At 43.0% G+C, this 72,089-nt stretch overlaps 1 protein-coding gene across 1 annotated transcript; it reads right to left on the reverse strand.

The window, feature by feature from the left end:
• Positions 1-1,824: 1,824 nt before the first annotated feature.
• On the reverse strand, positions 1,825-37,939 carry LOC147435652 (trigger factor type chaperone family protein). Its single transcript, XM_086488648.1, has 14 exons — positions 37,626-37,939; positions 30,313-30,396; positions 30,046-30,174; positions 29,211-29,299; positions 9,595-9,778; positions 9,398-9,488; positions 8,087-8,241; positions 4,436-4,528; positions 4,157-4,249; positions 3,990-4,070; positions 3,761-3,910; positions 2,839-2,934; positions 2,643-2,740; positions 1,825-2,545 (listed from the first exon to the last, which is right to left on the reverse strand). The coding sequence occupies exons 1-13, from the start codon at positions 37,893-37,895 to the stop codon at positions 2,657-2,659; spliced, it is 1,599 nt and encodes a 532-aa protein (XP_086344774.1). The 5' UTR covers positions 37,896-37,939; the 3' UTR covers positions 1,825-2,545; positions 2,643-2,656.
• Positions 37,940-72,089: the final 34,150 nt, after the last annotated feature.

Genomic DNA, 72,089 nt, shown 5'->3' on the forward strand with positions numbered 1-72,089 from the left:
TTGCATAGCTGGAAATGAGACGTGCCTGCATGACTTGGACCATTGCAAGCTAAAACCATACAAAAGTCTTTGTAAATGAAGCTAGAGTAGCTACTTTGGAGGTGTTGGAAAAAAAAAGCAACTGATGTAGAGAAGTCGATTTTAAGAGAAGATTTCCGATTCTTTTTGCTCACTACCAACCGTGCAGGAAATATTCACCTCACACGGCTGATCTTTTCCCTCATTAACAACCGAGCAAGAAATTATCACCTCACACTGCTCCTAGCTCGGAGAGGAGACATACTTCCTCATTCATGTCTCAATTTTTTCCTCAAAAAATCAACAGTCTTTTGACTGTTCCAGCAGTAATGAGATATGATAAGAGCTTAAACATAGGAACACACACTGCCCTTAACCCTATAAAGTAAAGCAACTTACACATTTGCTCTTGTTTTCAACTAAATTTACAGCCACAGCAAAACTCTGAAACAAAACTGAGATATATCTATGCAAGCAATTGTCTCACATTTTCATGCAGCATCTAGCATCTGTTCGGCCATTTCCATAATCAAAGCTGTCACTGGAAGAAGCCAATCTCCAATGAAAGCTTTTCCATTGGGTTATAGATGACGAATGAAATGATATATGAGCGTCGTCAAAAAGCCAAAATGGCCTATGAGACCAAACCGATACAAACTGGTGAATCTGATACCATGTCTGAGTACTAAAAAGAGATGCTAAAAAGGAGTGCTACTAGCTGGTACTGTGTGGGATAAGTGATCCATAGAATGGGTGCCTAGTATAAGAGGGTGGTATAATGGGTCATGAGTCTATCCTCATCTGTACTCTGCATGTCGAGATAGTATGGCTCGAATCCTTTGCTACGGTCTCCGTTGATGCTGTGAAGCTCATCTCCTTAGTTGCGGGCATCTCGATCTCCCTAGCTCCAATGCTCGGTCAATGAGAGTACCACGGGTGTGAGTATGAGCTGAGCTTTGCACCGGTGGCTGCTCCTCTGTAAGTCCAGTGTCTGGTGTGAAGAATCGGTAATCTGTCTCCAGGTTCTCTCTCTTCAAATCTCCCCAATAAGCTGTCTCTGTGTTTGTGTAACTAAGTAGATACAGTCCAAGGCATCTCTGGTCCTGATAGCTCATGACCCCGTATCTCCTAATACACTGTGCACTGACAATTATAATGCATCTCCGTCTTTAGCTCTGTATGGCATAGGTGGCATATCCTGCTGGCTGCTGATATCCCCCTGAATGTACCAGTCTCAATCCAAGCTGGTGGGAAGATATCTGTATCTGACCAATGGCACACCGTAACCCATGAGATAGATGTGTATCCATATAGCTAGGTCAAATCACAAACCACACTCCCTAAACTCCTTAACCTAAACATGATCAAGAGGTTTCTGTGCGCAAAGTCACAAATTCTGACCAGACCGGTGTTTTCTTCACAGTAGTAGCCAGAGCTTGGCAAACAAACGCTAAACCCTAAGCATGGTCAAGTCACAAACACACACACCGCAAAAAAAAAACCCGAGTCTTTAATTCTGCCCAGATTGAAGTTTCTTCACAGGAGTAGCCAGAGCTCGGCAGAAGACCCTAAAACTCTGAACATGATCAAGAGGTTTCTGCACGCAAAGTCATGAATTCTGCCCAAATTGGTGTTTCCTACAACAGGACTAGCCAGAGCTTGGCAAACAAACCCTAAACCCTAAACATGATCAAGAGGTTTCCAATGACGTGTAATCCAAATTTGAATATCTAAAAGCCAATTGTAAATAAACACTGTAGTCAAAGCCCACAAAGCACGAAGCACAGAGCTCCCAAAACAGAACTGTAAGAATAATCATCCAAAGTCCTCTTCATAAATAGAAGCCCAAACATACAAGAATTATAAGCATTCACAAGACTGGACATCCCAAATTCAGGATCAGATTACATCTAAAATTTTAAACTCATAGGCAAGGGCAGACAAAATAGGAAGCCCTTGGTCTCCATTCTGGCCCTGGTAATGACCAAAGAAGACAAAATCAAAATTCAATACATCTTATCAATAAGCCAACATTCTACAAGCTCATTCCAGCAGCTGTCTTGCCAATGCAAATCTTGCTTTGAGGTTACACATGGTTTCGATACAAAAGTTGTGGCAAAAATGAATTGCACCAGGGCAAAACTCTGTGGCCAGTGAGTACTTGACAGCTCAGTAGCTACCTTTCTTGCATCACTCGACAGCTTAGTAGCTACCTTTCTTGCACCACTTGACAGCTCAGTAGCTATCTTGTAAACTGGAATAATCTGAGGGTAAGTCTGAATCCCTCGTCTGGATGAATTTTGCAGGCTGGAATAATCCAGGAGAGGATAGCTTGTATTGGCTTGGGAATGCATAGTGAGCTCCATCATGAATATGATAGGGAACGCCTCATGACTTGACTTCCATCCTTCTATACTTCCTGTGTATTTCTCCAGTCATCTTGCGTGTCGAATAGGGAGAACTGCAATAATCTCCAGAAAACTGCTCTACAAGTGATTAGCCTTTTAACCTCCACTGGTTGACAGAACTGCCAATAGCAATGTTCACAAACCAGATCAAGATCCCAATTAATCCTATGCAAAGCTTTCAATTCCACATTTATAAACCAAAAGACACAGACTGACCATTCAAGCTTTCTCTACAACTTGTTTACTGCATAAGAGATGTCTGCATTCGCCATAAGCCAGTCAAGCACCTTGGCTCCCTCTAGAAGCTCCTTGGCCTGCTAAATAGAGCTTAGTAATGGAATAGCGCGGGGGAGGGGAGGGGGGGGGTGGAACAAAAAAAAGGGAAGCGAAAGTTCATATAGGGTTTGCTTACTTGTTCCACAATACGCTCCTTGTCATAGTCTTGATTGAACTTCTTGAAATCAGCTTCCGCAGTTTCAACTTCCTTTTTCAGATCTGCTTCAGTATACTACAAGATAAAGTGCGCACTGTTTAGTCTCTCCAAAGAGAACCCACAATGAACTTACGTATTTCAAAGCTGGGAGCTTTTAAGCGCAGCAATATACTTCGCAACAAAGCAGACTTTGGCTCTTACAACACTCTGGCTTTCTACCGACTTGTCAGTTCATCTATCAAAATGCAATACCACTATATTGAAATCCACCACCACCATGTGGAAACAAGATCCACAGGGAATGCCATGCTATATGTTCCATTCTCTTGGACCTGTCAAATCATCCTAACATAAACCGTCCTCTCAAACTGGCAATTCATCGAGTGAAAATGTTAAACATAAACCATGGCCATTCGCACATCCACTACAATGTCATTCATTCAGCATGTTGAAAGAAAAAATTAGGAACCCACAAAAATGCCTGCACAGCCAACATGCCCAAGCACAGGGTCCAAATATAAAAGAAAAAATCAAAGATGATGGTCTAGCATGTAGCTTCCCGTATTGACAATCAGAACACAACAGACGATATTCTCTTCAAAAGAGAAATACATGAATATTGACATCCCTCATCACTCACCTGCCTGTACGTCGTGCTGGTGAGGATTATGCCATACACTACAACATGACACAACTTTCTGCCCCATCTTAAAGGATGTGGACTAAGATCAAATGACAAAGCAAGCACAACAACTGTAAGGCCAGAAGTCAAGATGAGGCAAGTATGAAAGCTAATTCACAAAGATCACCATACTGCATGTTGCAATTCAGACGACTCTCTCTTCATGAGTCAAGTAAGTTTGCCTCTACCAGAGCAAAATAAAAAGGTTTACGGAAATACCCTCAAGTTTTCAAGCTTGAAAATTTCTGCAACTGCTAGAACTTGCTTCACTGCATCTATGATCGTCTGCTTTTGTGAGATCAGATAATTATTGACCATCTCCTGGCTTGAAAGGCCCGCTAACTGATCAGTATTCAGGTTCATTCTAGCCTGTTGAAAAGGTTTGAACAAATCTGATGTCTTAAGCTATATTAACTTGAACATCTTCCAAAATAGGTTTCCCAAATACCTGTAGCTCAAGAAGCTTCCCGGCAAACATGTTCCTTCCCTGCTCTTCAATCAATGAATTTGGGACATCTACTTGAGTGACCTGCAAAAAAGGACAGGCTGATGCTAGTACGACAAGCCAAACATTGGAAGTGAAAGCCAGCAAGGAGCTGTAGAACTGTAAGTCACCTTCGCTAGCTCATTCATAAGCATATTTTGAGTGGTCCTCAGCTTCTGAAGCTCATACTGCTCCTGGTGCTTCTTCAAATAAGCCTCCCTAACCTGTCAGCACAGCCTCCATACATACAAGAAACAATGTCATGAAACTACAGAACTAATTAAAAAAGGACACTTCTTCTATGAGAACAATTTAACATGCCATCTTGTAGAACAAAGCACACAACATAAAGTTTAGTAGACCTTATCTAGTTCTAACGAAATAATTGACTGCCATAAGCTTTAAGTCACCTGATCCAGAGTCTCACAGTTTTCAAGAAACTTCCCAGCCAGAGAATCATCCAGAGTAGGAAAAACCCTATAAAAATGCTCCTTCACATGAACCTGCACAAATCAAAAGATATATGAGACTAATAGGACATTCACTCCCAGCACTAAGTTTCTTGAATAATCAGACATCTGCATTGCCTGTGAAATTGGCAGCAGAAGATGCATTGGGGTGGTACAAAAAAGGGCACAGGTGTCAGATCTCCTTTCTCAAATAATGAACAGCAAGGCTACGAGTACCCATTAAGATATGTAAAGCAACAAAAACTGCTTTCAAACACATCACACTACATACATTATAGCACATTTACCCCATACATCGTAAGGCATTGGAAGTGATAGCAACTTTCATTTCACAAAATGTGCGCCCACAGCACGACACCGTACATGGTGATACGCCAGCATTATGGGTCTCTCTCCTCTCTTGTACTATTGCATCAATCCTCCCGCATCAGCTCTCTTCTGGCGCAGTGGAGCTACGCCACGTCACCGAGTTGTTGCAGGTTTCTTGCTTAATACGAAGGCACTAGATGTGATTTATGAAAAGAAAGAATGTAAGGCATGCTTTTCTTCAAAGATTGCGATGGTGCACTACAAAATGCAAAGCCTGTAGCTATGATAGATGACGCGTGGCTTAATTTAAACAAGAAGACTATTACAGATGTAAAGATGGTTGTTTTGAATGAAATTTTGGTGCCACCTTAAAGGTCTTGACATTGCCTATATTGTGTGGGAAAAGCTCAAGGCCACTTATGAAAACAGGACGCCGATAAACCAGGTGCACTTGATGCGTAAATTGATGCGCATGCAATTAAATACTACAAAATTTGCAATTGAGCACATCAGTGCCACAAGTATCCTTTCTGAGCTATAAGTTTCCCCCTTTTTGATGATAAGTTAAAGGCCATTTTCTTGCTTATGACCTTGCTTGATTCTTGGGAGGTCATGATGGTCTCATTGTCTAATAACCCAAACCTCACTTTTGATAGAGTAAGGGATTCTATCCTCAATGAGGAAATTAGACGAAAGGCACCTCGGCTCACATGGTTAGAGGCAGGACAAATGATAGCAAAGCTAATGCTCGTAAAAGGAATAGGAGCAAGAGCAAAGGAAACCAATCCAATGTCACTTGTTACCAATGTGGTTGGAAAGGCCATAAGAAGCCAGATTGCAGGTACTTTAATAAAGAGCAAGAGAGGAAAAAGAATGCCGGGGACAAGAAGAAAGAGGATGACAAGGCAAGAACAAGGAGAAGGTCAATGTAACCTCCAATGTGGTAATTGAGGAACTGTCTGATATAGATGATATTTTGTGTGCCACTGTCTCCTTTGGATGCCTAGGTTTATCATGCACAAGACGAGATCACCAAGGGTGATGTCATTTACACTTACTGTCTATAAGTGATAGCTTGCCCCAGTCCAGGATAGTGGACTCAGGTGCCTCATTTCATGTGACTCCATCTCAAGAGTGTTTTGCCACTTTTGATGCAAGCAGTTATGGCAAAGTTTATCTTGGAAATAATCATACTCGCACGATTGATGGAATAGGCACTCTTCATTTGGCCCTTGATGATGGGCAAGAACTTGTTTTGCACGATGTCAAATATGTTCTTGGCATCAAGTCTGCTCTTTGTTGGACACCTTGATATACATGGTTATAACACCATTATTAGTGGTGGTACTTGGAAGCTCACAATAGCTGCAATGCAAATTGTTAAAGGGCACAAAGAAGGGGACACTTTATTCCTTGCATAGCAAAGTCTTGCCAAGCAAGTTTGTTGCTATAGCAGAGATTGGGTCTCACTTACGGCTTTGGCACAAAAGATAAGGCCATATGAGCCAATAAGGACTTGATGTTTTTTTCTCTTTACATAGAGTTGACACTAAAGGCTTAAAGCTTGACTTTTGTCATGAATGCCGATATGGAAAACAAGTGAGAAATTCTTATTACTCACGTGTCTCTCACAAATCTCGTCGTCTTGATCTGGTACATTCTGATGTGTGTATATGACGTGTGTAGCATGCGTGTCAAGAGTATGGGCGGTGCTGCATATTTTCTTTCTTTTGTTGATGATTTCTCTAGAAAAATATGGGTTTATTAGCTCGAGAATAAAAGTGACACGTTTGCTCCTTTGAAGATTTTCTATGCATTTGTGACTACCCAAATAGATAGGAAGCTGAAATACTTGCGTACAGACAATGGGGGTGAGTTCACATCTGCTGATTTTGGTAAGTTTTGCCAAGAAATGGTATCAAGAGGGAGCTAACAGCCGCTTATAGTCCTTCGTCTAATGGTGTGGCTGAGAGATATAACAGAACGTTGTGTGAGACGGTCTCATGCATGTTGTCCACCGCTAATCTCCCTCAAGGATTTTGGAGAGAGGCGCTTAAAACTTCAGTTCATATTTGCAATCGTTTACCCCACACTATGTTGAAAGTTGGCATCCCTGAAGAGGTTTGGTCTGGCAAGCCCGCTTGATATAACCACTTGCGCATTTTCGGTTGTGAGGCATTTGTGCATGTAAGGCCTTAGTTGAGAAGCAAGCTTGATGCTGAGTCCATGAAAGCAATCTTCATGAGACATGGAGATGAAGGAGAAATGGGCTATAGAGTCTGGCTACCTCAACTTAAAAGGGTTATACGCAACCGAGATGTTGTATTTAATGAGGCAAAGCTGCTTAAAAACAATGTTGCCTCTGAATATAGCCAAAAAGGCTTATAGAATCTCATGATATTCAGCGTACCCTCCAAGGTTAAGAGGTCATGATACAAGAAGCCTCCTGTGCTCAAAACACATATGAGCAACTGCTTTGAAGTTTAAACACACACTACTTCGCAAGGCAAAGCAAGCTTGATCTTTCACTCAAAGCAAGAAAGAAAAAAAATCAGTGCGCTCTTCCGAATTGGAGCAAGAATAAAAATAAGATCTAAATGCCAAATCAACTTGAGCTTGCTTAAAACAGCCATTGATTCTACCAAGACGTTCAAGCTTTATGTGCACATTGATATGAGATTTTAATGTCAGCTAGTTTTACAAGCAAAGAGACTTAGCTCTACCTTTTAACAATTGGTTCTCAAGTTGTCTGTGTTCTCACAAGGTTTCCATTTAAATGCCATGAACTATTTTATGTCATTATTTGAGCTTACTGTCAATGATACTCAGAAACCAGCAGAGCACTACTTGGAAATTGAAATCGGGTGTAGAATTTTTTGACTCACTACCTTAGCTACTCTTCCAAACAAAGCAGTACAGCGGAAACAAAATCGAAGGACAGGCACCTGTGTAACAGTCTTTGAATTATACTATAAATCGAGATCCCAATTTAAAGTCAAAAAACTTACCAGGCAATTTGAAAGACCTTAAAAAAACCAAAATATTATCACAAACCAAGGTGCAAAGTTGGCACTCCTACCACAATCCAAAAACCATGAGATTAAGGTCTCACTCCAAAGTCAAAAACCTTACAAGGCAATTTAAAAGACCTTAAGGAATCCCAAAATCCCAAAAAAAATCTCCTAAGCAAAGATCTTACAAGGCAATTTAAAAGACCTCGAGGAATCCAAATTCCTAAGAAAAGCTGCAAAGAGCTTGGCAATAACAAAACAGCTAACTAACCTCAAAACGGCCTGTTGCACCCCGGGTTGCCTCAACTTGCCACGTATCAGGGAACACTAATTCAAAAACACGAATTTCGCCTCTTTTCATACCATAAATTGCATCAACAAATCCTGGCAAGTAGCTCAATCCATCTTCTGTATCCAGCTGGAAACCTGGGGCACCAAAAATCCATCCTTTGGTCAAATACACGTTTGAGGGTATTCATTCATCACAATATGATATACTACACTCCACACATCATGCTGACGGAAGAAAACTTGTAAGAGTTCAGACCCCTTTGCCCATTGAAGCACAAGGAAATTCTTGTATGATGGTTTACGTGCATGAAAAGCATGACAAAATGTTTGAATGTCCATGCATGTACAACCACATATGCATATCCTTTACACACCCACACATACAAAAATATAAAAAATTTCACGTTGGAAATATAACATTACCTTACTTTACGCATGCATGGCCCAAGGACTGTGCAGTGGATGCAAGCAGTTAACATCAAGGAATATAGTCTACGGGATCATTCATTGGAAGACCAGCTAGCGGTACAAATTCTCGGTTACAAGCTCCCAAAAAAACATAACCAATCTCATTTTGCATGGCTGAGTAGTCCTTGTTGCGCACACCTTTTTGGTGTCGTTTTGCACGCCTTTCACGTGCGCATCTACTGTTGTCTCAGATGCACTGATTTTAGGCTATTTTTAACAAAGTGATCACATTTCCATAAAGCCACCTCCAAACTCTAGGCCCATAAATGTGATTCAGATCGTGATTGCAGGTGAGAGTGCAAGTGCAGCTATGACCTACTGCATGCAAGCTAAGAAGTGCTTGGGGGTGGTCTCGTGGTTGTTCCCTATTGTTGTCTTATCCATTATATCAATACAGCAAAGATCCTTCTTCTTCAATCTATTCTCTGTTCTCCTTGAGTATTTAGAGTGAAAATTATAATTTCGCGTCAGTTTGATTTTTCTAATGTTGAATAAATTATTATATGAGAAAAGTCACAAGGAGGATTGCATGAGAGCAAGTTAAGCAATGAGAACATCTAACGGCAAATATGGATCAATTTCAGTAACGAGATCTTTTGAATAGCTTTCATTTAATAACCCCTTCAGAACTGTGACTACAAATATTGATTGAAACCTCTAGTTTTATACGGTGTACGCTGCTCTTTCCAAGTGATGAAAGAAACAAGCTTAAGCAAATCGAAAAGTAATACCTGCAATTAACTTTTAAACAAGAGAGAACCACGGTCTTACTTCGATTATAACAATAAGAAGTACATGGGCTTGTGTTTGTAGAAGACCATACCTTTTTGTTCAGCTGAAATAATCCTGTCTCCCACAGTACCATCCTCATTCACACGATTGCAAGCTACATCCAGTATCACAACATCTCCAGCCTGTGACACCATATTGAAAACCAAGAAACCCTCTTTTAATCTGGAGAGGTGAAACTATATTTTTCAGATACACAAACCAGCAAAAAACAAAACTCTTCCCTCCCACCTCAATACATCTGTCTTGTACAACATGGAGTGAGCCCAGATCCTTGTAGCCAGACCTAAACTCTGCTTCAGCTGCTTTTTGATACACTGACTCATCATCTATTTCCACAATGACCTTCAATCTCTTATATGCACCAGGTGTGGTCCACTTCACTTCTGGTACAATATCTACCACGACATCATAGCTGCATGGCAGACAAATTAAGAGTGTCTAAAATGTCTCTCAACATTTCTCTTGATAGGAGTCACAAGCAACAGCCAGAAGCAACTGTCATTGAAGATAAAAGCCATTTGTAACAATCAACCAGTGGCTATAATGTAAGCAAGATATTTGAAAGCACTGCTGTAGTCTTGCAGATCTCATCGTAGGGAAAAAAATGACTGATCCAGAACAAAGCATAAAGAATAACTTGAATTGGATTTTAGTAAGTAGCGCTACCAAGATAACAAAGTATCCTCAAAGCTGCCTGCTACACGCGAGCCCCAAGGAAGACTATACAACTTGCAAACAAGGTCCACTCTACAATAGCTAAATGCTCATAAATAGTCAAAAATTACAATGGATGATGTCTACAGGTCAAAACTTGCATGGCTGTTATTTTTTTCTTCACAGAGGAAAGAAGTCCTTCATCAGGCACATAAGCAATACAGTTGCACAAACCTGATATCCAGATGCTAACTTTAATGTACTGTTTCCTGTTCATTTAAGAATTGCACTATATTGAAGCTGTTGAGCTCAAATTAGGACACATTAATGCCTGCCGCCTGAAATATGGTCCTCATTGTCCATATTCGTGATGAGAGAGCTGGCTACTTGTTAAGAGAACCCAAGAGCTGACCATGCATATTGGTGACAAGGAGTTTCCCCTTTTTTTTTGTCAGCACTACTTTGGTGTGAGTGCAAAGTGTCACAAGAGGCTTCGATACATGTGCATCAATGTGTTCCAATTGTGTGTCTCTATGTGCACGTGTGACAATTGCACATATTTGCAAAACCATTGCGAGTGAGATGCTATATGCTCATATGGCAAGCCTCTTTCACACATATACAGCTTGCCAAGCATATGCAAGTGTCACCTATGGTTTCCGTGTGTGTGTGTGTGTGTGTGTGTGTGTGTGTGTGTGTTATTTTAAAGATAATACTTAAACACAAAAGAACACTTTGTTCAAAAACAGTTGGCTTCAGACATAAGTAAGGTAGTTTGAACAAAAACTTTTGTGCCTTCAAATTATCTTTATAAAATACGGTTAGAATGAGGCATCATTCCAATTATCAAGAAAAAAACCAAAATATGCCGTCATCTTCAAGGTTGGACAGGAGCAAACTTAATCCTCTTTAAGCAAAGATATAATTCGCACTTGCACCCATATAAACAAGACAACAGATTCATCAATGTTGGATACGTTTTACAAGTTTCAAAGAACCTATCAGCTGTGATCCATGTCGTACTTAAAAATTATCAACTTAGCTACCATCCTAAATCAATGAAAAGCTTTTTGAAGTAAAAAAAGTTTTTCTTCATTTATACCAGTTAGTTTCTTATCAAAACTGTTTTTTTTCGTTCTTGTAGAGTGTCTTTTTTAAGTTTCAATGTTTTAAGTGTATGTTTTTTAGAAAAATTTATTATTGTGTGTTTGTTTTAAAGAGCAAAATTCAAGTTTCTCAAACCAAGGTGTTATTTGTTACCTAACTAAGCCATTATTACTAATCAGAGTTGTACTTTCTGAGTCAAAAGAGGACTTAGCACCTAAACTCGCTCTTAAAGTACTATCCATGTAATAGTCAATGGATTCATCTAAACTTTTAAGCATCCTAGACCCCAGATTTTTTCATCCATCCAAGAGTAGCTAAACTTCACTTCTAGAAAAAAATTCCAAAATCAGAATTTACAAATGCTACTTCCTTCGAGGGTTTGATTTAGTATCCCTACCTCAAGTGTCATATGCATTCAGTATTGAATCAATAGGCAGTCAAAGAAGACTCACCTCAAGCTAGGCAATCCCAGCAAAGAAAACATTTAGCAATTTTTCAAAGTGCAAGCCTTAGGAAATATCAAAATATCATCCAAGAGAGTGAGGTCCTAGTGAATGAGTCCAGTAATCTCCACCCATGTAAGAGACAATGATGGTGCATCAAGGGAAACTGGAAGAGGTGAGTTGTCCATGTTGAAGCCATGTATCTGGAACCATGATGACATCTGTGCATACCAGCATGATGTGTCCCCATGTAAAGCTAACTATTTGGAGGACTCGAGAGCCAATCTGGCATATTTGTCTCAAAAAGTATCTGTAACAGAGACTTGACACTCCAAGTCGAGAATCTACCGCGACACCACAAATAATCACTTCAAAACAGTTCACACTTCACAATTGATTCGACACTGGCCCGGCGGAGTTCCGTGCCTAGAGATATTGGCCCCAAAGACTGGCGCCCCTTTCGGTATTTCCTTTTGTATTAACCTATGTTCAAAGTACAAGAGAGTAGGCAAGCGCTCACTCTCAGACTCTACGTCCAAATGCTCTAAGAAGTGGGAAGCCTGCCCACTTATTTAAAGGTTACAAGAGATGCCAAAAGCAGAGCCCCAAAAGATGCCCAAAAACTGTCCCAAAAATAGGCTTACAAAAATAAAGCAACTTTCAAAAGCTTCTAAAAAGCCTTAGCGTAAAAAAACTCCCACCCAGCGTTTGCATAGAAAAAAAACTACCGTACTGTTGCTTTTCTTGCATCGCATTTTACGAAGGTGTCCGCCACGTCATTGCTGCGCGTCAGCCAGCCAGGGCAGAAGTGTGTGTGTGTGCAGGGCAGTAGTAGCATCCACGTCACCCAGATTGTGACAGTATCCCATAAGTTGTGCATAAAGGAAACTGATCAGTAAGCGCCTCTATCTCCATGGATGATTTGGTGGGGTGGGGGGGGTGGCTTTCACCAGGAGGTGTATTTTTCCTGTTGCCTTCCGTAAATAAGTACTAGATATTTTTATTTATTTTTATTTTTACTTGTTTTCCTCGGAACCCTTGAAAAGGTGCAAGTGGACATTGCATGGCCAGGGTGAAACGGCTGCGGCCGAATAGGTTTCTCACAGCGGGAGTCTGGGTCGGTCAGGTCTGGGACTGGTCGGGCCAGTTAGCACTGAATTCTGACGAGTATGGAAGCCTATGTGCACCAAATGAAATCTGGGCCACTCGGAAAGTCACTTATAAGTTATAACTTTATAAGTCAATGGGAACTAGAGAATTAACTCAAAAAAGGGGCAAACTGGACACATGGCGGCTCCAGGCAGTTTTGCCACTTCCAACATGAAGAGGGGGCGCCCAATTTGAGAGAGGAGGCTGATTTTGATCATAAGTGAGCTACAGTGTGTGTGAGTAGTGGGTGCAGGTCTGCAGCTTTAATGGAAAGCTTGCCTTCTCCTCTGTCTCATGTAGCGCGATGATTTGCTCTCGTGCATCTCTCTCCCCCCTTTGGCACATATGGTAATGCCCCACTAGTTGGGCTACTCAATTGAACATGTACAGTTCTGAGGGTTTATGCACGTTTGCCAAGGCAAGAGCCTTCTGAACGAGAACTGGATTAGCTAATTGCTAATCCCCCACAGGTACGCACAATTCCATCGCAAAAGATTGCGAGTTTGGAGAGTTTTCTCGCGTGAAAACTCGTCCGGTTCACAGGGGAACTGTCCCATTGCGTGCGGGAGCCCTTGGGACACGCGTAGGCGTGTTCGCTCCGCTAAAAACAATCCGAAACAGCGAATTACAGCCTGCTGTGTTTTTCTGCAGGTTTAGGGTTTCGCACCTAAACTGCAAGGGAACACCACGTGAGAGCCTTGGGATGCGTGTACAAGCTTTTGGGCACCCGGCAGTGAAAAACAGGGAATTACAGCCCACTGAATTTCTGTGACAGCTCACCAGAAAGCTTCCAGATAGCGAGGTAATCCGTCCTAGACAGGTGCTTTTGACCTACAGGGGTTATGCTGCCAAAATCAGGTCGAAAACCTGCGTTTTCAGCCCTCGCCAGGTTTGGACAGCTTTGTGAAAGCTTGTGCGAAGTGGTCGGATCGTCTACCTTAATTTGAATAAAGAAATACCGAAAGGGGCGCCAGTCTTTGGGGCCTACAGGGTGTCGGTCTCGTGTGCACAGTGACATTTTAGTCGCTGGACGCAACTGTGTTCTCTTCCCTTCTCAGTGCTCTGTGTAAAGTTAACAGGTAATTGAAATAGTACCGCCCTCTACGTTGTATAGGCCGGTTATATGGTTCCATCGACAGGATAGTCACTTTTTCTTCAAAAAGTGCAGTGTGGATTGTTGTGGGTGAAAGCAACACAGAGCTTGTCATTATGGCAGAGAAGAGAGACCAAGTACCTGAAGAGGGATCTTCCTCACATGGCACGGAGAAAGTTCCTTCAACTCTTCAAGAAGAGGACAGGTTGTTTAGAACTCAATTGCGTTGCTGCATGGACATGTTTCAACAATTGGCTAACAACCCAAGGATGCAAGAGTTCTTACAGGCTCCGACACAGGGTTTTCAGCCTCCTACATAGGGCACGACTGAGCCGTTGCAGGAAAAGGAGATTTCCAATGCGCAGAGCACTCATGATGCTCGAGGGAAAGCCCATGTGGTTGAGCAACTAGCGGTGTCCAATGATCCAAAGCAGCTTGCTTTAGCTGGACAGGAACCGTTTGTGAATGGTCAAGGGAGTAATGAACACGCTATGCGTCAGACCCTTCCATTACCTAATACTTATCCTGGTTATTTTGGAAGCGGTTCAGTGTTTCGAGCTATGGCTGGACCTTCCACAGGTTATATGCCAGGGAATGTGTTCGGGACAATGCAAACAAGCATGGGTAACCCTATGTACGCGAACATGGGTGTCCAACCAGGTTTCCAGGGTGCCTACGGCCAGTTTCGAGTGCCTGGAACACAATTTGGTATGACTGGTTTTTCACAGCCATACGTACAAAATGCAGATATGACAGGTAAAACAGTTGATGCGAGTGCTGGAATGAACAATCATGGAGCACCACTGTTACAGGCACCTGTTTATGATAATGTGGCTCCTTTGAGTCAGCTGAAGGATTACAAGGAAGGTGGGCACGGAGTGAAGTTTGAAACTTTCAGAGGAACTGAGGATCAATTGAAGGCTTTGACCTTCATACAGCAGTTCGATGCAGCTTATGCTGGAGGAAACTACACGGAATCTTCAAAGATACGCAAGGCTGCCACTTTCTTGAAAGGGAATGCGCTTCAATGGTGGACCGCATTGTTGAACCAGGGTCAAGCCCCAACAACGTGGGTCCAATTCAAACAGCTTTTTGCGCCTGCATGGTTGACAAACACTTTTGAAGTGGATGTGATGACAGAATGGCACGAGTTGAATGCTAAACAGTGTGCGAACTTGGAAGAGTACAATAAACAGTTTTGGGCTGCACTGTTGCCAGTCACCTCTTACAGGTTTGTGCCATTGTCAGAACAGATTGAGAAGTACTGTTGCGGATTGCCCAAGAAAATCAGGGACTACTGCACGAAGACTACTGTCATAAATATGTTTCAGTTGATAGAGAATGCAAGAGTGGCTAGCAATCTGTCTAAGGGAGATTCCGATGGATTTAATAGCCACAAGAAAGGGTCCCAAGGCAAACAGTTTTCAGCCAAGGGCAATGTTGCAGCAAAGCCTTCTGAGCCTCCCACAAAGAAGCCCTCCACTGAAGAAGGTGATACGTCCAAGAAGCAGTCTAAGTCTTCTTCGGGACGAGGACAAGGACAAAAGAGGCATTTTTCTGGCAAAACTTTTGAAGAACGGAAAGCTCTTAGGGAGGCCAAGAAATGCTACATTTGTGAACAAGAAGGACATTTTGCGAATGAATGCCCACAGAAGAAGTCACAGGACAAGGATGACAAGTCAGACCATAAAGGGAAGAAGCCAAAGCCAAGTGCAGAACTTGTTCCAGATTTGGTTGGAGACCAGCCAAACACAGATGCCACGGAGCTGTGCAGAGCTTGGGGCAAAGTTAGAGACAAGACAGTGCTGGTTTTCTTTGATCTAGGAGCCCGTGCAAATTTCATATCACCAGAATTGGCATCAAAGTTGGGCATTCGTGCAGAGGAGATGGGTATGACAGGGGAAGCAGGTTTGGCATGCCCAGGTCATTCAGAGCCCGTTACTCCCATTTTGGGGAAGCTTCGTCTGCACATTCAGAGCTATGTGGATGCGGAAGAATTTCATATTATGCCACTTGAGGGCTGTGATGTGTTCCTGGGTATCCCATGGTGTTACAGGTTACATGCTATGGTGGATACTTACAACAAAAAGATTACCCTTGTACATAGAGGAAAGACTCATGTCCTTGATGTAAAGCTTAAAGGCGAGTCTGTTCCATTTGTTTCTGCTTCTGCTATTTCATCTGTAATAAAGAATCATCTTTCTGCGTACTTGATCTTTGCAAAAGAAGTACCTCAAGTTGCATCTAATTTGTCTACCTTAGATAAAGACAGGTCAACTTTTTTTGAGTGGTTTCAGTGATTGTTTTTCGGACTCTTTGCCAGAGGAGTTACCTCGTGAGAGACCTGAGGATCATACTATAGATCTTGTGCCAGGTTCTAGTCCACCGAATAGACCACCATACAGGGTTAGTGCAGCCCAGCAGAAAGAGATTATGAGTCAGGTCAACGAGCTATTAGAGAAGGGGCTGATTCAGCCCAGTTCATCCCCTTTTTGTTCGACTGTACTCTTAGTGCAGAAGAAGGATGGTTCCTGGCGCATGTGCATTGACTATCGCGCCTTGAATAAGAATACCATCAAGAATAGGTTCCCCATACCGAGGATAGATGACATTCTTGATCGGCTTGAGGGAGCGTCATTGTTTACAAGAATAGACCTAAAGAGTGGGTACCATCAGATACGCATTAGGCCAAAAGATGTTCATAAGACTGCGTTCAGGACAACATTTGGTCTCTATGAGTTTCTTGTCATGCCATTTGGTCTCACAAATGCTCCTACCACGTTTAATAGAATGATGGACGGAATTTTTAGACCACATGGAAACTTCGTGGGTACCTTCTTTGATGATATGATTGTCTATTCGAAGTCTGAAGAGGAGCATAGGGATCACTTGAGTACAGTTTTCAATGAGTTACGTAAGAACAGACTACTCATTAATGCGAAGAAGAGTGAATTCTTTTTGCAAGAAATTCACTTCCTTGGGCACATTGTTTCGAAGGATGGGGTACGCATGGATCCCGCTAAAGTGGAAGCAATTAGATCATGGCCAGACTTAAAGTCCGTACATGACATCCGAAGCTTTCTAGGCTTATGTTCCTACTACAAGAGGTTCATCCGAAATTTTGCTGAGATTGCTTCTCCACTCCATGCACTACAAGGAAAAGGAGTTACTTTCAAGTGGACAGCCAAGGAAATTTTAGCGTTCAAACACTTGAAAGAGAAGCTGACTTCAGATCCGGTAATCATCTTGCCAGATCTTTCGAAACCTTTTGTGGTTCAGTGTGATGCGTGTGGGCATAGTCTTGGAGCAGTTCTAATGCAGAATGGCCGAGTAGTCGCATATGAGAGCAGAATTCTTTTGAAGACTGAAAGGAACTTGCAAGTCTATGAGAAAGAATTGCTGGCAGTAATTCATGCTCTCACTAGTTGGAAACACTATCTGCTAGGGGCTGATTTTGTTGTCCAAACGGATCATCAAACCTTGCGATATTTTCTCACACAGACGAAGTTGTCTGAGAAGCACATGCGATGGGCAAACATCTTGTCAATGTTCCATTTTCAGATTGTGCATGTGCAAGGGAAAAAGAACGTGGTGGCTGATGCGTTGTCACGAAAGCCCCAAATTTCAGCAGTGTCAATTCCGTACCATTGTGAACTAGACGAAATGAATACACAATATGCTGAAGATTCAGATTTTGCAAGGATCTATGACCAGCTTGTTGATGGGCAACATCATGAGCACTATATGCTTAAGAATGACTTTCTCATGATGCATGGAAAGTTATGCGTTACTAAACAGTTGCGGCCAAAGATTTTGATGGAAAGTCATTCTCCACCTTATGCTGGGCATCGTGGAATTGATGCGACAGTGAAAGGGGTTGAGGCATAATTCTATTGGCCAGCTTTGCGTCAAGATGTTGACACATTTGTAAGATCATGCTTGGTATGCCAAAAAGTCAAATTTGACAGACAAAAGCAACCGGGATTGTTGCAGCAATTGCCGATCCCAGATAGGCCATGGGAAAGCATAGCAATGGACTTTATCTTTGATCTTCCAAGGATGCTTCAGTAAGCAGGCCCATTTTATTCATGTGAGGAAGAAGATAAAGCCAGAACACATGGTCAAGATATTTATGAGCAATATCTTTAAATATCACGGGATGCCTCAGTCAATTGTCAGTGACAGGGATCCACGTATGACGAGTCTTTTCTGGAAGGCATTGTTTGAGAACATGGGCACTACGCTAAAGTTCTCTTCTTCGTTTCATCCGCAAACTGATGGACAGTCAGAAGAGGCCAATTCTACTGTTCTGGACCTGCTCAAATGTTATGTGTCAGAGCACAAGGCACCTTGGGAACACCATCTTCCATTGGTTGAATATGCTTACAATAACACTGTGCATACGTCAACAGGTAAGGCACCATTTGAGATAGTGGAAGGAGGGAAGTAAGTCCCGCCCATTTTGCAGACTAAGGACAAGATTTTTGAGGCAGACAAGTATGTGCAAGATATGGATGAAACATACAGGAAGATAAAAATTGCTCTTGAGAAGACTCAAGCTAAGCAAAAGAAAGCTGCTGATCGTCACCGTCATGAACTTGTATTTTCACTTGGTGATTGGGTGCTTTTGCGCTTTGACAAGGCCAGGTTCACGAAAAGGAAAGGCAAGGAACGCTTGTTTCCTAAGCTCAGTATGCGATATTATGGTCCTTTTCAGATTTCAGAAAAGATCAGCGATGTAGCTTACAGATTAAAGCTACCAGAAGGCTGGAAAATACATAATGCTTTTCATGTCAGCCTTCTAAGACCCCCTTTGTTGGTGATGTGCCAGAGAATATGCTTGATGAGGAACAACCCGAAGTGGAAGAATTGGATGAAATCCTTGTTCCTGAACAAATATTGGCACATAAAGAAAGGAAGGTTAGAGGAAAGGTTGCAAGACTCTATTTGGTGAAGTTCAAGAACTATCCATCGTTGGATGCCAAATGGATGGAAGAGTCTGAATTGGTTGATTCACCTCAGCTATTGCAATTGTATCTTGAAGCCTTTCAGATGAAACCCACAGTGACTTGATGTAGCCTTTTCTGGAGCAAGGCAAGAGCATGGTTCATGATGCTCAAGAGAGTAGTTAAGCAATTGTATCTACTCTTTCCATACAGAATTTAGCTAGAGAAGTTTGTGCTTGAGAGTACACAAGACTTCTATGCTTGATATATGTGTCGTAGCCAGGTTGGTGGGATTGTTTAATCGTCCAACGCTACATTTCCGGAAGCATGTATATCTTGGATTCCCATCATAGAATATATGTGATATCAAGAGATACTGCATGTATTATTGGCATGCAAGCGGGTCGCTTGAAGTATTTCAAGGGTGGGGTGTGTCACCAGAAGGTGTATTTTTGATGTTGCCTTCCGTAAATAAGTACTAGATATTTTTATTTATTTTTATTTTTACTTGTTTTCCCCGGAACCCTTGAAAAGGTGCAAGTGGACATTGCATGGCCAGTGTGAAACGGCTGCGGCCGAATAGGTTTCTCACAGCGGGAGTCTGGGTCGGTCAGTCTGGGGCTGGTCGAGCCAGTTAGCACTGAATTCTAACGAGTATGGAAGCCTGTGTGCGCCAAATGAAATCTGGGCCACTCGGAAAGTCACTTATAAGTTATAACTTTATAAGTCAGTGGGAACTAGAGAATTAACTCAAAAAAGGGGCAAACTGGACACATGGCGGCTCCAGGCAGTTTTGCCACTTCCAACATGAAGAGGGGGCGCCCAATTTGAGAGAGGAGGCTGATTTTGATCATAAGTGAGCTACAGTGTGTGTGTGTGAGTAGTGGGTGCAGGTCTACAGCTTTAATGGAAAGCTTGCCTTCTCCTCTGTCTCATGTAGCGCGACGATGACTTGCTCTCGTGCATCTCTCTCTCCCCTTTGGCACATATGGTAATGCCCCACTAGTTGGGCTACTCAGTTGAACATGTACAGTTCTGAGGGTTTATGCGCGTTTGCCAAGGCAAGAGCCTTCTGAACGAGAACTGGATTAGCTAATTGCTAATCCCCCACAGGTACGCACAATTCCATCGCAAAAGATTGCGAGTTTGGAGAGTTTTCTCGCGTGAAAACTCGTCCGATTCACACGGGAACTGTCCCATTGCGTGCGGGAGCCCTTGGGACACGCGTAGGCGTGTTTGCTCCGCTAAAAACGATCCGAAACAGCGAATTACAGCCTGCTGTGTTTTTCTGCAGGTTTAGGGTTTCGCACCTAAACTGCAAGGGAACACCACGTGAGAGCCTTGGGATGCGTGTACAAGCTTTTGGGCACCCGGCAGTGAAAAACAGGGAATTACAGCCCACTGAATTTCTGTGACAGCTCACCAGAAAGCTTCCAGATAGCGAGGGAATCCGTCCTAGACAGGTGCTTTTGACCTACAGGGGTTATGCTACCAAAATCAGGTCGAAAACCTGCGTTTTCAGCCCTCGCCAGGTTTGGACAGCTTTGTGAAAGCTTGTGCGAAGTGGTCGGATCGTCTACCTTAATTTGAATAAAGAAATACCGAAAGGGGCGCCAGTCTTTGGGGCCTACAGGGTGTCGGTCTCGTGTGCACAGTGACATTTTAGTCGCTGGACGCAACTGTGTTCTCTTCCCTTCTCAGTGCTCTGTGTAAAGTTAACAGGTAATTGAAATAGTACCGCCCTCTACGTTGTATAGGCCGGTTATAGTGGCTGGCTGCTAACTCCGCTCTAATGATCTCATGTGGCATGGGGGCCTTGGCTCTAATCAACCAAGAGATCAAGGAGGAGATACCACTGTAACAGATTTGGACACTCCAAGTTGAGAATCTACCGCGACACCACAGATAATCACTTTAAAACAATTCACAATTCACAATTGATTCGACACTTTTCCGGCGGAGTTCCGTGCCTAAAGATATTGGCCCCAAAGAATAGCGCCCCTTTCTATATTTCTTTTTGTATTAAGTTGTGTTCGAAGTACAAGAGAGTAGGTAGGCGCTCACTCTCAGACTCTGTGTCCAGATGCTCTGAGAAGTGGGAAGCCTGCCCACTTATTTAAAGGTTACAAGGGATGCCAAAAGCAGAGCCCCAAAAGCTGCCCATAAAAAACTGCCCTAAAAATACGCTTACAAAAATAAAGCAACTTTCAAAAGCTTCTAAAAAGCCTTAGCGTAAAAAAACTCCCAGCCAGCGTTTGCGTAGAAAAGAAAATTGCCGTACTGTTGCTTTTTCGTACGCTGCCTGCCAGCTTTTCTTGCGCCGCATTTTATGGAGGTGTCCGCCACGTCACTATTGCGCGTCAGCCAGCCAGGCAGAAGTGTGTGTGCAAGGCAGAAGTAGCATCCACGTCACCTAGATTGTGACATATCCCCCTCTTGAAAGCATTGTAATCGCCCTCGATTACGCCTGCAAAACAGACAGAAGCCATAAACTGCCTTAGCAGACACTGACTATTAGTACCGACACACTAGGAACACACATCTAGCACATATACCAATTGACAGTCACATCACATGACATCGCAGGACATCACTAGACATCACATGACAAATCACATTCAACATTCATTCGGATCTCAAACCATGATTTATCGGCAATGCAATTAGCAATCGCATCTAGATCCACTCAAGACCTCATTGATGCCCGATTGACTAACCCATATTGCAAACCATGTCTATCGAGATCATTCAGGCCAAAATGTTGCAGTCATTTCGTCTATCAGTTCCTGCACTTAAACAAGTCAAGAACAAATCAGTTTCATATCTTGCGGAATTCCATTTCATAAAGTCATACAGCAGAATATTGTCAACTCTCAGTATCCCTGAAGCTCAAAGAGACATCAGTGACTCTAGTATTCAAAAAATCGAGGCATCTATTGACAAAGGAGCGGAGTAACTCCCCTCTAGTGCAATCTACTGCACCAGATCTCCGGCCAAGCTGAATTAGGGGTTCCATTTGGAATAGACTATGCTAAACCAAAAGCTTCAAGATAAAGGTTCACAATCTGAGGAGTATCTGCTAGGTCCTCATCCTCCATCTACTTTGCATCCAATGCAGGATAGTTCTTGAATTTAACCAAGAATCGCCTTCTCACTTTACCCTTATTCTTTCTGTCCTTATGTGCCAAAATCTGTTCAGGAACAAGAATCTCCTCGTTTTCTTCCACTTCGGGTTGCTCATTAGGCTCCCCATCTTCAGGCACATCACCTTTAAAAGGTTTCAAGAGACTCACCTGAAATGCATTGTGAATCCTCCAAGTGTCAAGCAATTTCTGTCGGAAGGAGACACCATTGATCTTTTCGGAGATCTGTAAAGGTCCGTAGTATCTCATACTAAGCTTTGGAAAAAGCCTTTCCTTTCCCTTCTTCTTTCTTAGGCGTGCCTTCTCAAAACGTAAGTTCAATTTCAAATCGCGAGGATGGCGATCCGCTGCCTTTTTCTGTCTTTCCTGAGATTTCTGCAAAGCCTCGCGGACCTTGGCAAAAGCCGTGTCTAAGTCGCGCGTGTACTCATCAGCTTCAAAAATCTTATCTTTTGTGCTTAGGAAGGGTGGAACCTTCGGAGCACCTTCAATAATCTCAAATGGCGCCTTCCTCGTCGAAGAGTGTATCGTGTTATTGTAGGCAATTCCACCAAAGGTAGATACTTTTCCCATTGAGTCTTCTGATTCCGAGATGTAAGATTTCAATAAATCTAAAACCACTAAATTGGTAGATAATGCCGCCACTGAGTAAGAGCATGGATAACCACCAAAAGCTCTTTCTCATAAATCTGTGTTGTCAATTCCAGCCTTGAGAACAATCGACTCTCGTAAGCAATGACATGGCCTTCTTGCATTACAACCGCACACAAACTACGACCACAAGCATCACAATATACTTCAAATGACTTCTGCAAGTCCAGCAAAGTCAAAACTGGTCCTGTAGTCAATTTCTCTTTCAATATCTGAAAGGCAGTCACCTCTGTGGGTCCCCACGAGAAGGGACTCCTTTCTGTGTCAAGATATACAGGGGAAGCAACCTTTGCAAACTTTCTAATGAACCACCTGCAGTACGAACACAATACCAAGAAGCTTCTAACTTCATGGACATTCTTCAAATCGGGCCAATCACGGATAGTCCCTATCTTGGCCGGATCCATCTACACTCCTGCTGCTTACACAATGTGTCCCAAAAAGTGTATCTCTGGTAGGAAAAATTCACTTTTCTTCGCATTAATCACTAACTTGTGATCTGGTAATGCCTGAAAGACTTGAAGCAGATGGTCTCTATGTTCTATCAATCCTTGGAGAAAACAATGATGTCGTCATAGAAAGTGCCAACAAATAGTCTATACTCTCGAAAAATCCTGTCCATCATCCGGTTAAATGTTGCAAGAGCATTGGTTAGGCCAAAAGGCATCGCCAACAACTCAAATAACCCAAAAGTCGTCCGAAAATCTTTCTTGTAGACATCTCCTAGCGCGATTCGAATTTGATGATATCCACTTTTCAAGTCGATCCTGCTAAAGCACGATGATCCCTGAAGTCGGTCAAGTATATCATCGATTCTAGAAATCGGAAATCTGTTCTTGATGGTGATTTTGTTGAGAGCTCTATAATCGATGCACATTCTCCAAGATCCGTCTTTCTTCAAAACTAGCAACATTGGAGAGCAGTACGGTGAAGTACAAGGCTGGACAAGACCCTTTTCCAAGAGGTCTTTCACTTGGTTCATAATCTCTTCGTTCTGGGCTCAGCTCACACAGTAAGGTGGCCGGTTCAATAGTGTGCTTCCAGGTATCAGATCAATGGTATGATCTTCAGAATGAGCGGGTGGTAACTCGCCTGGCAAGCCCTTTGAGAAGCAATCGGCATGAGTGTGAAGAAAATCTTGGCGTTCTTTATCAAGTTCAGACATATTTGCCCTATCCTCATCACTCAACTCTTTCAAAAAGATAGAGTAAACAAACAAACTGGATTTCATTCATTTAGAAATGGCCGAAGCCGATACAATAGGGACAGACTCGCCCTTAAGTTTCACATCGAGTACAATGGTTCTGCCTTTCTCTATGGTCAAAGTCGCTTTCCACGCCCAATAGTCGACCACGGCGTTGTTCTTGTGGTACCAGGGAAGTCCCAAGAGAACATCACGACCTTCCAAAGGCATTATGTAAAAGTCCTCATGCCCCAAATACCCCTGACAATGCAACCGAAGTTTGCCAATGACAGGTGTAATGGCTACGTCCCTGCCGGGTGCCACTAGAACTGCCTCTACAAGTGGTCCCATCCGATCGGGAGTGATCTCGAGCCGCGCCGCCAATTCCGGTGAAATGAAGATGGCCTTGGTTCCTCCATCAAAGAAGATCAGGTCTTCTTGGTCTTTCACTTTGCCCCAAGCTCGGCAAAGTTCTGTACTCTCATCCATCGTGCTCGGATCAATACCCACACAATCTGAAACCAGTCCTATTTTCATCTTGCCTTTTCTTCCACGATCCTCAGCTGCTCTCGAACTTTCAGGCCTTTCGTCGTCCTTGTCATTCTGTTCTTTCTGTGGCTTTTTAGGGCACTTTGCGGAGATATGCCGAGTTTTTCCGCATCCAAAGCACTTCCCCTCCTTGATGTAGCGAGCCCTCTCTTGAGGAGTGAGTTTGGGTCGTGCATCCTTCTCTTTCTTTTCTTTGCTCTTCGGCTCTTTGCGTCATGATCTCATCTGTGGGGTAGGTCAAACTACATAAGTGGATGGCAAAACCCCGTTTCGCATGACTCATCAACTCCTGAATGGAAGCTAATTTTTGTTCTAAGCAGTGATCTCGGATCTTTGTAGGAAGACCCAAGGTAAACCGCTCAATCTCTTCCTTCAACGAGATCTTCTTAAATGAAGAGGCGGGTAGAAAAGAGCTCCAGAATCTCTCGCAATAAGCGTCCACTGTATCTTTCTTGGTCATCCGAAGATGGTTCCAAGCAGTTCGTATGTCGCATTCATACTCTCGAGTCAGCCATAAAGAAATAAAAAGCCTTTTGAATTTCAGCCATTTAATTGGCGCTGTCTTGTTTAATAGAAGCGTGGACCACCAAGTTCGAGCATTCCCCTTAAAGTAAGAGGCAGCCCTCCAAATCTTACAGTGCTCTGAGTAACGCCCTCCAGAGAAGACTATGTCAAACTACTGTATAAAAGACAAAGCCTTCGAAGCATCTCTATAACCAAAAAACGTGTCAAATTTAATTGACAGTCCACCTTCCTTAAACTCTCGGACTTTCTTGCTTTTATCTTCCAGAAAGTCGTATTGGTTGGCTTTATAAAAATTCTTCTTCTTTGCGTAAAAGCTGTTGTCATCAAAGTCCGAACTATCTGAAGACGAGTCCTCTGTAGAACTGTCAACCACGGGGCGAGATTTAGGCTTCTTTGCCTTTTTCTTACCCTTTCCGAAGCTTTGCTTTTTGCTTCGCTTTTTGCCTTCATGTCTTCTTCGCTCAAGTCACAAGGGCTAGAAGAACTGTCAGAAGAAGAAGAGGAGAAGAACTGGGTAATCCTTCAAATCGAACACGCTTCTTCTGCTTTCTTGCCGATTCAAATGTAGACAGACGACCCAAAAAACCCAGGAAGTCAACGCATTTCTTCTGCTTTTTGTCGTGCTTTTTAGCTTTGATCTGCGCGTCAAAAAGCTGAGCAATTCGTACATCAACCGCCTCTTCTAATTCTTGCTCTGTGTACATCCTGGGAGTAGGAGGTTTCTTGAGAGCCGATTTGAGGGGTGGCTCTATGGTTTGCTGCCAGTGTGAGTGCACCTCATCGAAAGAGGTCTCGCTCATATATTTTGCAAATTTTGGGTCCTTCGCAAAATTAAGCATCGTCTTTGTTGCATCACCGATCAATCGTCGACGCTCCATCTCTTCGAGCTCCGCCTGAGTAGTCCAAGGCGGGCCGTACTCCTCGCGTGAATCTTCGTTGTGATCTCTTCCCGCATATCCGGATGCAGAGGAAGTCGACTGATCTTTGCCTGAAGCCATAAGTGCCGCGTAAAAAGGATCAGATTTCCCGTAGGAGAGAAATTGGCCGTACTCTGATACCACTGTAACAGACTTGGACACTCCAAGTCGCGAGAATCTACCGCGACACCACAGATAATCACTTTAAAACAGTTCACAGTTCACAATTGATTCGACACTTGCCCGGCGAAGTTCCGTGCCTAGAGATATTGGCTCCAAAAACTGGCGCCCCTTTCAGTATTTCTTTTTGTATTAACCTGTGTTCAAAGTACAAGAGAGTAGGCAGGCGCTCACTCTCAGACTCTGTGTCCAGATGCTTTGAGAAGTGAGAAGCCCGCCCACTTATTCAAAGGTTACAAGGGATGCCAAAAGCAAAGCCCCAAAAGCTGCCCATAAAAAACTGCCCCAAAAAAAGGCTTACAAAAATAAAGCAACTTTCAAAAGCTTCTAAAAAGCCTTAGCGTAAAAAAACTCCCAGCCAACGTTTGTGTAGAAAAAAACTGCCGTACTGTTGCTTTTTCGTATGCTGCCTGCCAGCTTTTCTTGCACCACATTTTACGGAGGTGTCTGCCACGTCACTGCTGCGCGTCAGCCAGCCAGGGCAGAAGTATGTGTGTGTGTGTGTGTGTGTGCGCGCAGGGTAGCTAGCAGTAGCATCCACATCAACCAGATTGTGACAGTATCCCATTAGTTGTGCATAAAGGAAACTGATCAGTAAGCGCCTCTATCTCCATGGATGATTTGGGGGGGGTGGGGGGGGGGGGGGGGGGGGGGGGGGGGGGTGGTTGGCTGGCTGGCTGGCTGCTAACTCCGCTCTAACGATCTCATGTGGCACGGGGACCTTGGCTCTAATCAGCCAAGAGATCGTACATACCAAGGGCCTCTCCATAGCTCTCCATCCATCCTTACCCACAGAGGGTCCCCAAACCTGAACCCCATAGAGCATAGTTGAAGCTACCAAGGTATCAAAGAGCCAAAGCTTTGTTCGGGGTTCTTGGAACTGATCCTGCGAACACATCCTCTCCAATCCTCCCAAGGCCCAGTCAGTCTTGTCTATGCTGCTCTCTTCAATGAAAACCTTGGCCATTGAAGACCACCCTAAGATAAGTGTACATTGTATGCATCTGTGTACTCCACAGTCTCCTGACCATAAGTGAATGTGGGTGTTAATCTCTTGATCCACTACGGTGTGGTGTTAAACACCATAACCTTGGTTTTACCAAGGTTTCCAGACAATCCACTCTCCTCTGCAAAGCTATGTAATGCATCCAAACGTCGTTGCATACCCTGCAGTGAGTCAAAAATCAACACAATATCATTATCATATAACAACAATGGAATCCATGGCCCTACCAGCTGGCACCTCTGTCACCCTCTCTATCAATGTAATCAGAAACCTCATCTATATACATGCCAAATAGAGTGGGGGACAATCGACAACCTTGTCTCACTCCAATAGTGGAGTGCACTGAATCAAATATCCCCTTTAGAGTGCGTACATATCCCACCATTGATCTATATAGAGCCATGATCCCCCAAATCAACCTCATTGGGCACTCCCATCTCCTGTAGTCTGCGCATCAATCTGGCTCTAGGCACAATGTCAAAGGCTTTGCGGAAATCCACAAAGCGGTAATAAATCCGTCTCCCATGTGCCCTACCCTCCTCAATGATGGTTCTCAGTGTAGGAATATGGCCAAGAGAGGAGAAGCCTCTCCTGAAACCACCATGTCTTGCTGCCTGTACGCCCTCACTCTTTGCGCATCTGTTGGACTGCTGCTCAAGGATAGATGCAAACAATTGTGCCGATGTGTGTCCAATCATAATAGTACGGTAGTTTCCACGCTCCGTAGGATCACAATGCACATGCCTTGAAGATAGGCACAATGGTAGACAGTCTCCAAGCCTCAAGTTGACCCTCACACATGGCATGATTGAACGGAACTGCAAGAACCTCTGTCGGTATATCTCTAGCATGTATAAAGTGTTCTGCTACTAGACCATCATGATCATATGCCCTCCTGGTTCTCATCTTGTCAAAAGCCTTGTTTATGTACTCGTAGATGGGCATGGCTCAAGAGGATCTGGAAAGGGGGGTCTGTCCAAGGACAGTAGATAAGGATGTTGCATACTAACCCCACACATCAGGAGAAGTAATCACTAGGAGAGGGGAGTGCTCATGAAAGAGACGCTATGCCTCTCCTAAGTCTCTACTCAAGCACAATTGGTATAAGCCTTGCTCCATCTGAGCTAGGAATGCTCACTTCTTCCGTCGCACAAGGCGTCAGAAGGCTATCCGAGATTGTCTGTGAATGATGACCCCTAGGAGAAGATCCCTCTAAAGTTGTGCTCTCGTCTCTCTACACTCCTCATCATACCAATTGTTCTAAGACATGCTCCCAAGATGATGTCTCTGATCAGGCTGAGTGTGTGGGTATGTCTCTGCTGCTACATCATGCAATGTCTCGGTCAATAACGTGGTGATCTCCTCCACTGAGAGTCCTGGCCTAGCTATTGTACATAGACGACCATAGATCTCCGTGCCCTTTCCTTTGAGGTTTCCCCATTGCTTCCACTTTTCTTATTGCCCAATCTCCAACCCCTCATATGCGTCAACTCATTAACCCCCATCATAGTCATGAGTTCTTTTACCTCTTCATCAACATTATCTTAGTCTTTGCGGCCACAAATCCTCACGTGTAAGGCACGCACACGCCTCCTTCCTCCTCTTCTAGTGTCAAGTTAATGATGGTGGGTGTGGGTGTGGGGGTTGTTTCCTTGCCTTTTCCTTTCTTGGCGATCTCGCTCCATTTCTCGGCCTCGTGCCTCTCTGCTGGGTCTTTGTAATAACATCCACCCACGAAGTCGTCATTTCTATGTGCTGCTCCTCCCCTTCTTTGATGGCCTGCACTTGTTCTTTAATCGAAGAGAGAACGTCCTTCACAGGATGGCTTCATTTCCTTCACATGAGTTAAGTATTGGGGGGGCTTGCAGCCCATTGCTTTACGACAATTTGAACGTTAAATGATCCCTGCATCTTTACATTGTAGCATCTCTCAAACAGACACTGCATTTTGGCTTCCACATTGCTAAGATATCTCTATCAACATTAGAGCTTTAATTGTTTAAGTTGCATTTCAGACGTATTACGCCGGGGAGGGGGGGGGGGGGGGGGGGGGGGGACAACAAATGTGGGAGGCCACTAGAACTTAGAAACATCAATATTTACGGTCATGCCACCCCCAAGATTCTAGCATATGCCCAGCCTGATTGATAAAGATGTTGGTGGGAATGATGATTTGAGATCATCAAGCTGCTGACAATGGGGAAGGGCAAGCAACATGAATGGCCATTACAACTTAGAAGCAGCAATACTGACGGTCACGACATCCTTAATGAAGATTTAAACAAATGTCCAGCCTACCTTAACAGAGATGTCGGTGAGAATGATGATTTGAGATCATCGAGACTGGTGACAATATGCTCGGAATCTTTTAGAGCTCTTCCAGCAACCTGTATGATTTGCGCTGATTAGTTTAACAGCGTTCAGTGTAACAGCATGAACGCTGTTACTAAACCTCATAGAAAATGAGAGCTTTGTGAAAAAAAAAAAAAATGTACTAAAATTTATTGAGAATGTGAAATTCTAGTGTAGTTCATTTCTTGCGATGCTTAATCCTGACTTCGTGCGCAGCAGAAACTATATCCATTTGTAAAGAGCAAGATAGAAGGATAACTTTACACAAAACTTCAAAAGGTCCTTTGATGCAGGATATTGTGACATCGAAAGAAAAAGGTCCTTTGATTCAATAACCAGCCAAGATATGATGCAAAGTAGCTTCATTAGACCAAATTTCCGAACTTGACCCCTACATTGTGGGACTCAAAATTTGCGCCCAGGATATTGTGAAATCAAGCAAAAAAGGGGCATAGATTGCACGCGTAATATCCTGCACACCTCATACGGCCAAGGGTAATGCATGACTAATAAAGAGATGCAGTGACAATGAGGTCAATAAGACTTTTCATCGCAAAATACTCTGAACAAAAGCATCACATAACCATGAAGAAAAGTAGCCAGTCACTACTGAAACAAAGAACATTCTCGGATGTCATGCGTTCAGTTAAAGTTCTTGCTTTGAATTTGACGTCTTAAAGATAATTGCAAAACCTTGACTCATGCGTGGAGGTCTATGGAATTTATATACCAAACAATGTAGACAGCATGCACTTAAGCTTGGCCAGCATGGTCTACTCACTGAGGACAATGCTTGTGGCAGTGTATTTCTCAATACTGCTTCAATGGCTGCAGTCTTAACCCTATCCTTACCAACAAAGTTCACAAGGATGGGCTCTGGTACAGCTTTCCCTACTTGAAAACCCGGAATCTGCACCATTGCCAGCAAACAAATCCAGATAAATGTAAAGCTTGTGGACAGTTGAAAGTAAAAAGGAAATGTTGTAAACACATGGGAATTTCAGAAGAAGCTTTCAAAGCTAAACAATTTTGATCAAAAAACACAAACCTTTGTCCTTTTACTAAGTTCCTTCAGAACCAACTCGTAGCTTTCTTTGCAAATTTTGGGGGCTACCTTGACACTCAACTTGACCTGGCCATAAGAAAGAAAACAATGAGTCCAAAGCATCATTGAAAGAACAATTGAGGGTACACCCCACAAGGCTCAAAGCCTCTGAGAATGAAAATTTACAAGTGATCAAACATTCAAGACACAACCAAAACCGCCCCGTAGACTCGCTAAAGGGCAGTAGACTTTAGCTTTCACTGTTTACCTTTACTTGAACTTTATTGCACAAAGCAACTTCACGAATCAACCTGCAACTGGAATTCAGCACTTCACGACTTGGTAGCTAGAGAGCTCCCAAGTAGACAACGACACCCAATGAGCCCCAAAGACTGGCGTCCCTTTCGGTATTTCTTTATTCTTATTGCAAATAAACGATCTGTACACTTTCATCTAACTCTCACCAAGCTGTCCATGGCTGTAATTACAGGATTTTGTCCCAATTTCAGCAACATAACGACGCGAACAGTGAACACCCTTGTAGATCAAAAGTACACGTCTAAGACACTTTCCCTCGCATTCTGGAAGCTTTCCGGTGAGCTGCGGGTCAATTTCAGCATGCCGTAATTCCCTGTTTTGTCACTGTTAGGTGCCAAAAGCCCTGTTTAAGCATCCCAAGGCTTTCCTGAGGCTCCCCTAGTGATTTCTTGCAGTTTAGGTGCGAACCCTAAACTTGCAGAAAAACACAGCAGGCTGTAATTTTTTGTTTTGGATCGTTTTGAGCAGAGTGAACACGTCTACGTGTGTCTCAGGTGCTCCCGCACGCAATGGGACAGTTCCCCTTTGAATTGGACGAGTTTCACACAAGAAAAGTCTCCGTTTTTCCAATCCTTCGAGATGGAACCGTGCGTACCAGTGGGGGATTAGCAATTAGCTAATCCGGTTCCTATATAGAAGGCTCTTGCCTTGGCAAACGCACATAAAACACCCAGAACTATACATGGTCTTCTGAGAAGCCCAACTAGTGGGGCATTACCATATGTGCAAAGGGAAGAGAGAGATGCACGAGAGTAAATCTTCGCGCTACATGAGACAAGGGAGAAGGCAAGCTTTCCATTGAAGTTGCGATCACCTGCACCCACTACTCACACGCACAATGTAGTTCACAATGAAGTCAAAAATCAACCTCCTCTCCAAAATTGGGCGCACTACTTGAATGAGACTTATTGAGTATGCGTATTGGCCTGCAGGTTGCTCTCCTATTGCCATCTGTCCAACTTCCCCTTTTTGGTTTCATTTCCTAGTACCTACCCATGGCAACATAACCTTCACTGCTGCGGGTGAAACTCTTGGCCGTCGACGGTTTCTCACTGGCCATACAATGCCCGACTGATTGTGACTTCAAAAATGAGGGTCCCAAATATCAAATAAAAATCAAGAGAAAGAAACCAACAACTAAAGTTAGTGGTTGTCACAGCCTCGTGACACAACCCCCTCTTCAAATTGCAAACGTCCTCGATTCAATGCCTAGTATACATGACAGATTTAGTGTGATTAGCACCCTTTTATCGTCACATATATCCGCAAGAAAGGTCATGAAACATAGATACAAATGACTTAATGAAACCTCATACTTTTGTCATTTCTATCTACGATAGAAGTGAGCACTATACCTTTAACACTTGTTGAGCAATGTACACTGCTATTGCATTGAATCTGTATGTACATATGATGTGCTAGCTCCATCATCACCCCTCTTTTGAACACGTTGAGTTGGGGCATACGTAGGTTGTAACCCAAAGGCCCCAAGGTAAAGCTGCAATACATTTAGTGATTTCAAAAGTTCATTCTCTTCCATCCACTTTGCATTCATAGGTGGATAGTTCTTGAACTTCACCAAATAACGTCGTGCACCTTTTCCCTTAACTTTTCTTTCCTTATTTGCCAAAATCTGCTCAGGTACCAAGATCTCATCAAGTTCCTCAAATTCTGGCTGATCTTCATCTGGCATATCTTCTAGCACATCACCCACAAAGGGTCTTAGAAGACTCACATGAAACGCATTGTGAAGCTTCCAAGTGTCAGTTAATTTCAACCTATAAACAACATCGTTGATCTTATCAAGTACTTGAAAAGGCCCATAGTAACGCATGCTGAGCTTAGGAAACAACCTTTCCCTTGCCCTTCATCTTCTTTAATATGACCTTTTCAAACCGCAAAAGAACCCAATCACCAAGTGAAAACAAAAGTTCACATCGGTGCGATCAACAACCCTTTTCTGCTTTGCCTATCTTCTCCAAGGCAAGTTTGATTTTCTTATACATTTCATCCATGTTCTCTATATATCGATCAGCTTCAAAAGTCTTGTCCTTTGTGTACAAAATGGGAGAAACCTTTTTACCACCCTCAACAATTTCAAAAGGTACCTTGCCTGTTGACGAGTGCACCGTTTTGTTGTATGCATACTCAAGCATGGGTAAATATTGTTCCCACTTGCCCTTGTTATCCGACACATAGCATTTCAACAGATCTAAGACAGTAGAATTAGCCTCTTCTAATTGTCCATCAGTTTGTGGATGAAATGAAACTTGAGCGTAGTGCCCATGTTTTCAAACAAGCCTCTCCAAAACACGCTCATCATACGAGATTTACGATCACTGACAATAGACTATGGCATACCATGGTACTTAAACGCATTTTACATAAACAATCGTGCCATCTAATCAGATTTTATCTTCTTCCTGACAGGAATAAAATGGGCATGCTTGCTGAACCTGCAAATAATGGTCCATATACCATCATTCCCTGTCGGTGTTCTTGCAAGATCAAAGATAAAATCCATAGCAATAATGGTCTATATTGTCAAAGTCGACGATGCGGAAGCGTAGAGACCAAGGAGAGTGAGCACGAGAGAGAGAGAGAGAGAGAGAGAGAGAGAGAGAGAGTCTCCTGAAGCAATCAACCTTGGCAATGAATAACTGAATGTGTATACAATGAAGGCAAGGGGTTGCTTATGTAGCAACCTCAATAAATTGCCCTACCCAAGACTTTGACAAATAAGTAAAATAAATACCTAAAAGCCAAACTAAATAATGGGATCACATTCGGCAGTTCACTTGAGATGCCAAAACTCTAACACCCTCTTTGCAGCTCATAAAGGACATCAATAGTGAGACCAAGTCGATGTAGAAGCTACCATGGACACCCTAGAAGTGGCCACCAACTGGATACACCTCGGTGTTGCTCTCCTCAACCTTGTACCTGAAAGTAATGCCATCTTGAGCATCCGTTGCCTTTGTAGAAACTTTGAACTGTAGACCACACTACGTCCAATAATCCCCATTCGTGAACTATGAACACATCACGTCCAAAATATAAAACTCCAAAATAATGAATTGTTGGAACCATCCTATCCATAATCTAACCAACAACAGTGTCTGATTGATTCCATGCCAGATGCATGTGCATTGAACTCCGACCTACGGGTCCAAACACCAATAACTTGAACTCCAACACAAGGGTCCAAATTAATTATAGGGAGCATTCATTGCCCCTCTGCCACTCACAAGCCTCTCTGTGGCTGAAGCTAGTGGTGACACCTTTCATTTGACTAGAAATCTGACGTCGAGGCCACTGTGGCCGCCGCCACCGCGTGTGCCATGCCAATCTCCTCTGTCAAATCTTTATTTCTGACCAGCTTGCCTTTATCCTTGTCTATCTATGAGTTCCATCTTTTACCTTTGGTTTCAAACTCCCAAGCCAAACAAAGCGTCGAGTCACATTCATAACAATTGTGGTCGTACCTCGTGGGTACCGAGGCAGCTAACTGAGTACTGTCATCCTTGTCCAACTTGCCTTTGCTGTTGTCCTCGTCCATTTGCTTTTGACTTCACAATCTCAAGCCAAACAATTTGCCAATTTCCTTGAGAAATGTGTCAGTGCATTGGCCGCTAACTGGATGGTTGACGATCTGCTCTCCATAGCCATTTGTTGGTTTTGGTCGATGTCGTTGCCGGCGCTCGAGCAAGGGGGGGCCAAGTTAAAGTTGCAAAATTGGGTACTCTGGTACCTTCTCGCACTCCAAAGTGGCCGCATGAACCAAGCCTCAGAAATCTCCAAACCGCTCCACAAGGCTTTGCTCCCAAGGTGCTCCAATACTCCCTCATTCAAGCCGCGTAACCTCTCCCTCTCTTCACCTTAAGAGCTGTCCTCCACTACTCAGCCCTTAGTGTTTCAAAACGCTGGGCTTAATGCAAGAGGTGCACGCGAACCAAAGGGGGAAGGAGCACCATTGACTATCAAGGGGCCTGCCCGAATGGGCGTCTCAAAATGCAGAAGGACAGAGCGGTGGGACAGCGCTAGAGGGAGCGTTTCAAAACGCTCGTTGGCGAGAAGGGGGAACAAACGCTGCGAGCAACATTTTGAAAATGCTAGCGGCAGGAGGATGGGTTGGCGCCGTCGCCGAGGGAGAGCACCTCCTCCTTGCGGCATTTTAAAATGCTCACAAGAACCACGACTCTCTTGGCCGCCGGTCGGGAAATGTTTGGGAGGGAATCCAATGACGGCAAGCAAAACCCTGCATTTTGAGATGCCGATTGGGGTGGATTTCAACGACATTGTAGTGCTGCGTTTTAGAACGCTGCTGCAGAGTGTGAGGTGCAGAGATGCCGACGACAGTGGGTCTTTTCCTATCTTCACGGCAACCGTTCCTCCACCAAGGGTTTCAAGCATAGAGCTTCACCAAGAGCTCTGATACCATGCCAAAGTCAATGATGTGGAGGCGTGGAGACCAAGAGGGGGGGGGGGGGGAGAGAGAGAGAGAGAGAGAGAGAGTCTCCTAGACTAACCAACCTTGGCAATGAATAATTGAATGTGTATACAGTGGAGGCAAGGGGTTGCTTATATAGCAACCTCAGTAAATTGCCCTACCCAAGACTTTGACAAATAATTAAAATAAATACCTAAAAGCCAAACTAAATAATGGAATCACATTGGGCAGTTCACTTGAGATGCCAAAACTCTAACGCATATACCATCATTCCCTATTGGTGTTCTTACAAAAACAAAGATAAAATCCGTAGCAATACTTTCATATGGCTTATCTGGAATAGACAATGGCTTTTTGAAGTCACAAATGGCCGGACATTGTATGGCTTGTGTGAAACGGCCGACAAGTTTCACTTGCAGGAGTGAAGGGTAGGTCGCCACAAGATGGTCGGGCAAGTTGGCATTGAAATCGGAGCAATAAAAGTATGTCTAGGCTCAGTTCAAAGTTGTTTAGGCCCCTCGCGACACTTATAATTGGTGGGTACTAGGAAATTAACTCAAAAGAGGCATAAGGGACACATGGCGACTCCAAGTGAAATTGCCAGACTCGCACCCAATTTGAGAGTGGAGACTGATTTTTGTTCATAAGTGACTATATTCTGTGTGTGAGTAGTGGGTGCAGGTGATCATAGCTTTAATGCTTCCCCATGTGAATTATCTCTTAGTAGAGCTCTTGCATCTTGTCGATATGTTCCCTCATGGATGTTTGCTTGGCATCAAGGGTCCTCGATTGCATCCAACGACCTACTTCATCGGAGACTCTCAATCATATAGGGAAGCAATGTAATGTGCAGCGTAAGTGATTGATGGTGAATGCTGAGGATGAGTGCTTAGTGTGTACGTAAGGTTCCTTTTAGTGTATGAAAGGGTTCCTTTTACTTCATGTGAGAGATATGCAATAGACTAGAAATTTTGCCAGCATAACGGCACAAAACCCCCTTAGGTCAACAGTTTACATCAAGGACACTTTCCCTTGCAATTTGAAAGCTTTCCAGTGAGTTGCAGGTCAATTTAAGCGTGTTGTAATTCTCTGTTTTGTCACTGTTGGGTGCCCAAAACCTTGTACACGCATCCCAAGGTTGTCTCAAGGTTCCCTTGGTGATCTCTTGCAGTTTAGGTGCAAAATCCTAAACCTGCAGAAAAACAAAGTAGGCTGTAATTTTCTGTTTTAGTTCGTTTTGAGTGGAGCGAACACGTCTACGTGTGTCTACGTCCCCTTTGAGTCGGACGAGTTTTCACGCGAGAAAACTCTTTGTTTTTGCAATCCTTCGCGATGGACTTCTGCGTACATGTGGGGGATTAGCAATTAGCTAATCCGGTACGTGTTCAGAAGGCACTTGCCTTGGCAAACACACATAAAACCCCTAGAACTGTACACGGTCATCTGAGAAGCCCAACTAGTGGGGCATTACCATATGTGCAAAGAGAAGAGGGAGATGTGTAAGCAAATCGTCACGCTTCATGAGATAAGGGAGAAGGCAAGCTTTCTTTGGAGGGCATGGTCATTCATCCCTGTATACCAATTTCTATAACCAGTGGATGGTGTGAATGCGATTACTTTAATCCTTCATGAGTTATGACCTTTCCTAAATTCCTACATGTCTGTGTTGTGACACATTTTTTGTAGCTTCCCTTGGAAGCTTGAGCTCTCATATCTCCATTATTCTCTTTTAGTAATAAGCACTTTTTAACTCTCTTTTTAGAGTCCTTTTCATCTATCCCTCACAATACTTGTTCGCCATTGGTCTCTTGCTTGTATTTAGCCTTGAATGAATACTACCACCCACTTAGGGCCGCATACTGCCCGACTCGTCGACGGCGCCTCGTGGAGCGACATGGTTTGAGCTCGAGGGGGCTCTCACCCTCTCCAACGCTCCTTCCAGAGGACTTGCGCCCAATCCGTCACAGAGGATGCCTCTCCAGATTACAATTCGCATGACAAGGCCCCGCGATTCTCAAGCTGGGCTCTTTCCGGTTCGCTGGCCACTACTAGGAAAACCCTGGTTAGTTTCTTTTGCTCCGCTTATTGATTTGCCTAAACTCAATGGATAGCCTTGCCTGATCAGAGACTCGTGCATTCGTTTACCACTAACTTAGCGACGCAGATTGAAAAATATATACATGAGCTTCGCAAACTTTGTTTAAGCATTGATAAGTCTTGAAAATGTACTTTTAAGGGATATTCGCATCTTACAGCAATTTAGGCAAAGATTGAGTTCACTGAATGAATCTCCCCAAGGAGTCAACCTCAATGCCGTAGCCTCTACTCCAAATGCTTGACATGAAAAACCCCTAAGACTTCCCTACGTCACCATAAGGATAATTTCAATAGACCATGATCCCTCCTTTCAGCTCCAATTCATAAGTGCTGCAATACCTCGTGCTAACCTGTAGCCCTAGACTTGCTTTCACAGAAGGGTTTTCTTCTAATATATCGTATTGATGAACTGATATTAAAATTTGAAACTCAGAAACAGAAAAATGCTTACTCTAGAGTTGGGCTCAAAGGATTCAGAAACTTCAACTGCATCTGCGACAGTGGAAGCACTGGGAAGCAAGAGCTGGACGGCATGCGGAGGCGCACAAACACTATAAATGCCAATGCTTTTCCCGCAGTAGCTGTTGGTTAGAAGGAGCCGGGAAGGGCATGCAAAGCTCTCAGCGAAGCTCAAGCGGAGCCTGCTAGGAAGCGGGTGCAAACGAGCTGCTGCAGAGACCCGTGACACTGCCCCCGCGTGAACAGCAGGCAATGCCTCCATAGCCACAATCCACAGCTCCCTACGATTTTTTTACGGGAAGTGAAGGGCCGTTTTCCCTTATCTTCCCGTCTCAACGTATCCACGTGTCATTCTTCAATGAAGATGAGAAGGCTTTAATCTTTTTACTGATAGGCTCCTACTGATAAGCATGTATTTGTGGTACATATTGGACATACTCGTAGGTTCTTTATTATATTCATTTAGTGGCTAGATTCCTCCCAAATGAACCCTCAGTACTTCAGTTTGTCATTCACTGCGGCAAACAAAAGGCCATGCATCAGATTCGAACACCCACCATTCAAAGGTTCACTCCTGCAACCTTCGATCTATGCAACCTTCAATCTACACCAACTAAGCTTCACCACTTGATTGTTAATGGAGAGCGTTCAGGTTTCATTAAAAAAAAATTGTTGTTTGCTTCTCCTCGTCCACCTCTCCACACCCTGATCTGCCGCCTCGTACACGGCCTACTGCTTCATCCCTGTCCTCGTCCCTGCCTCCACCTTGTGCTTTGTCCCTCCCTTCCTGCTTCGTGCGACGCTGCATCTGAAAAGTTTCGTCTGTTTTTCTCTTTTTTTGAAATCGTTAGGACATATTGGGAGACATGAAATAAAATCCAATAATCAAAAGATGCTTCGAATCTCCAAGGCGGAGGCACATTGAATGGTGCGAGTGCAGACAGGCCTGCTTCGTGACAAAGATAGATAGAGAGCCCCCCCCCCCCCCCCCCCCCCCCCGCCCGGCCCTCCTCGTGGCCATACGCCTGCAGCTCATCTTTCCTCCCCTCCTCGTACTGATCCTCACAAAAGGAGCCCCTCAGCCCCACCTCGTGCACCCTCCCCTCAGCCCCACCTGCGTGCAAAGTCACAGCGCGAGAGCGAGAGAGAGAGAGAGAGAGAGACCCTCTCTGCCTGCGTGAGAGAGAGGGCTGCAGTGGCTTCCAGGGCTTCCAGAGGCGCTACCGAGAGAGAGAGAGAGAGAGAGAGAGAGAGAGAGAGAGAGAGAGAGAGAGAGAGAGAATCTCTTGAGTGACAGGCGGCTGGCCTGTAGCACAGCACTAGGGAGAGAGAGAGAGGGCTCTGTCGAGCTACCTCGCAAGGCGAGAGAGCGAGAGAGCAGCACGTCTAGGCTGCAGTCGTGGACGACACAGACGAAGGGGAGATCGATGAAAAGGGCAAGAGAGGGGCATGCCCTGCACGTGGCCCCTCTTCCCTCCCTCACCCTTCACATTCTTATCTACCTCTCTCCTTCCCTTTTGCAGTTGGAGGAGCTAAGGTAATTGTGCAAAATGAAGATTCCTGTGTATCAAAAATGGGAGTGAAAAAGAGGACTATGATACCCCTGCCACTTGACCGAGGTGTTGGAGTTTAGGTGTGGTAGGTATCCTATGAGGGATAGAGAATTGATCACTCGTGACCCTTTCATGATTGTGCAAAGAGCCACTCTCCAGCCAACACGTGTATAGCCCTATCTACTTGAGGACCTCTCACGTTGTATTAAAACTATGCTTCAACAGTTGCACCTATGTCAGTAATCACCTTGCTCCAATGCACTCAGTCTCAAGGTGTTGTGTGCCCTTTCTCTTCTCAGGCATGCCCGCTAGGACGAGGGCTAGATCTCTTCCCATACATCTCTCGCCCTTTCTCTTCTCAAGCACGCCCAATGGTTACTTATGCGAGCATGTAACCCGGTTGCGCACTGTGCATACACTCTCGCCCTCTGCTTTTTGCACTCAACGCCCATGCAAGAGACAGCCTGATCATGCCCACACCACAACACGGCATACTTACCCATGCAAGGATTATAAAGAAGATGATTGACAGCATGGAGCAAGTAAATGGCAACATCCACGGGCCCTGAGCGGCAATGAAGAGCAGACAATTGTAGTAAACCGAGGGTCAGCTAGGATCTGCGTAGGGTGGTCCTTTGCTTGCTCGTGGGTGGAATGACTGCATTCTTTCACGTCACATGACTGCTCTGCATCAAGCCAAACCCCTCCTTCCTCATCCAACCACACCCCCCGTTCCTCCATCACAACTGCATCAACAAACGCAGGTGGGTTGCGGTAAAGGGATGCTTGGGGGAAATGTAAGCTTGATGTGAGGTGAATTGCTTTGCTGAAAACTGAGAACATCCTCGCGTGATTTACTGTGAAACATTCATTTCAAAGCTGAAATTTCTTCCAAGTGCTTGCCAACAATCAACATGTCATCCACATGCTGAAGGATCATCCAATTGCCATCCTTAGCCTTCTTTGTATATAGACAGTGATCGAACTCACTACGTTTGTAGCCTTGAGAAAGCATAAACTTGTGGAACTTATGGTACCATGCCCTTGGTGATTGTTTTAAGACATAAAGACTCTTTAACAACTGGCATACCAAATCTTCCTTGCCTTTCTCAACAAACCCTTCTGGCTGGTGCATGTAAATTTCCACATCTAAATCACCATGCAAGAACGCTGTCTTGACATCCATTTGGTGCAACACCAAATCTAATATGGCAACCTATGCAAGAAAGCATCTCAATGTAGTCATCTTAACCACCGGAGAGAAGACTTCATCAAAGTCAATTCCCTGTTCTTGCTTAAAGCCCTTGGCAACAAGCCTTGCTTTGTACTTTGGCTGACTATCATGAGCGGTGATCTTATACCTGTAAACCCATTTACAAGGTAGAGCCTTTTTGCCCTGTGGTAATTTAACTAGCTTCCATGTCTGGTTTTTATGCAGAGCTATCATCTCTGACTGCATGGCCAATTGCCAATTCCCGGAGTCCTTCATTTGCACTGCTTCCTTGTAACATGAAGGCTCATTGCAATCAGTCAACATGACATAGTTCATAGATGGAACAAACCTATCAGGAGGTCGCGTGATACGTCCAGATCTACGCACAATAGGTGGCTCGGGCTCAGCCACAACCTGTGGTTCCACTCTATCTTGTCCTTTCTCCTCTTGAGCCCTGACATTTTGTCTTGCACGTGCAGGCCCATCTTCTTGGAAGACAACTCTTCTAATCTTCTCAACCCTCTCTGGTTTAGAATGATATTTGGCTTCATTAAAGTGAACATCATTGCTATGGATAACCTTTATGGATTCAGGATCCCAAAGTCTGTACCCCATCTCACGAGAATTACCATAGCCTAGAAAGATGCACTTTCTACTCTTTGGCTCAAGTTTGTTCCTAAATTCCTTTGGAACATGAGTATATGCCTCACAGCCAAAGACTCTGAGATGCTTGTATGAGGGCATTTTGCCTGACCATACCCTCTCTGCCATTGAATCCTTCTGCAAAACCTTGATAGGAGATCTATTTATAAGATGAACACTTGTTGATACAGCTTCAGCCCAAAACCCATTTGGCAGTTGTGCATTAGACAACATACTTCTGACCTTCTCTTGTATGGTCCTATTCATCCTCTCAGCAACACCATTTTGAGGAGGATTGTAAGGAGCAGTAAGTTCACGTTTTATACCTTTTGACTCACAAAAGCCCTGAAAGGCCTTTGAAACATACTCTCCACCATTGTTAGTGCGTAAGCATTTAAGCTTCTTGCCACTCTGATTCTCCACAAGTGTCACAAACGTTTTGAAAACACTAAACGCTTCATCCTTGTGCTTGAGAAAGTAAACCCATACTTTCCTCGAGTAATCATCTATAAATGTCATAAAGTAAGAGGCTCCCCCTAGAGATAGGTTAGGCATAGGTCCACACAAATCACTATGAACAAGTGCCAACTGTGTATCTCTTCTACTGCTTCTATGCTTATGTGGCTGCTGTGTTTGCTTACCATACAGACAATGTTCACAGAATTCAAAATCATTAAATGACAAGCAAGGCAAATAACCAGAACGAGACAAGATTTCCATTCCCTTCTTGGACATATGTCCTAACCGGCTATGCCACAAAGAAACGTTCGGCTGCTCGGTTACATTGATTACATTTTTAGAGACATCTGATACATAAATCATGTAAAGTCCTCCAGACTTTACTCCATGTGCTACTGTCATAGAACCCTTGGATATCTTCCACATGTTCTGTCCAAAAGTGGTGTACGTGCCAGCATCATCAAGTAAACCTGTGCTGATCAAGCTCTTTGTAATTGCGGGAACATGTCTCACATTCTTCAGCGTGAAAGAAGAGCCATTCTGAAACTTCAATTGAACATCTCCAACACCTAAGATCTCACATGTGTGCCCATTGCCTAGCCGAACATGATCTTTAGTGGTCACATAAGAGGTAAACCACTCCTTGTTTGGAGACACATGAAGTGATGCCCCTGAGTCTATAATCCAATCACTCAGTGCATTTCCATCAGATGCTGTAAGAAGAGCTGAGTCCATTGTATTTTTCAAGAAGTAGATATCTCCTGACACTAGACTGTCATCCTCTGCAACAACAGTGTTTGTCACATTTATTTCTTGAATCTTCACTGAGGACTTGTTCTTCTCACCATGGTCTTCTGCTTTCTCTTTGCCTTTTTCTGCTTTCCATTCTCTGTAGTCTCTTTTCATGTGACCCTTCTTGCCACAATGGTAGCATTCTATGTCACTCTTGCCTTTAGCACTGCGGGACTTGCTACGAGACTGATCCCTCTTTCCACCTTTGTACTTTTCTTTGGTCCTTCCCCTCACAACTAAGGCTGTTCCTTTGCCTTTGTCCATTGTCTTTCTGTTGGTTTCTTCAGTAAGCATACTGCCTTCTACACCTGCCATGGTCAAACCATCTGGAGGTGCATAATTACTCAAAGCTGTGCGAAAAGTGTCCCAACTTTCCGGCAATGTGATCAACAGGAACATAGCTCTAACAGGTTCATCAAACTTGACACCTTGAGCTGACAACTGACTGTAGATGGTGTTCAATTCATTCAGATGATTGGACATAGGGGTCCCTTCTTTCATCTTCAAGTCAACAAGCTTCTTAAGCCAGTATACCTGTGAAGCTGCACTCTGCTTCTCATAAAGATCACTCAGCTTTGTCCATGCTTGATAAGCCGACATCTCGTCTGCTACATTGAAGTAAACGCTTTCTGCCAAAGTCAGCATAATGGTAGAAAGTGCCAATTCATCCATTTCGCTCCATTCATCTTCGTCCATATCTTCTGGTTTTATCCCCTTCAGCTTTATAGGTTTTATCTGCTTCTTTTGTATCAACACGTGCCAAATCTGCTTCTTCCACAATGGGAAATTGGTTCCATCCAGCTTCTTGATATTGTAAAGAGCAGTGTCCTGTGATCCAGCCATAACTACGCTTCACAGTAGTTTACTTTCCTGGGAAAAATTCGGCAGAGTTTCCCCTGTAAACTGTCCTCTGAACCAATATCAACCTATCAAATGAACCAAGAAAGCTTCAGATTCTGCAAAAATTTCGGCAGAGTCTCCTTTGTAAAATGGCTCTGGTGTACTAAAAAACAGACCAAAAACAGCTCAAAAAACCATTGTCTCTCTAACACTGTAAGCTGTGGGTAAACCTGTCCTGCACCTGTACTGTCTCTCACTGTCCTGTCAGTGTCCTGTAAGCATAGACTGCGACAATGCCTCAACGGCAGTAAAGCAAAGATGCAATCCCAACTGTCTAACTCACAGTTAATACATCCTAGCTGCCTATCTAAGGGTGCTCAATGGATCGCTCCAAGACCTGTATCACAGAAAGGATCTCAACATTCGAGAATCCACCAGCTCAATAAAACCTCACTCGAACCTCAACAAAGGCTGCAGTAAATCTGACAGTACATAGACTTCCCACAAAGTCATACATCCACAAATTTCCCACTATATGTTGTAACCGCTGCGGCGGTTGTTTGCTGCGTGACTCACAGCCAGCAAACCCTCAACAGACATACATCATCTCTGACAATACATCCCATGTGGAAGTACCTACAATGTCAGGATGAAATCTGGAATATCAAGCAGCAAACACAAGCTACCTGATGAACTAGTGGATGTTGCCTACAATCTGTGTGTAGATGCGCCCGTGTCGTATGTGACACGCCTCCAAGAATTGTAAGCCGTCCTTCGTTGTGTAGATAGCCACAAATCAGCACTTGCAGTCGTAGGCCGAAACCCCAAATTTGCAGAGTCGGATCTGCACCCGCCAAGACCATGTAGTCGAAAATGGCTTGCGCAGATCTTTGTCGAAGCCGAACGGTGGCCGAGATGACCTCAGAATGAAATTCTGAGAACACCAGGCCCTTCGGGTTCTCCCACAGGAATTGGGGCCGTGTCTTCGCCTGTCGAATCTCACTCCAATCTAAGCAGGTGACTCTAGCTACCTGCAAATGCTGCCCCGAGCCTCGATCTGAGGTCTGATACCAGTTGAAGGAGTACGAGCGGAAGTGCGACGCGAGAGAGAGTGCGAGAAGAAGAGCACGACGATATGGTGAACTCGCTCTACTGTAATGTGTAGAGCATAGTGAGTTCTTATTAGGTTTTAACAAAAGAATATGTGTACATACTTGGCGGCCCGCCCACTTGCCTGGGCGACCACATTGGGCTTTATACCCCAACATTGTATTCTCCACCAATGTAATGTGATTGCAGGGCATTCCCTCGAATTGAACAGCTGATGCATCCAAAGGCCATATGCCGGTTGCTTGGAATCCAGCCTTGATATTAGATTTTGTGAAAGAAGATTTGATTGCCTTTGCCACAATAGTTGCAAGTTCGATCTTTGGTGCTTGTCTTGATGAAGCTTTTTGTTGCCATATGTCCCTCTCTTTTCGAAATTGAACCTTTAATGACTTGAAGACACCAACATCTAAAGGCTGAAGCTTATGGGATGTATGTGCTGGTAATGTGATAATGTCGATTCCCATATCATTAGCCTTCTCTAACAACATCGAGGGTAACATGACTTCCATGCCCGTCTAGGATGAGAAGATGTCTACTGGACTTACCCACAGTTTCAGTAATGCTCTCGTCAAAATGTTGCAGCCATGCATAAAAGAGCTCTCCAGTCACCCATGCCTTCTTTTGTGCTGCCATCATAGCCCCAGGTTCACAATGTTGAATGTAATTACCTGCAACACGACTTCCTTTAAATATGTAATAGGAGGGAGCTGCATCTCCTGCAGCATTCACACAACATAACACAGTCATCCACTCGGGTGAATCGCAAGTAACCCCATAGACCGCCTTTGCCCCTATCCTTGCAAGGGCCTTCATCCCTTTGTCCCTTGAGCCCTGAAATTTGTTCTCTGCATAGATATTTTGAAGGTTGACGTGAAATGATATTATGATCTCTAGCCGCAACACGAGGTTAGGATGTCTTCTTCGAAACACATCCCACCAGCTCTTTCAAGGATCCCGTTGGAGAACATTATATGCCTGGTTTGGCATATTTCAACAACTTTTAGGTTCACATCAAGAACTGATACACCATGGCCTGATTCACACTTCAAGAAAAATCCATTGCAAGAGTGCTTCTTCTTCTCAAGAACTTAATTGAGTTGGCGGGCCTTTTTTCTTTTTTTGAGTCTTGCCTTCCTCCCAGTTTGTTATAGTAGATCTGCTGATTCCAAATTGCAAAGAGCATTTCCTTAATGAAAGACCCTCTTCTCAGGCTTGCAATGCTCTTTCCATGTCCTTTTCTGTGCAAGTTGAAACTATGCATCGATTTGGCTTCTTAATGGGTTTGGCTGGTTCTACCTCATCTTCTTGGGTGACTTGACATGGGCTCTCAATAAGTGTCGGTTGTGTGTGGGTATTTGATGCTGCCCTTGTATGTAGAAAATTTGGCTTGGCTTGCTTAACCAACGGTGGTTGTTTGTTCGTAATGTGATCTTGCCTATTTGCTGCTTTAGGTGTTGAAGTTAGGGTTGCACGATGGCTTCTTGGATACTCTTTTGGTGAAGTCTGAAAGGCATTGTTGTGGGGCCCTGACATTTGGCCTCTCTCCCTTGTCGGTGATGCAATGTGGATACTGTTTCTTGCAAGGGTGAAACTCACTCTTTTCTTACACTTGTTTGGTGATGTGATTTTAGGAAACTGTTGAAAATGGTATGCATGTAGATTGCTGCTTTTGGATGACGTTGGTGTTGGGTTTGCTTGCTTTCTCTTGCCCATTTTGGATATGCAATTTGACAAAACTTACTGTTAAGCATACATGAGGCATATAATTATTACTAAAAACAGATGTATAAATAGAAAGCCTTGATGAATGATCTGAACAAAGAGTACTTACCACTGTTTTACGTCAAGACAGTGTTAGTCCGATGTATTCTCCAGAAGTTTGGAATACTCTTTTACTGAAAATTTCCCTTGTGAAGCGGGCCTTGGAAAATCTTGTTGCAGGTCTTCAATTGGTTGTTGATGTGTAATTGAAATGGGAAGTTTGGGAGAAATAAATGGGGCTTTGCTGCGAGTGTTCTTGCACGTAAACATAGGTAAGACGTGGACTTTACCACAACAACAAACTCTTCCGCCGTTCTTATGCAAAAGTAGAGATGTGCATAGAAGTCCTTCTAATTGTGGATGCCTGTCTATCAAACAAGCTTTGCATTCACATGCGCACTTGAAGCCATAAGGAGATCTTTTGCATTGCTATTGATGCATCGTGTATGACTGTGTTATTGAAAACTAGTTATGTGATTTGTGTCGTTGAGAAAGAGGAAGTAAGCTGTCTTCAGGGTGATGTATAGAGAGTTGGATGTGTAGAGGATTGCGCAGGTTTGCTGGGCATGTCAAGAGTTTGGGTGGCTTGATTGCTTATGTTTTTTGAACGTGACGGATTCTATAAATCATTTATCTATTTGTTTATATTCTGTATTGTTGAGACCATCTTGCTGATGAGCATGTGTATTGATCTGCAGGGTGTACAATCATGGAGCAGATCGTGGACCTTGAGTAGAAGGGAAGGGCGCCAAAGTATCATAGTCCGTGTGCATTTAAGAGCCCATCGTGGGTTGGTTGTGAATTATGGTTTGCCTTTTGATGGGCAATATTGTAACCTATATCGAGACTGGTACCTGCACATGCTTGCCTATGTGCATGAGTGCGTGCCAAAAGAGGCGGACTATCTCTACCTCTCACTCGCTCGTTATTTCTCTCTCTCTCTATCTTTGAAACCGGCTCTTCACACTCTTGTCCAAGTGTATGAACACACCCTTGCACACACTCTTCTTTAAAAAGAAAAAGGCTTAAATTCTCTGCTTACTATCAAAAACCTGTGTTAATGTGTGTGTGTGCATCACACACACATTTTCTTTCTTGTTTGATTTGTTGCCTTGTTGAAGCCTTTTACTTTGTTAGGAAATGGCTTCCAAGCTTTTTAAAAGCCTAAGGTTAACTTCCAGGCAAAAAAAAATCTCCAACTTTCATTTCTGTATAGACATACCTCCAAAAAAATCCCCCTTTTGCTTCCATGCTAACTTTTCCTTTTGCACACACATTTTCTTTCTTGCTTGATTTGTTGCTTTGTTGAAGCCTTTTACTTTGTTAGGAAATGGCTTCCAGGCTTTTCAAAAGCCTAAGGTAAACTTCAAGGCAAAAAAAAATCTCCATCTTTCATTTATGTGTGGAGACATACATACCTCCAAAAATTTCCCTTTTGCTTCCAAGATTACTTTCGTTTTTGCTTCCAAGCTCACAATCCTTAAGCTTATCCAAAATCGAACATTGAAGTTCAATTTCAAAGCAAAAGGCAAAGCTTTGTTTTCTGTTTTTGCATAGAGATGCCATGGCTTCTCTAAAACATTCCCCCTTCTCCTTGAGAGGGCACGATCTCGTCCGATCCGTGCGAGATCTACCCCGAATCACTCCAATCCAATGTTGCGAAGCGTCGAGCTTCTTTCAAGCTCCCTTGCCACTAAGAGACCGCCGTCATCGCCTAGTTGCAATTGTTGGAATTAGGGTTGCAGAGAAAGGCACACGGCTTGGAGAAGACGAAGGAAGCTCAAGGCACACAATAGAGAGTGTGTTACTTAGTATGCAATGGAAAGATAGATAGCCCTAGAGTGATGGACGTATATACAATGCTCGGGGGAAAAAACCTCCAAAGAGGAAAAAAATGCCCCGACGGTCTTATTGTGTTCACACACATCACTACCACATGCATATGGTAACAACTGTAAGATGTTGACCTTTGACCAAATGGATTTACGCCATTCATAGCCAAACCTAGGCGCAAATTTTGAGCTTCCCTGGCAAAATCCGACCATGTTTCATCTATATGTTTCCAGGCTGCACAATCTGCAGGAATCCGTAGCACACCATCCGAAGATTTATTCTCCTCATGCCATGATGCTAGGGCGGCCATGGACTTACATTCAAATAAATACTTGATGCGAGGAAGCAAAGGAAAATATCGCAAAACCTTTTGTGGAATTTTTGTTCTGCATGTGGAGATCTACTCGATATCTCTCGGAATCACATTTCAAACACTTCTCCATGTCTATGTATTCCCCTCTGAAAAGAATGCAGTTGTTAGGACAAGCGTGGATCGAATTGTAATCCATCCCTAAGTTGCGCAAGATCTTTCTTACTTCCTCTCTGGAATCTGACATCACATTATCAGCTGGCAGTATGTGCTCTTTGAGCAATCTACACAGCGAAAAAAAACAGTGCAATTGTGTAAAAAACTATCAGATCATTATACATCTAGAGTTTTTTATTAAAGTAAACACATTGTAATAGATCACCTGAAAAGCGGTGTGACGCTAGTGTCACTCCATCCAAACTTTGTTTGCATGTTGAGAAGAACCAGGAGCGCCTTCAATCTAAACACACGTTCTCCATCATACAACGGCGTATCGGCCTCACTTTTCATATCATCATAGATAAACCTTTCTGAATCCATGATCGTCTCGATCATTTCATCGATCTCGAGCTGAAACATTGCCTTGTTGGGAATGTAGTCTGCATGATCATCCCCTGAGCTATCAAAGGCTACATCTTGTGGCCTCACATATGCTGCTTGACCAAAGCGCCTGCGAACACGTCTATTGGGTTGCAAGATTGCTGACTGTTGGCCAGCATCAGAGTCCGACGAGTTATAATTGGCAACAACTCGATCTATAATAGATGGATCGAACTCGCCAAATTTGTGAACGTGCTGCAAAGAAACACGTCTTGTCCGTCGCACATCATGCTTGCATTGATTACAAGGACATAAGATCCTCGTTGAGAGAGATAGGTGTTTCGGTTGGACGGCCCCACATCCTCATCACTACTCATAATGAGGGTGAAAACCTTATAACTTGGACATAAATTTAATCTTCTATTGGCATCCTCCGTCTTTTATCTGTGTGTGTGTGTGTGTGTGTGTTCACACTGGAAACTACCTCACATTCTCTAGTCATGTCCAATCCCCGCACAGCTTGGTCTAGAGGTGCACGGAGATTAGAACCACCGGGTTATAATCTCGTCTTTATTGGTCAATGCCTATATTTGTTGGTACAAGAAATCTACACACCCACGTCTATATGATAGTGCATGTAGTGGACAAAACCCCTTTGCCTCTTCTCTAGCTATAACATTTCACAGCATCTTAACATCTTTTCACAATAGATCTTTGTCTGTAGCATGCAGGAACACCATTCTTGCAATGTAGCTAATGCCTACTCAAAGCACTTAATTCTTACTCTAGATTTGACGAGATGTGTAGTGTGTGTGTGTGTGTGTATGACCCTTGGAATCGTCATCTTGCATCACTAATTTCCGTGTAGGCTCAATTTTCTCTTCCATTGGCTGATCATGACGGCTTATTGTATGGCAGCAGCAGTCGAACATGCAGGTGGAATTGCTGGTCTGCATGGACTGTCGAGGTTGTGAGCGCAGAAAATTAAAGTGTGTGTGGGTTTATTTTTTGCCCACGTTTCAAAGGAGTCCTATAAATGGTAAACATTGTCTCTTTTTTGGCCAATTGTGTCCCCCATGTGTGTCCCATTAAAGGGCCCTGGATTATTATTGGCCGCCTTAACCTACGCGGTTCATTCACGTAGCAGTTGTTAACGCAAGGGCATGGTGGGATTCTCAACCTCACCGCAATGTGGTGGCAACATGAGGATATGATCACGCCCTCAAAGAAGTGCATTGCTCATTTCTGTTAAAGAGCTTGGGGGTGTCAAGTTGTTTTCATGATCAAAGAGAGTGGGTCACCATTGGTGTCCTAATCACACGATCAACTCACATTTGGACCACAATGCCGTCAAGGAAGGCATGGGACTATTCGACATCATATTGGGCTAGGTTTTCTCTTGTAACATATAAAAGGTAACATTTCCAATGTGCCTAGATGCTGATACATGGTCGTATTCTCCCATAATCATTACTAACATAATGTTATATGTAAAAAGAATTCTCTTTAGTTTTTGTAATAATTTTCCTTTTCTATCCTCGTCTACAATCTGTCTACCAAAAGCCCATGCCGTGATCTACATGGAGAAGAACCGTGTATGGTTAGGAAAATGATTTTCCCCAAAAATTAAGGGGGGGGGAGAGAGAGAGAGAGAGAGAGAGAGAGAGAGAGAGAGAGAGAGAGAGAGAACATGAATTTTTAAATTTATAGATGTCAAAAAATACTTTAGATTTCTCCACTTTTAACAAAAATGTAGTGCTTTGTAGGGAAAGAGAGTACAAAGGTGAAGAGCAAACTTGGCGTTGCTCACAAAGAGAGAGAGAGAGAGAGAGAGAGAGAGAGAGAGAGAGAGAGAGAGAGAGAGAGAGAGAGAGAGAGAGAGAGAGAGAGAGAGAGAGAGAGAGAGAGAGAGATCCACGAGCCAATGACAGCTTTGTAAGGAACTTTTCTATCTAAACCTTCAACTTCTTTAGGCCAAACTCCAATTCTAATTTTGTCTGTCATGCCAAATCTGGGAGATAATGTATGAGATTCTCTTTATCAAGGATAAGATATGTAACCCTACAAAGGTTGGTATGCCTACTGGTTATTTGTGTGTGCTCTTCTTCGTTGGTGACTCCTTTGTTCTTGCATCAAGGTGATCAAAGTTGCATTTGCCACTGTTAGCTTTTGTGCGTTGTGTAAATCATTATACTGCTTCTACTTGATACATGACTTAATTAAAGCCTGACAACCCCCAGTTAATTCCCCAAGTTAGTAATTTGCATCAAAAGCGCTTTATCGGTCATTATTCATCATTGATGAGCTATTCGTGCCCAAAACTCATATACATGATGTACAAGGTATGTAGGTGGCTATCATGGCTTCAAATTTGAAAAAATAGAGTCTTTGGCTAGGGATTAGATTTTTTAAATTTTATTTTTTATTTTTTGAAACCCTTAGCTTGTATTCTCTATTCATAGCCTCCTGAAAAAATTTGGCTTGATTTGGACTTGTATTTGGCACTTTTTGGACTTTAGTCTTGAAAATGACTAATGGGTCTCTCTGGCACCTTTTGGCTGTCACTTACATGTAGAACTAAAGATGATGACCAGAATTTGGCTTGACCCTTGGTTACTCTGGCAGACATCTATCAGGATAGATGACTGAACTGTCATGTCTGCCCCCTTTGCTCTTGTCAGTATTGTTAGTCCCTTTTGTTTGTTAGGCTTCATTAAGTCACATACAAGATAGAAGGTTACAGTATAAAGATCTACTTCCTGTATACGGCCTTGTAGTCACATGAAGTGTCTGATAGGCAACTTCAGACTTGATGGGTGCTTCCCTTTAGTTGTATCACCAACTTCCTTTGTCCTTGTAGGCCACCCCAGAGTTGGATGACCATTCTTAGTCATTTTTTGCTTCATGTTGTTGTTGAAGGCTGATCAACATTCTTTTCTTACCTTTGATATTACCCATTGTGTGTATGGTGTAACATTTAATGCACTAATAAATTGTGTGTAGTGGAAATTGATAACATAGTGAGCATTTCATTAAGAACAAGTTCCTAATGAGCATAGAGAGAGTAATTAATTGAGAAAGCAACATAGCAATTTACACCTAGCTAATTTGGCATTGACAATACTTGAAAAGAGAGAGAAATAGAAAAATTGACAACAGTTGAGGACCGGATTTACATGGAGCTGGTCCCCCCTCCATAAAAGCTTTGCATTATAGCTTCTCCTATCAAAGGAGACTTTTGTACAATACAATTCTTGTGTTCCTTGACAAAACTCATTGGTGCAATGAAGATGGAAGCTTCATGCACCAAATTTATGCTTGAAATCCACACCTAGTGTCCCTAGCCTCAGTCCCAAGACCTTACACACCTTCAAAAATGGTGAGAGCTAGCAGGGAATGAGGATAGATTGAGAGGAAGAAGAGGTATCTTACGAGAAAGAAGTATTCTCCTCACATAATCACTCTAATTGTGTTAGAGTAAAATGCAGCCCCTACTCTCATCTTGGTCGACCCCTCTTGCTAAATAATCATGCTGACCTCCCATTGGCTCCTGTAAAGCATAACCAATCACAAATTAGAAGCATAATTGATAGCCTTTTGACAAGTGTCCCCCTTTCCCCTTTTCTGAGAGCTTTAGGTATTTAAATAATTCATCTAAACTCTCATTGGACCTTTTTGTCTTTTGGCCAATAGGAATCAAGCAAGCCATTGGGTTGTTGGATGCTGATTGCACCCCTTGGTAGACTATCCAATAGTCTTCTAGGGAGCTTAATTTCTATTGGTTCATTTATCAAGCATTTTTTAATTGATTAGACTAAATTTACTCTAGCCTAATTCTCATTGGTTCACCTCTATGGCCATCCAATAGGATTTGAGGGAAGGTTGGGGGCAACTGGCCTAAGAGCTTGACATGTGTCCAGTATTCCCTTTGTGTAAAGGGGGAGCGTTGGAGTGTGTTTCTCTCTCTCATCCCCTACAATATGGGCTCGCCCCCTCCTTCCTAGGGATGTGGGAAGACTTTTTAGTCTTCCCATGACCATTCAATTCCCCTTGCTTTGGTCATGGTATTAAAAGTTTTAATTTTGGAACCTTAGCCTATGGAAGTCTTAATGGAGCTGAATCTTAGGTCTTTTAAGCCCCATTGAAGCACATTGCTCTTTTGCAGGCTGTCGCCCTTTGGATCCCTATTTTCCCTCCTTTGGATCCCGACAGAGACTGGTCTGGTAGCCTTACCAATATTCTAGCTTTTACTCCCCTAGTACTTCCCCTTATTAAATGACCAGTTTAACATGAGAAAATCATTTGGGAGTATTAGATATTAGTTTTTATGACATTACCTCTCTCTTGAAATCATAGTCGTCCTCGAATATGAGGTAGAGAAGATAAAGCCTAGTCATTAGTCCGTTTGCTAGCGGATAGAGGACCCCTATTTTACCCTACGACATCGTCCCAAAATGGATGACTAGTCCATTTGGTGCTTGAGAGCATTAGCTGTCGCAAGCATGTCTGCACATTAGTCCGTATCAATCTTCCATAGTAGAGTGACAAGCTCTACTTGGTGTTCAGGAGACGTCGTCTCCACAAACATGATCCTAAGCATGCATACTTATTAGAGTTTGTGCACAATAAAGAAAAAGAGAGTCTTATAAGACAGAAACTTTGTTCATTTATACATACTTACATTTGCTTACTCTAGGGAGTCATTGTAAGCATTGACAAGGTTTAGGTTATCCTTTAATTGTATGCCTTGCGTCCATCTAGCATCTTCAAAAGGATAATTTTTTAACGTTTATAAGATATCGTCGGATAGTCTTACTGCCTCCTGATACCTTGTCTTTGTGTCGGAGAATGGACTCGGGCTGCATCACCTCTTCTTGATCCTCGATCTCCGGTGGGTCTTCAATAGTTGCTTCTTGAGGTGGCTCTCCTTTGTAGGGCTTTAGTAGGCTCACGTGGAAAGCATTGTGTATGAGCCAATGGCTGGGCAACTTGAGTTGCTAGGCCATCTCATTGATTGGTCTAAGAATCTAGAAGGGACCATAGTACCTTTTTGCTAACTTAGCATAGTACTTTTGGTGTCCCCGTAGGATTCTTGCCCGTTGTGTGCCTTAATCGAGCCTTGGGAAACTTAAGCAAGACCCAATCATTTTGTTTAAAGGCTAGGTCTCTTCTGTGCTTATCAACAACATCCTTTTGCCTTTGCTGAGAGATGGATATAGCATCCTTAATCTTTTGGAAATATTCTTGCAGGTCTTGGCTATATTCATCTGCAAAACGAAGATCTTCCCATGTACCTGAGTAGCAAGGGAATTTTTGATCTTTCCTTTATCACCTCAAAAGGTGCTTTTCCCATGGAAGTATGTACATTGTTATTGTAAGCATACTCCACTAAGGGTAAGTACTTCTCCCATTGGGACTTTTGATCTACTTCTGTGACATAAGCTTTTAGTAGATCAAGAATGGTTAGGTTAGCTATTTTACTTTGGCCATCCGTTTGGGGATGATAGGCCGAAGAGAAGTTTAGCCTTGTTCCTAAATTCTCAAAGAGTCCATTACTGGTCATTCTAGGATCTCTATCCGACACTATGGACATTGGCAAGCCATGGTACGTGAAGATTTGTGATATAAAGAGGGTTGCCATTTGATGGGCTTTGATAGTTGACAAGTATGAAATGTGCTTGTTTGCTAAACATGTCTACTATCGTCCACTTTTCTGTATTCCCATGGATAGACTTGGGCAATCCAAAGATAAAATCCATGGATATGCTCTTCCACGGTGAATTAGGGATTGGCAAAGGTTGAAGCAATCTAGGTTGCTTCCCTCTATCAAAGTTCGTCTTTTGGCATACCACACATTTTTGCACATACTCTTATATGTTTGCTTTCATTGTAGGTCAGCAGAAATATGTTTCTATCCCTTAAAGGGTAGACTGAATCCCTCTATGTCCCGCATAAGGAGGAGCATGAGATTCATACATTACTTTCTACGTAGTGAGTTAGTAATGCATAGTCTATTGCCATAGAGAAGATAACCATCTTGTAGGGTAAATGGTTCTTCTTTCTTCCCTAGTGCAAGGGTTGAAATCACATCTCTAAAATTGGGATCAATAGCGTACTCATCTATCATAGAAGATAGATCATTGTGAGTTGCTATGGAAACTGCATTCACTCTCGGTCGTCTTGAGAGTGCATCAGCTACTTGATTATGCTTGCCAGCAATGTGAGCAATATGAAAATGAAATTGCAAAAGGAAGTTTGCCCACCTCATTTGTTTGTTGGAGACCTTGGTCTGCGTCATGAAGTACTTAAGGCTTTGGTGATCCGTCCACATAATAAAAGGAGTCCCCAATAAATAGTGCTTCCATGAGTCTAGAGCATGTAGAACTGCTAAGTGTTCCTTCTCATATATGCCTAGAGCTTGCTCACCAGGGTCGAGCCTTCGACTTTCATAGGCTGTGGCATGCCCTTCTTGAAGCAAAACAACTCCAAGGCAATCACCACAAGCGTTGCATTGGGCCTCAAATGGCTTTGAGAGATCCGATAGTGTAAGCACAGGTTGAGAGATAAGCTTCTCTTTAAGCTTTTCAAAAGCATTGTTCTCCTTGGTGGACCATATATACCTAACGTTTTTCTTTGTTAGGTCATGTAATGGTCCCTCTATTTGTGAGAACTTTTCTATGAAGCATCTATAGTATGTACACATACCAATAAACCTTCTTAGTTCATGTAGATTCCTTGGATTAGGCCATCCTTTTATTACCTCTAGCTTTGATGGATCCATTTGGATGCCATCTTGAGAGATAATGTGACCTAAATATTGAATCTCTTGTAAGAAAAATTCACTTTTCTTTCGATTAATGTAAAGTTTATTCTCTCCTAAAACTTGAAATATTACATGGAGCTGTTGCTTGTGTTCGTCTAGTGAATTAGAGTAGATGATTATATCATCAAAGAAAACTTGTAAAGGTTCAGTGAGGCCTGAATAGCTTCTCCATCAAGCGGTTAAATGTGGCTGGTGCATTGATCAAGCCAAAAGGCATGACAATGTACTCATAAAAACCAAACGTAGTGCGAAATGCGGTCTTTACAATGCCTTGATCAACTATCCTTATTTGATGGTATCCACTTTTTAGGTCAATCCTACTGAAGTAGGTCGACCCTTGTAGCTTATCAAATAGGTCTTCTACCCATGGAACGGGAAACCTATTCTTGATAGTGATCCTATTTAGTGCTCTACAGTCGACACGCATACGATATGTGCCGTCTTTCTTTTGCACTAATAACACGAGCGGAGATGAGCTAGGCCTAACCATGCCTTTCTCAACTAACTCATGCACTTGCTACATAATCTCCTCTTGTTGAGCTTGGGAAACTCTGTAAGGAGGTTTATAGGCGGTGAAATTCCTGGAAGAAGTTCAATTGCATGGTTGTCATTGCCTCGTTTGGGAGGTAGTTCACAAGGGATATCGTCAATAAAAAAAATCTTAAAACCCCTTGAGGAAATTGGATAACTCTAATTCCTTTTGATTATTTATATTTTCTTTGCTAAAGCATTAGGTTCATTTTGCGAATCTTTAACAAAAATCATGTACACGGAAATAGAGCTCTTTATTGACTTATTGACAGCTTGCTTATGTACAAGAGATATGATACTACCCAACTCCTTAGCATCTATGTACATATCTTTTTCCCTGAACCTAAAGTAGATTTGCCTTTCAGGGAATTTAACATTGGCAGCCATGCGATCAAACCATGGTTCCCCTAGGATTACATCATCGTGCTTGAGAGGAGAGATAAAGAAATCCTACTTGTCCACATAGCTTTGGACATGGAGCCTCAATTTCCCAATTAAGGGAGTGACCGAGGCTTCTTGCCCCTTGAAAGCACCATCAACAGGTAGGACATCTCCCATCTCATAGGCTTGGATGCCTAGCTTGGTGCCCAACTTTGTGGATATGAAATTGTGAGTAGAACCAAGTTCAAAGAGAATAAAAGCATCATGTTCTCTTACCTTTCCCCAAGCATGGCATAGAGGAGATCCTTTCTGATGAGCATCCTCTTCTTGAATTTCGACCAAGGTAGCTCTAGGAGGCTCATTACGTGTATTCTTGTGGGGGCAAGCACGATAGGCATGCCCTTGCTCCCCGCACTTGAAACAACGGTTATCTTTCCGAAAATGATCTAGCTCTTCAGGAGAGAGTTTATTTTGCCTTTATAAACTCCCTTCTCCTTAGCTTTGTTGTTGTTGGCGTTGCCTTTGGGAGAGTTTTGGACATTGTCCTTCCCCTTAGGCTCGTTACGGTCCTTGTTTTTCGTGGGCTTAAAATTTCTCTTAGCCCCTTGTTGGAAATTGATTTGTGAAGCCACCACGATATGGTGTATGACCATAGATATGGTGTGTGGCCTTTGGGAGTTAACATACTCCACCATATCCTCAATTAAACCTGCACAAAATTGTTGTTTTTGCTCTCCAAAATCCATCTTTTTGAAGACAGTGGCTTTGAGATGTAAATCCCAAAACTTGTTTACATATTTGTGAATAGATTTGTAGGGAGAGAGCGTCAAGCTTCGCCATTCGGTGAGTACTTTGTCTTTGGCATCGGTAGCCAAAAACTGCTTCATTATGGAAGCTCTTAAAGCTTTCCACGTTCGTGGAGCTTCACCGTTTGCTCGTAGGCTAAACCACCATTGCCTGGCGAACTTTTGAAAATGCATAGCTACATGACGTAGCTTAGAGGACTCCGTGAAGCCCTCATCTCCAAACGCCACATGAAATTGTTAGATAAAGGTCAAGACTTTGTCCGTAGCACCAAAAGTGCCATCGTAGGTAAGGAAAGAGATGTTCTTTCCTTCCTCTTTGAAATTTTTGAGCTTGGACAACCTCTTCCAGGCGGCATAGGATTTCCTTTGGCCTATTCTTTTAGGTGGTTCAAGAGTTGCACCATCACTTTCTTCAGAAGAGGAAGAGTATGAGGAGGATGGAGAAGAGGGTGACCTCTTTCTCGCCTTTTTCTTCCCTTGTTCCTCCTTGTGTGCACCATCACTTTCTTCAAAAGAGGAAGAGGAGAAGAATATGGAGAAGAGGGTGACCTTTTTCTCACCTTTTTCCTCTCTTGTTTTCTCTCGTCCCTCTTTGAATTATGGTGTAGAGAAGTATGCGATGGTCTTCTCCGTTTAGGGGGTGTTGGAGAGAGTTTTTCCCGTCGTATTTGTGGAGAAATCTCTGCTGAGGTGGCAGAAGACTCACTTCTTTCTCGTTCTTTCGGTGGGGGCTCTACCATTGAAACTTGGGTTCTCCTTTGGGAAGGAGACGCGTCATCGAGTAGTAGATTTTTGAGACCTTCATACGGATGCTCTTCTTCCTCCCTTATTGGAGAAAGTCCTCTTTTGGAAGTCTCACTAGGAGGCTTCTTTGGTACTCTCTCTTCTTGGTGGGGAGTTTGGAGAATACCATGGGTGCGCAATTGCTGTAGCACTTCACCTTGGAGGGATGGGTTGCCCAGGGCTTGTTGTAGCCTAGAAACAAGATAATTTACAAGCATAGGGACATCATTAGTTGCTCTTTCATGAGCAAAATCAAAGCTATCAACATTCATTGCAATCTCTTTTCCTTTGTCAACCATACTAGCAAATTTTAGGTGTAAACTTTTACTTGTACTTTGGCACTTCAAGCCCTAGTTGCTACTCCTCTTTACCTTCAAAGATAAGCACTCAAGCATCTATACCCATGGCTCAAATATTATTAATTGTAAGGAATAGAAGAGAGGGTTCAACAAAGCCAAGAGAGCACCGGTTCCTATCAAGCTTCTAATAGCTCAATAATGGTTAAGCCATAAGCAAGCCCCGTAGGACTCCATTATTAAGACCATAGCTCTTGACGGTGTCCCCATTATCTGCATAAAGCAGGCGTGCTTCAAGGATGAAAAACCCCTATTCTACTTACTCTTTTGCAGTTAATAACACCAACTTACTCTTTTGCAGTTAATAACACCAACCATTTGTAGCAAGCTTGAGGACCTCTCTTCTTGAGCAAGAAAAGAGAAATCAATAGCTCTGATACCAATGTAACATTTAATGCACTAATAACTTGTGCGTAACTGAAATTGATAACATAGTGAGCATTTCATTAAGAACAAGTTTCTAATAAGCATAGAGAGACTACTTAATTGAGAAAGCAACATAGCAATTTACACCTAGCTAATTTGGAATTGAAAATACTTAAAAAGAGAGAGAAATAGAACAATTGACAACAGTTGAGGACCAGATTTACATGGAGCCGGTCCCCCCCCCTCCATAAAGGCTTTGTATTATAGCTTCTCCCATCCAAGGAGATTTTTGTACCATTACAATTCTTGTGTTCCTTGACAAAACTCGTTGGTGCGATGAAGATGGAAGCTTCATGCACCAAATTATGCTTAAAAATCACACCTAGTGTCCCTAGCCTCAGTCCCGAGACCTCACACACCTTCAAAAATGGTGAGAGCTAGCATGGAATGAGGATAGATTGAGAGGAAGAAGCGGTATCTTACAAAAAGAAGTATTCTCCTCACATAATCACTCTAATAGCATAGCTTAGCTTAGTCATTAGCATGGTAGAGGAGATGAGCATGCCATTGAAGCTTGGCTCTTGGTTGGAAGAGTTGTTGGTGTAGGCCTCTACTTATCAATGCTTGGAGAAGGAGATGGAGTTCTTCTTGCACCACATGAGTTGTGTGTGTGTGTGTGTGTGTGTGTGTGTGTGTGTGTGTGTAGCATTGTGTTAGAGAAAAATGCAACCCCTTCTCTCATCTTGGTCGACCCCTCTTGCTAAATGCTCATGTTGGCCTCCCATTGGCTCCTGTAAAGCGTAGCCAATCATAAATTAGAAGCAAAGTTGATAGCCTTTTGACAAGTGTCCCCCTTTCCCCTTTTGTGAGAGCTTTAGGTATTTAAATAATTCATCTGAACTCTCATTGGACCTTTTTGTCTTCTGGCCAATAGGAATCAGGCAAGCCATTGGGCTACTGGATGCTCATTGGATCCCTTGGTAGACTGTCCAATAGTCTTCTATGGAGCTTAATTTCTATTGGTACTTTTAAATTGATTAGACTAAATTTACTCTAGCCTTATTCTCATTGGTCCACCTCTATGGGCATCCAATAGGATTTGAGGGGAGGTTGGGGGCAATTGGCCTAGGAGCTTGACATGTGTCCAATATTCCCTTTGTGTAAAGGGGGAGCCTTGGAGTGTGTTTTTCTCTCTCATCCCCTACAATCTGGGCTTGCCCCCTCCTTCCTAGGGATGTGGGAAGACTTTTTAGTCTTCCCATGACCATCCAAATTCCCCTTGCATTGGCCATGGTATTAAAAGATTTAATTTTTGGAACCTTAGCCTATGAAAGTCTTAAAGGAGCTGAACCTTAGGTCTTTTAAGCCCCATTGAAGCACATTGCTCTTTTGCTGCCTATTTTCCCTCCTTTGGATCCCAGATTGAGACCGGTCTGACAGCCTTACCAATATTCTAGCTTTTACTCCCCTAGTACTTCCCCATATTAAATGATCAGTTTAACATGAGAAAATCATTTGGGAGTATTAGATATTAGTGTTTATAGCGTATGGCTTTCGAGGCATACCTCATGAAGTGTCGTCATTTCTTGGACCTTCTTCGTTCTGTACGATGCGACATCTCTTCAGTCTTTTCTTCATTTGGATTATGAATTATTTTTATTTTTATTTTTTAAATAACAAAATAAAATAAAAAATCAACTCAACTCAAAAAGCAAAACCAAGTTAATAGAATTCTAAACGCTATGTACACTGTACACATGTCCCTAGAGGCTCATATATGGCTTTTGTCCCCGTACTCCTCTTGTAATGCTATTATGAGGGCATATACTCTAAATTTTGTCAAAAAATTATCACAATCAAAAGCAAAAATTCAATACAAATCACAAAATATTTCCCTCTAATATTCATAATAATAGGTCCGCATGTAGAATGCCTCCCTCCCTCCTATTTGGAGTCCTCCTTGATGATAGGATATCACCAAGGGTATGTGTTGTGCTTGGGCAATCACAAATTGCCTATGCAAGCCTTGTAATGCAGCCCTATTATGCATGCATAGTCAATGCATGGAAAAAATTTATGTTGTGTAAGATGTGGGTATAAGCAATTTGCTTATTGGCTTTTGCTAGCGAAGCTTCCTATTCTAATCAATGTGATGTTCTTTGAAGCTCCTGTGTCGTTTGCTTGATTGAAGGTTGTAGATCTTTTTTCGAAGGCTTACTTATCTGTTTGATGCTTCTTTGTTGGAATCTAGTTTAGCCTTGTGGTTGGTTTTTGTTATTGGCATTGTTCCTCATAGTGGGTTCTCTTCTAATTGTACAGTAACCGTATGAGAAATTGAAATAATTTAAGCGACGGTGCAGTAATAGTAGTTTTATTGGTTTCATTTGGGACCCACTTCTTTGTGATTAGTGGTTGTTTTGTTGATGATGCTTGTATGGGAACCCATACTTGCCTCTGCTTTGTGTGTGTTTGAAGAGACTTCTTTGGGATACAGCTTGTCTTTGTGTGAGTCTTCAACGGTCTTTGCTTCAGCTCTTGTACGCTTGGTTGAGGATGAGATTCAGACTTTGGGAGTTGACAATTTAATGGTGCTGCAATCCAAATGAACTCCTCACCTCTTTGTGCTTGAATCAACTTGTTTGAAACCCAAATCCAAGTTTGACACCTTAAACAACAATTTTCAAGCGCTAGACAACAACGAATGATTGTAATTTAATAAGTTTTCATGGCGAGCGTACTTGCAAAGGAAAAAAGGGGGGGGGGGTTTGAGAGAGAGAGAGAGAGAGAGAGAGAGAGAGAGAGAGAGAGAGAGAGAGAGAGAGAGAGAGAAGGGGAAAGGGGGTTTAACACCATGTAAACACCAAACACGTTTTGCTAGATTAGCTCATCAGTGGTGTAAAAACATGGAGGGAGGAGGGGATATAAATAGGGGGCATGGTTCAAAATTCTGTACAAAGTACTACATTCAGGGGAGGAATAAGGCAAGTTAAAGGTGAGTTTTACCTAACCCAAATTAATGGGAGGTACCAAAAAAGGGAGGGATTTAGTATGAGCTGCCCAAAAAATTGGAGGGTAGTCTAAGATTATGACGTTTAAAGTACAAAGGCTTAGGAAGGTTTCCTTAAGAGGGAAGTATGCGAGGTGGAGCTCGCAAAAAAGAGGTACGTGAGGTGGAGCTAGCAGAAAGAGGTATCAAAAAATTTGGTACGATCGGGTTTCTCTGAGAGAAGGGAACCAAGGTGTGGCGCATTAAGCCAACACACGATTGGTTTTGGAAGGTGTGCAAGCTCGGGATTAGCTTTAAAAGTTTAGAGAGAGGTTTGTTGATGGAGAGGGAGAGGTTGAGTGTGCGAGTAAAGGGTGAAAAGGGAATTTTTACAATGGTAGGCGAGGGCTTGGTTTTTTGATTTTTTTCGAGGAGAGAAGGTCTGGTGCTATAGAAAATAAAACAGAAGCAAGCTTCCAAAAGAGGGGGGGGGGGGGTAGCCTTTTGCCCTTAGCCTAAAAAAGAAAAGGTTGTGAATAGTGATGAAGCCTGAAAGTGAGCTTTCCTGAATGACGTACCTTTTAAGTTCTGAAAGTATGAAGTCAATTTTTTGGTGTGTGGGATGTCAGGATTGCCAAGGGATATAGTTGTAGGAATTGAAGTTGTTTTGGTGACAATGTGAGTCGAGTATGCCATAAGTGGCAAAAGAGGCTCCTTTGAAAAAATGGATATCCAAGATAAACGCCTCTTGCGAGGAGGTGGAGAAGGAAATTTTAATATGCTCCTAGAGAGGTTTCTTATAGCCTTGAAGAAGCTTACTCAAACTTGAAGAAGGGCCATCCCACACGCCAAAGGCATCATCTACAAATCTTCTAGAATAAAGAAGAGATGGAGAGGAGAGGAGTTTCATGCATTCCTCTAAGGAGCAAAGAAAAAGGCAAGCATAGACAATGGCGAAGTTGGAACCCATTGCCGTACCCTTGATTTGATGCCAACAATCCCCATTAAAATATAGGTAGTGATGGTTAAGGATAAGAGAAGCTAGAGAAAGAATAAAGTGGACCTTAGGTGAGGAAAACAGATCCTGGATGGAGTTTTTGAGAGCAGGCATTATACCCAATTGGTTTTTGAGAGCTTCCATCATCGGTGTGTATCTCATGTCTACAGGCATTCTAGCACCTGGCAACAAAGGTTGTTGTCCTAAGATAGGTTTATGCCTTGCAACGCCTACTAGACCTGGCGCATTCCCCGTAACATATATGGGTGGAGGAGGTGCTACCAAAATAGGTTGTACATATCTCTCCCTAACATATTCCATGCTATAGTAACACTCTTCCTCGTATGGTTTGTTCATTTTCTCTCAATTTTGCACCACTTAAGCTCCCTTGAATCATCATTTACAAGAGGAGCTAACCTCTTGACCATTTCGTTAATAAATGTTTCTTGATCGATAGATGCCGCTGATTTTGCAATGGACTCACTTATCTGTGAATCACTGTGCTAAGAGGATGTGTCATCCTCTTGACTCTTACAATCGTTTTCTTTATATGACTCACAATTATCCACTAGATAAAGAGCTTCTTTGATGAATTCGTTTACCGTCGGGCTCCTTATCATATGCAGATCCTTTTGAAGACCCCCATGTCTCATTCCCTAGATAAAGATCATCATTAATCGTGCTTGCATAGGAAGTTGTGCTCTTGGACAAAACTTGACATATCTCTTGAGTTGTAATGCCACTTTGCGTACTGACTCACTCTCTTTTTGCTTGAATCTCTGAATTTGCGAGACCGTATTGTGAGCTATGCCTTTCCGCGAGAATTCTTCCATAAATTCCTCAAACAGCTCGTCTAGAGTCTCAAAATCACATCTTTCCACTGAGTCGAACCACATCTTCCAAAGTCAGTCCAAATTCCGCAATTTGGGTTGCAAAATCCAAAACTTCCTCTGTTTTAATTACTCTTCTAAAAGCCGCTAGGTGATCTCTCGGATCTTTATCTCCTGCGTGTTTCCTGTTTACCCATTTCTAGATCTGGGATGGTTTGACTCGTCATCAATTGCCTACAAGTCTAGCAATAGACTCTCTTAATCCTTCTCTCGCTTTAGGCCTTCTACTACGCCTAGTTTCTTCTTTGAAGGGATTAGTTGTTCTCTTGGAGATGGATCCATTAGGGAGATTGCCTTGAGGAGGCATGTCTACCATCTCTGTGATCACTTCATCTCTCGTTATGGCTCTAGAGGGGAATCTAGGTGGCTCCCTCTTTGGAATTCTTGTAGGAATTCTCGTGTTTGGTGGAGGTATCTTTGGTCCTTCATTGACCAAATATCCCCTATGTCTAATGTAGTCAATGGATTTGTGCTTTCTACAACTCTGTATTCTTGTCCATACTTGTCAACAACTATAGACTTCCATTGATAGTCGACTCCGTATGTATAGACATATAAGAGCTTGTAATTGGTCAGCTCTTCTGGGTATGGCTCTGAGCACCTATAAAGGTTGACCTCACTGCCATCAAAGTATCCATACAGTCCTTCACTCTCATGACCTGTTATCCAAACTCTTTCAACAACCTTGGTCTTTATCAATTGCAAGTTCGGAAGATCCATTATGGAGGGATATTCCTCTATTGTTGGGATTTCGAAGCTTGTATAAGCTGAGTTTGACTCTAAAGAGGACATGATCTTTGGGCTTAACAGCTTCAACTTGATGTGAAAAGACTTATTCCAAAGTGTTCAAGTGCTTTGGTTAGGAAAAAGTCAAAACTATGTCTAAAATCACGCTCGTTTTCTCACAATTCTCTCAAATTGTCAGTTTTAGACACCCCTAACTTTCGGATGAATTTTGAGGCCTTAAACATTGTTTTTTCGAGTGCTGAACAACAATGAATGATCGTAATTTAATATGTTTTCATAGCGAGTGAAACTTGCAAAGGAAAGAGAGAGAGAGAGAGAGAGAGAGAGAGAGAGAGAGAGAGAGAGAGAGAGAGAAGGGGAAAGGGGGTTTAACACCATGTAAACACCAAACGCGTTTCGCTAGATTAGCTCATCAGTGGTGTAAAAATATGGAGGGAGAAGGGGATATAAGTAGGGGGCATGGTTCAAAATTCTGTGCAAAGTACTACATTCAAGGGAGGAATAAAGCAAGTTAAAGGTGAGTTTTACCAAACCCAAATTAATGGGAGGTACCAAAAAACGGAGGGATTTAGTAGGAGGTGACCAAAAAATTGGAGGGTAGTCTAAGAATATGAAGTTCCTTAAAGTAAAAAGGCTTACGAAGGTTTCTAAGAGGGAAGTATGCGAGGTGGAGCTAGCAAAAAGAGGTATCAAAAAAACTGGCATGATTGGGTTTCTCTGAGAGAAGGGAACCAAGGTTTGGCACATTAATCCAACACACGATTGGTTTTGGAAGGTGTGCAAGCTCGAGATTAGCTTTAAAAAGCCTAGAGAGAGGTTTGTTGATGGAGAGGGAGAGGTTGAGTGTGCGAGTAAAGGGTGAAAAGGGAATTTTTACAATGGTAGACGAGGGCTTGGTTTTTTGAAATTTTTGGAGGAGAGAAGGTTTGGTGCTATAGGAAATAAAACAAAAGCAAGCTTCCAAAATAGGGGGGGGGGGGGGGGGGGGGGAGCCTTTTGCCCTTAGCCTAGAAAAGAAAAGGTTGCGCGTATAATGATGAAGCCTGAAAGTGAATTTTTCCGAATGATGTACCTTTTAAGTTCGGAAAATATGAAGGCAATTTTTTGGTGTGTGGGATCCCAGGATTGCCAATGGATATAGTTGTAGGAATTGAGGCTCTTTTGGTGACAATGTGAGTCGATTATACCATAAGTGGCAAAAGAGGCTCCTTTAAAAAAATGGATATCCAACATAAACGCCTCTTGCGAGGAGGTGGAGGAGGACATTTTGATATGCTCCTAGAGAGGTTTCTTATAGCCTTGAAGAAGCTTACTCAAACTTGAAGAAGGGCCATCCCACATGCCAAAGGCATCATCTACAAATCTTCTAGAATAAAGAAGAGATGGAGAGGAGAGGAGTTTCATGCCTTCCTCTAAGGAGCAAAGAAAAAGGCAAGCGTAGACAACAGCGAAGTTGGAACCCATTGCCCTACCCTTGATTTGGCGCCAACAATCCCCATTAAAAGATAGGTAGTGATGGTTAAGGATAAGAGAAGCTAGAGAAAGAATAAAGTGGACCTTAGAAGAGGGGAAGAGGTCGTGGATGGAATCTTTGAGAGCTATTAGACCTTCTTGAATGGGTATAATTGGATAGAGAGATTCTACATCAAATGTAAACAGGGTAACATGGGGAGGAAAGGGGGTGGTGGTAAGGTCCAAGATAAGGGATTGGGAGTCCTTTCGGTGTTGGGATTTAGATAAGATAACGGGGTAGAGTTGTGCATGGACCCATTTAGAAGCATTTTCTAACACATAACCTTTGTAAGAGCAAATGGGGCGGCCAACAAGGGAGGGCTTGTATAGATCCATAGACTGTACAAATCCATAGACTCCCCAATACGATTCCACTTCTAGATTCATTTGAGATCTAGCCTCAAATTCCTCTATTGGTGGAAGAGACACCCGTCTCTGGACTCGTGTTAGTTTTCATTTTCTCTGTCTTTGGATTCTCTACAGCTTCCTTTGAGCTTGCACTCTTGTAGCTACTTGAACTGGTACGACATTTTCATTTTTCGAGCTATTGGTAGCTGAACAATTCCTGAGATATTTGTTGTGATCTTTCTAATTTGGTTTGGGGTTTTTTGACAGTCAGGGATCAAGTGAATGACACCACAGTCAAGACAATAGGCATTTACCTGTGCAATCTCCGTCTGAGGACATTGTTTGACCAAGTGGTTGTCACGGCTTTTGTGACAATCTAGTTGGGGAGCCTCTTCTTGCAATTTCTCTTGGTTGTAAACAAGCTCTGACCTAGCTAAGCCTCTATTCACAATGAATCACAATGTCTTTTCGTCCATCTCATATCTTCTTTCTTCAGGTCAAAACGTAGGAGGTGGAGGTTGTACCGGCCGCATCACTCTATGTGTTTCTCTCATCTTCTGCCGCTTCGAAGGACAATACCCGCTTTGGTTGTTATAATACATTGTAGTTAGTACTAGCGCTTGTTTATTAGATGCTTCCATCATTGACGTGTATCTCATGTCTACAGGCATTCGAGCACTTGGCAGTAGAGGTTGTTGTCCTAAGACAGGTTGTGGCCTTGCAACTCCTACTGGACTTGTCGCATTCCTCGTAACATATATGGGTGGAGGAGGTGCTACCAGAATAGGCTGTACATATCTCTCCCTAGCATATTCCATGCTATAGTAACACTCTTCCCTCATATGGTTTGTCCATTTTCTTTCAATTTTGCACACCACTTAAGCTCCGTTGTATATGCATTTATAAGAGGAGCTAACCTCTTGACCATTTCGTTAATAAATGTTTCTTGATTGATAAGTGTTGCTGGTTTTGCAATGGACTCACTATCTTTGAATCACTGTGCTGAGAGGATGTGTCATCTTGTTAACTCTTACAATCATTTTCTTTATATGTCTCACAATTATCCGCTAGATAAAGAGCTTCTTTCATCAATTCGTTTACTGTCAGGCTCCTTATCATATGCGGATCCTTTTGAAGACCCGCATGTCTCATTCCCTGGATAAAGATCATCATTAATCATGCTTGAGTAGGAAGTTCTACTCTTGGACATAACTTGACATATCTCTTGAGTCATAATGCAGTTTTGCGCAAATTGCGAGACCGTATTGTGAGCTATGCCTTTCTGCGAGAATTCTTTTTGATAAATTCCTCAAACAACTTGTTTAGAGTCTCAAAATCACATCTTTCCATTGAGTCAAACCATGTACCTGCGTCATCTTCCAAAGTCAATTCAAATCCCACAAACTTGTGTTGCAAAATCCAAAACTTCCTATGCTTTAATTACTCAACTAAAAGCCGCTACGTGATCTCTTGGTTCTTTATATCTGGCGTATTTCCTGTTTACCCATTTCTGGATCTGGGATGGTCTAACTCGTCGATTGTCCACAAGTCTAACAATAGACTCTCTCAATCCTTCATTTGCTTTAGGCCTTCTACTATGCGTAGGTTCTTTTTTGGAGGGATTAGTTGTTCTCTTGGAGGTGGGTCCATTGGGGAGATTACCTTGAGGAGGTATGTCTGCCATCTCTGTGATCACTTCATCTCTCGTTATGGCTCTAGAAGGGAATCCAGGTGGCTCCCATTTTGGAATTCTTATAGGAATTCGCCTGTTTGGTGGAGGTGTCTATGGTCCTTCATTGACCAAATATCCACCTATGTCTAATGCAACCCATAGATTTGTGCTTTCTACAACTCTATATTCATGTCCATACTTGTCAACAACTATAGACTTCCATTGATAGTCGACTCCATATGTACAAACATATAAGAGCTTGTAATTGGTCAGCTCTTCTAGGTATGGCTCTGAGCACTTATAAAGATTGACCTCACTGCCGTCAACATATCTATACAGTCCTTCACTCTCATGACCTGTTATCCATACTCTTTCAACAAGCTTGGTCTTTATCAATTGCAAGTTTGGAAGATCCATTATGGGCGGATGTTCCTCTATTGCTTGAATTCCGAAGCTTGTATAAGCTAAGTTTGACTCTAAAGAGAACATGATCTTCGGGCTTAACAACTTGAGTGTGATGATGTAAGAAGGCTTATTCCAAAGTGTTCAAGTGCTTTGGTTAGGGAAAAGTCAAAACTATGTCCAAAACCACTCCCGTTTTCTCACAATTCTCTCAAATTGTCAGTTTTAGACACCGCTAACTTCCGGATGAATTGTGAGGCCTTAAACAACGTTTTTTCGAGCACTAAACAACAATGAATGATCATAATTAAATAAGTTTTTATACCGAGCGAAACTTGCAAAGGAAAAAAAAGGGGAGAGAGAGAGAGAGAGAGAGAGAGAGAGAGAGAGAGAGAGAGAGAGAGAGAGAGAGAGAGAGAGAGAGAGGAGAAAGGGGGTTTAACACCATGTAAACACCAAATGCGTTTCTCTAGATTAGCTCATCAGTGGTGTAAAAACATGGAGGGAGGAGGGGATATAAGTTTTCGGCATGGTTCAAAATTATGTACAAAGTACTACATTCAAGGGAGAAAGAAGGAAAGTTAAAGGTGAGTTTTACCAAACCCAAATTAATGGGAGGTACAAAAAAAGGGAGGGGTTTAGTAGGAGGTGCCCAAAACATTGGAGGGTAGTCTAAGATTATGAAGTTCTTTAAAGTATAAAGGCTTAGGAAGGTTTCTATCAGGGAAGTATACGAGGTGGAGCTAGCAAAAAAGAGGTACGTGAGGTGGAGCTAGCAAAAAGAGGTACCAAAATTTTGGCACGATTGGGTTTCTCCAAGAGAAGGAAACCAAGGTTTGGCGCATTAAGCCAACACACGATTGGTTTTGGAAGGTGGGCAAGCTCAGGATTAGTTTTAAAAAGCCTAAAGAGAGGTTTGTTGATGGAGAGGGAGAGGTTGAGTGTGCGAGTAAAAGGGGGCGCAATTTTTGGGTGAGCAATTTTTGGCGAGCGCTTTTTAAGAATCGGGCTAGCGGATTCCTAAAAAAGGGATAATCTACCCATCTCTCTCTCTCTCTCTCTCTCTCTCTCTCTCTCTCTCTCTCTCTTTTCAACTAAAATTTGATTGTCGGTTCACGGCCAACTTACATTCAAACAAAAACCACCATGGATGCATTCAATACACTATTAATAAGACAAACAGAAGTTCCTTACACACAATTATGGTCTATTTCATATAGCAAACCCCAAATCCTTGTGTTCCATTGCATCAAAAGTACATACATATGGGGGGGGGGGGGGGGGGGGGGGGATACATCATTGGTGAGGTGGATGAAAGAAGGGCGGTGGGGGGCCATATGCTCTGGGAGGAAACAATGGTCGTGCCAACGGGGGCAGTGCACCAAATGGTGGGGGAACTCCTCCAAATGGCAGAGGGTACGAAGTATATGTGGGGGGGCTGTAGGTAGTGAAAGAGGCAATGGATCAACTCCGAGCGGGGCCTCATATGTGGAGGCAATGAATGCACTGGGAGATGGTCCAGTTGCACGCCATGCCAAAACTGGGGCCGTGAAAGTGGGATACGGAGTTGCTAGTACCCACCCTGACTACTGAGTGGTGTCGGGAAAGGTGGCTCCAGCAGATGAAGTTGCTCTGTCACCTGCTTCGGTTTCTCAGTTACCTGAGCTCTGACACTCCTATGAAACATCAATGTCGAGCCTAAATCGGAAGGTAGGCGCTGAGGTGGCTCTAGACAAGCACTGAAAACTGACCAATCCTTCTCACAATTGATGCAATGCCTGTGTAGTAGTAAACATTGTGCTGCCAATGTCCCCACTTCTGCAAAACAATCCAACACAGCATCTCCCATGTCTGTGAAGGTACCTAGTAGCCATCTACAAAAAAAAAGTAATCTTTAAATTTGTCACCTATAATTTTATAGGAACATGAAGAAAAACTTTTAAAAAGTTTCTACCACCTGGCAAATGCTGGACTCCTCTCAACACCTCTACGATAAGGCCTGCCCATAGATCAAGCATCCATTGTGTGGAATCTGAACCTAGTAGCTTCTCCCACAACATGTCCTCATCCGCAGAGAAGCCACGTACATTTGCTAGAATCTCTCCATCCGCTCGATCATACCTTAGAAGCCGACACCCACCCGTTCTAGGAGGTGAAAAAATGACCAACAACAAAGTACCAACCTACGAATAACAGTAAAACGTTGTTATTTTGAAATGCAAACATCGAAGTTACTATTCAATATCAAAACAAAAAATAACATACCCCCTCTACATAGTCCTAAACAATCGTGCAACTAGACCCCATCAGCTGTATGTACAATATCCTCAACAACTGGAAACGAGATCCCTCTGCCTTCGAAGTGACAATGGACAGATGTTCTGCACGAGATGTCTCCACAACCATGCCATCAACCAAAAGAAACTTGGTTGCCAGAAGGAATGCAACATCCACAAGCTCACTACCCCATTGGTTCCATAAAGGAACCCCACCCGTGCTAGCTGCATGTGGCCTAGTGTGTAAGGGAAAGGCCATGTACATCAAACATACGCCACCCAATCTCAAGCTGGGGTTCATCTGTCATCTGCCCTGTTCCTGATAGAGAGCCCAAGAATCTACATAGTGATTGCATAGAATTGCATGCAATCTTTGTTAGCACTAAAATTGTGGACATAACTTTGATTGTAAATTAGCGTGGCTTACCTTTCATTGCACAACACATCTGGAATAGCTTTTGCCAAGCACTTGACACTAGCATGAACTGCAAGGTGGCATAACTCTACATGCATATCTGTATGTAGAAACATAAAATCAAATATATCTTTCAAGCAATGCTAAAGAGAACAACACAACATTAACCATTTTCACGTACCTGGAGGGTTTTCTCCCACAACTCTGGCCATGTCTGATAGGTCCTCTGCAGCCCTGCCATGTGATGGCATGGAGGGGACTCCTGGATGCCCCCTATTGGTCTTGGAGTGAAGGAAAGTGTCGGTACATTGTGGCTCATAGCACCAAGGCTATGAGCACTATCGCTGACTTCTACAGAATACTCCTCAACCATATGCTCGCTCTCACTATCACTGGAAACAATAGCCCTCTTCTTTCTCTTCCCACGTTGCCAGTCAGCTAACGGTGCTTGCGGGTCTTTCTTTGAGGCTTGTTTATTTTTGTCCGGTTTCTTTGATGTGTTTGGAGATAGAGCATCCTCTATCACAACGGCTTTCTTCCATGACGCAGTATGCTCCACTATTAATTAAAAAAGAACAGTTATTGAGCCCATGTTGTATTGCAGCATGGCAAAGGTAAAAACTATATAGTATGATACCTATGTATAGCACCTCCTCTTCGGGTGGGTACTCCTTGTCCGGGTAGTCCAGCCACCAAGGACACTTGAGCCACACTCCCTTTGGCCGCAAGTCGTCTATCCACTCTTCAGGATATAAGCTCGTCTCCTCTATCTGACATGCACCATGCATCACTGGGGTGCTCGGGAATGGGGAAGACAAAAGCATCTCTCCACCATCTACAAGACAGACGACAATGTTTTGAGCCACCGAGAACAAGATTAGTGTATCCTACTACATTCTTAATTTGTCAATTAAAGATGTCAAACCTGTACAACAAGCGTCGTGCCGTGCAAGCAAAGTGGGGTTGCTCTTCGGGATCCTTTGTGGACTTGATCCGAGCACTCCACTTCTTGAAGGCCTTGTCAAAGTGCTTCCGTCTGTATGTCAGTAATGTGTGGGCAAGTGTGCAACCATGCCTACCTTCAGCCTTCTCGTGTTGGATAACAACATTAT

This window comes from Adiantum capillus-veneris, chromosome 18 (assembly GCF_014529385.1).
Source record: "Adiantum capillus-veneris isolate H3 chromosome 18, ASM1452938v2, whole genome shotgun sequence".
Lineage (NCBI taxonomy): Eukaryota > Viridiplantae > Streptophyta > Polypodiopsida > Polypodiales > Pteridaceae > Adiantum > Adiantum capillus-veneris.

Coding starts and splice junctions, on each gene's coding strand:
- LOC147435652 (XM_086488648.1), bottom strand. CDS start 37,895: ATGGAGGCATTGCCTGCTGTTCACGCGGGGGCAGTGTCACGGGTCTCT. Junction 30,397..37,625: donor CCTTTGAGCCCAACTCTAGA/GTAAGCATTTTT, acceptor TCTTATGGCCAG/GTCAAGTTGAGTGTCAAGGT. Junction 2,741..2,838: donor AGGAGCGTATTGTGGAACAA/GTAAGCAAACCC, acceptor TCTATTTAGCAG/GCCAAGGAGCTTCTAGAGGG.